Genomic DNA, 71,286 nt, shown 5'->3' on the forward strand with positions numbered 1-71,286 from the left:
TATTTGATGTTCCAATAGACTGGACCGGTCTCTCGAACTCTCCCTCATGTAGATTCTCTTGACGGCTTCTCAGGTAAATCAGTGAATAAAGCCGCTGTTTTGTTCAAACAAATGTGTTCTGTTGTCTCTAGAATTTTATTAACTCCCCTAACTTGTATGAGCTAGGAGAAATTATCTTTGGAGGCTAGGACTTTTCACCCAGGACAAATTGTGCTTCAATGCTCTATGGTTCAGAAATGTCTGCACATGACAGGAGTGCCTTCTGCAAACCACAGGCACAGATCTTACCTCAGTATTCATCAACTCCACCTGGGGTTCTGCTAACCACGCCAAGCCTTCTCTAGCCTTATGGAGAACTATTCTGTACTCCCTGATCTCTTTGTATGCATGACATTCAGAACAATCTGGAACCTGAAGCTTTGGAAAGTGAATAAAATGGGAAGTTCCAGAAACCAGGGAACATGGCTGCCAGTGTTACTTTTATTTATTTATTTGTGTGTAGTTCCAGGACAACGGCTGACTGGTATTAAAACCAGACGGGTCAGTTGGAATACCATGACTGACCTAAACGAGAGTGGCCTTGTTATGACACCCGTATTCTCTGTACGCACTGGCACATAATGGACTGAGAGACAGCTGAAGAAACCAGGCACAAAAGACAAATCGCCCTTCTCATGCTTTAATCCCATACCCTGTGCTCCATTTATGGAGGATGCTTATCCGGTCCTTGCCATTCCCACAAGCAGAGCAGGTGAGGTTCATAATTATTCAGCCTCATCTCTGCGGAACCTTTATCAGGCAACAGAGATCCTACCATTAGGCCATGAGATACTACTATTTAGTTCTTAATCACATAAAAATGAAATCACATAAGAAAAAGCAAACAACGCAAGTACATGAAAGCCATTTACTCCTGGCAAATTCTTCAGGGTCCCAGGTGCTGGGGTTCATAATTTTCCCTGATATCAGAGAACCAAGGCAGGGATAGTAGGGGCTGGGTGTCAGAATAGTCTTGATGGCCTTAGCCAACAGCAACAGCTTTAAAAAAACTTTTTTCCCCCCGTAATTTGGTCTCAGATCTTCTTGTTTTCTTCGTGTAAATGAAGTGACCCAGTCAATCATGATTCTAGAATTATTGTAATATCTATGTAAGCTGACAACTGTTCCAAAATCCCTTCACAAACCCACGCAGAGCGAGCAGGATGCGTGGGCTTGTACACGGGTGGGAATGTAAATGATTTCATGATTTAATTACGCTTTACTGAATCCCCCAGCACCCAACTGTTACACCTCACTTGTAGCAGAAGTGCTGGGGGCAAAACCGAGGCTGGTAGAACAGTAGGTAAGGCTGGGCATGAGAATCCTAACAGGAAAACACCCCACAGGGAAAGAGGCTTCTGACTAGGTCCTCCTTTCTAGCAGGGTCTGGCACCTGGCACCGTTTTGGCACTGGGGAAGGGAGCAGCCTGACAAGGTCCACGTGGAACAGCCTCAAGGATTTCCCCCATCAGGCACTTCTCCCCGCTCTCCCCAGGATCGAAGGAAAGTGCATGGTGAAGGAGTGAACCAGTGAGATATTTGAACGGTCATCCCGTGAGTGTGTGGCCAAGCCGTCAGGATGCAAATCTCCTGCCTTGAGTTCCGGGCTGTGTGCTTTTAAGAGTTGAGCCCAGTTAGGACACAATCCCAGAGGCTGGTCCCTTGCCAAACCTAAAGGGTTGTCCTGGGCAACTTCACACTTGAGGCTGTTAAGCAGTCTTTAGGATATGCAACAGCCTATTTTGGGTAAAACAGAATAGCCACGACCTCTTAAGTCTTCTACATCTCCTACTTCATACCCATGAGGTAGAGGCAAGAGCCTCCAGTCAAGGAGAAGCCTCCACCCGGGTTGTACTTTGGGCAGAAGCTCTCCTCCAGGTGTAGAAGAAGGTTGACAGGTTCTGCCTGGGGGAAGAGGTGATGGAGGTCTGGGCAAGTCAGGGAGACTCCCTGGAAGAGGTCTCCCCGAGCTGACGAGAGGGCTTCTCCTAGCCCGTCCCCGGGGAAGGGCTGAATGCACATCTCCTCCCACGGGAACCGAGCTAGGAGGTCTTTTCTGAGTGGGTCCTCTGATGCCTGATTAAGTGATAGCCCCTGCTGAAGCTCTTTCCACAGGTAGAGCACGTGAATGGTTTCTCGCCAGTGTGTGTTCTTTGATGCCGGACGAGGTGGTCCCTCCGACTGAAGCTTTTCCCACATTCGTTGCACCGGCAGGGCCTCACCGAGGCGTGTCCCCTGAGGTGCTTGGCGAACGCGGCGCTGTGGTTGAAGCACCGCCCGCACTCGCTACAGAGGTAGAGCTCCTCTGCCGCGTGCGTCTTCCGGTGCGCCAGGTACCGCCTGTGGTCACTGAAGTCCTCTCCACACTCTCCACACAGGTAGGGTTTGCCCCCAAGGTGGATTCTTTGGTGTGTCGTCAGCACAGATTTCTGGCTGAAGCTCTTGCCACAAATAGTACAGAAGAAGGGTTTTTCCCCCGTGTGTGTCCTCTGATGCCGGACAAGGTCCGAAGTCCAGCGGAAGTGTTTTCCACAATCGTCACATCTAAAGGGTTTCTCAACGGGAGGAGTTCTCTCAGGCTGGACCAGAGGGGAGGTCTCATCCAAATTCTTCCGGTTTAGGGGAAATTTATAAGCAGTGCCCATTTTGTGAACCTTCTGGTGCCTGGCAAGATGTGAGCTCCGCGTGTAACTTTTCCCACACTCCATACACTTATATGGTTTCTCTCCCGTGTGAGTTCTCAGGTGTCTAACAAGGTGGGAGTTGCAAGTGAAACTTTTTCCACATACAGGGCAGTCGTGGTGTCTCCCTAACAGGGGGCAGATAGGCATGGTTTCCCGAAGATTCGATAAACTATTGACTTGAGAAGTATTTGTACCAAAGCTTCTCTCGTTAGGTCTACTTGGATCATCCTCAAAGACTATTTCCCAGTCTGGAGTCTGGTGGATTTCTGGATCTCCCAAAATAGATCTGTGTATATCCTCCAAACTTACATCTTCTTGCTCAAGGTACTCTTCTTCGTCTTCACTCCTGTCTCCTGTAGAGAGGGTGAGAGGCGAAAAGGGGAAATTACAGAGGTTAACGATGCTTTCTACGCAATGGCGGGGTGTTTAAAGTCTTGGGAAGGCGAGACCAGATAGAGAGAAGCCCACATTTCACACCGTAGAGGCTGGGAAAGAAGGAAATGACCAGTCAGCTGAATTCTGTCACGTGCCAGGCACTTTCTGATAGATTATCTCGTGCTGTCAACAAGCCTTAGTATGGACAAAGATTATTATCCTCGTTTCAGAAACGTGAGGACCGAGAATTTAAGTGACCTGCTTAGTAAATGACGAGAGCTGCAGTTCCAAAGTTCCGTGTTTTTGTTTTTGTTTTTTTTTTTTTTTCCACCATGTTACACGACATATCCCTCACACGAATGACGGGAGGGGAGAGGACAGAATCTGGCATTCAGAGGCAGACGGGGGGAATGGCCAACAGGTTGGAAGAACCAATGTGGGGGGGGGGCGCCCCAGAGGGGGAAGGGGACTGCCAGCTCTGCAGGGAGAGATTCCTTTTGTCGTTCCTCACCTGTGTAGGTAAAACTCAGGATTTCTGGCTCTTGAGGCTCTTGAGGCTCTGGGATATCTGGGACCAAAGGCTCTTCCTCTCTAACGTGGGAGATCTCATCTAGTCTGGGGATTGGAAACGCTGCTCAAGAGAGGGAAAGCGGGACATTACGATCGGTTCAGCGATGCCCTGCGCTAAGAGCAGACCTCTTCTGCTGGGTAGACTATAGAACAACCGTACAGCCTGATCAGTGGGCCACAGCCGGTCTTTTAGCTTGAGCACCTCTCACCAAATCCTGCACATTTCTTGCCCTTCACCTGCAACTCAATAGTCGTATGACTGCTAATGCTCTCTCCTTCCCCACATTCGAGTAAGCAGATCATCCTTCTACTGCTGGCTTCAAAACTCACACGCTGCCTCAAAGAGACTAGAGCTGTCATGTTGTCATTTTATTTTCTTGTTACAAGTTTCCAACCACTTTCTAAGCCTCTTCTCCTCCCTTGAACTTGAAAGATACCAGCTTCCTTAGCTAATCCTTCAATCTCATCGGTGGGGGAGGCGTAAGAGAAAAGTGATGCATCCGGTCTAGGGTCTAAGACCCACCCCGTCCCCCCGCACCCTCCTCCTTGTAATTTCCAACAGGGAAAGACTTCTGTGCTCAGAACCCTCTAGAAACACTTGAAATTCCTTACACAAAGAGACCACAATTCCACAGTCTTCCTCCAAGACATATTCTCCATAGAACTCTTTCTGTGTTGGATCCATATCGCTCCACTGGTCCTGGGAGAAGCACACAGCCACGTCCTTGAAAGTTACCAATCCCTGAAATGACACAGGCTTCAGTGAAAACGGGACGCTCCCTGGAGCCTCCTATTTCATTCCTGGGGTGAAGGTTATGCCAGGAGACAAAAGGGACTCTCGCGGGACTCTGGGCTCCCTTTCAGGAAATGCGTGTCACCCTCGGCTGCTGCTCCCCGACTTCCTACTTTTGCATGGGCCCTCCTCTGTGCCCTCCGGTCCCCCTGCTTCCTCTCAGGGCCAGCCTCTGCTCTTCTTCTGGAGCATATTGGTTAAAATACAGGAGAAGTCTTCGAAGTTGTCATTAACTCCCTATTTGAGGCTTTCGTGCCACCTACATTTCTGCAAGAATTCACCTTTCCTAGAAAGCTTTCCCTGACCGACCTTCTCCGGGCACCCCTATCGTTCACACAGTCGACCCAGCATGCGCGGGACCCCTTCCTGCAGCTAGGCTACGATCTGCGACCACGGGTGAACGCTACGGCTTTTCTCTCCAGCCTCACAGTGTGGCCACGGTGACAGCTCCGCACAGGCCACGGCCTGACCGAATGCGGTCCCAGGAAGGGGATTCCACACAAGTTCAGAAATCATTTCTGCAGCACAGTGGCCATTCTGACAAACGACTACCAAGTTTACTCCTGAGAAAACAAAAACAAGCCCTCAGTCAGCAACTCACTCAAGGTGTGCTGGAGTATTCCAAAATAATCGCATTCGGTTAGCCCCTCTCTCTGGGCGGCGGCAAATAAAGAGGCTCCGGAGCCTGACGGGCTGGCCGCGACAATTAGGATTTATCTCGTCACATGCAGCTCCTCCCGCCGCAGACACGTCTAGAACCGAGAGCTTAACCTGACAAGGAGGAGAGTGGGAACTGGCGTCCTGCCTGACCTGAGGGTGCTGAGGTGTGAGCTAATGCCTGCTGCTGCTTCAAATTCTGTGTGGCACAGAGGGAAACGAGAGCACACCTGTGAGAGAGCAGTAAGAAAGGCAACCATCTCTGGGTTTCCAGGGCTCCTCTCTCCAGGAAGGTCTGGGCCCTGCGGCACTGGAACCTCTGAGAAGAAAAGGCGGCAGCGATCAGCAATAGGCAGCCCCCCCGCCCCCCTCCCAATAACTGGCAGGCGGCTCTCATCATCTTTGGTGGGAATCCAGAAACTGCCTAAGGGCAGCTCGGGTCATCCCAATGCCGCCACCTGGAACACTACTGGCAGGCCAAGAGAACCACCAAGAATACTGCCATTTCAGCTCGGCTCTGTTTCTGGGGACTCTAACTAGTACGGTCTCCCCTCAACGCCCTGGATTCTGTGATTTATTCCCACGATGCTCTACCTAGCCTCCTCAGTAGAGGGGAAATAGCGCCCTTCCCGCACTCTGCCCGCCACAATGCCCCCTTTCTGCTGAGGCTTCCCACCGCTCTGCTGCAGGGGCTGAAACTCCAGTTCGCGGCACACGCTCGGCTCTTCCGGTGGCCCCAGGTCTGGGCTCTGCGTGGTCTCCTCGTGGGACTCCTCAGGAGTTGAGGGCTGCACAGCGTTCTGCAGCTCGTTAGGTGATTCGGGCTCTGCTCCTGGATGCACCGTCTCCTCTGACAGGACTTCCTGCCCATGAACATGGACAGTCACCTGGGAAGGATTCCAATTTCCAGTCAGCATGGAGTCCAGAGGAAAGTCTCAGTTGTCATCAGGGCTTATTTTAGGAGAAGCTGCCAACAGAAAAACTCCCAGAGGGTCCCGGAGGAGGAGGGGACGCTCCAGTCCCGCTGGGGCATGCAAGGGCTGTCGAAGGCTACCCTCACCAGGGCAAAGCAGGGACATTTGGACGCTGCACCGCTTGCTCAGTTCCCTCAAGCCTGCCCTTGTCACCCAGGGCTCTGAGGTGCCCGTCCTTCCCATCCCCACCTCCCCCACCTGCAGCTTTCTTGCTGTTTGTTTCCCTCTCTTATTGTCCTGGGAAGAGAGGGGGCCCCTGTGACCGAGCATCTAGGAGAACCTCTGAGGAAGTCACAAAATTGGCCTCCTCAGGAACTGGAGGTTTGACATTCACAGAAAGGAAAACCAAAGCCTTACGATCCTTGGGTGCTGAGGTCTCTAAGGTGGTCCCAAGGCAGGCGTTTCAAACACCAGAAAGTCACACTCACTCACTCACTCACAAACACACACACACATACACACACTCTGCCCCATACAGATGCAGGTGCAACCCACAAGCAGAGCCAATTAGTTTTAAAGGGTAAATTATGGGGGCCCTGTATGCCCTGCCCCGAAATCCATCCTTCCAGCAAAAGTCCCCCTCCACATCACACAGATCAGGACTCCCCCTCCTCACCCACCGCCTTGGTCTCCTGGGTTGTTTCTGCAAACCCTCCACCAGCGTCACGGCCTCCTCGCCACTCTCTGGCCGCTGGCCCCGCACCCAGCTCTGTAGTTCTCCGGGCAGGACGGTAAGGAACTGTTCCAGCACAAGCAGCTCTAAGATCTGCTCCTTCGTCCGCCTTTCCGGCCTCAGCCACTGATGACAAAGTTCTCGCAGCCGAATGAGAGCTTCTCGAGGGCTTGCTGCTTCCTGGTAGCGGAAGCGCCGGAAGTTCTGGTGTGAGGTCTCAAGCACAGGGTCATCTCTCTGTAAGACAGACTCCGGCCTACAGGTGAAATCATCTTCCAATTTCACCATCAGGATTCCCTCTTCTTCCCAAAGATCCTGGTCCTCTGGTTCCAAGGCTGTAGCCATTGTTCGGCTCTGGGGGTGGGGAGGGGTCTCACACCATCTAGAGCTCACAGTGTCATTACCCCCCAGTCTCAGCCTGGGCACCTCAAGGAGTTTCTCCCAAGGGACCTGGGGCAGAGAAGGAGAGACAGACAACCATATAAGCATGAGATCACACACAGGGACAACGCTTCTGAGTTCAACCATAACCCTGCACGCATCGTACCTCCTCAAACTATTAAATCCCCTGCCCCTCGTCTTCACGGCCATCAGCCCTAAATAGATTTGGTTGAAATAAGACGATCTATGCCTGAAGGTATGTTCTCTTACCCCTTTTCCTAGGCCAGGCTCACACCCTACAGAGAAATAGAAAAAAAGGCATTTCTACTTCATGAAACCCGTGAGCCGGCAAGGACAAAGGACACGGTTAATCACCCGCTGGAACAGGTATACTGCCCACCATCCGTGTTACACACACGTTTACGTACGCACCAGGATGTATAGTCTGAGAAGAGAAACCTCAGCCAGGCTAGAACAGATGGGGAGGCCTTTATGAAGGTTCATGTTGCACGGACTCACACTTGGAATTAATTCCGCTGAACAGTGGGGGTACTCTCGGCGACTAGAGGGGCAGACCGCATGAGGCAACAGTGAGGAAAGCCACTTGCCCAGTGGCTGGCACAGAGGCACTCCCAAAAGCAACCTTCCCCTTATCAAGGCGTCTTCATGGAAGACCTCCAGACCCAGGTGTTCAAAACTGAATTTGTCACGCGTGCTCCCAAATCTACCTCTCTGGCCGGGATCCTGTCTCGGCTGCGATCGTCACTGGTTAAGGTAAACACTCAACTTTGTGACCTTTGGACTCCACTCTGACCCTTCCCCACTGCTTACAGCTCATTAAACCAGTTCTCCCTCTTAAGCCTCTTAGATCTATTTCCTCCTCCTCTTTCCCACAGACTGCTTTGGTTTGGGCCCTCCGCTCTCACCTGGACTCCTGCCAGAACTCCCCAACTGGGATCCCTGCAGTGCTGGACCAGGAGTAAAGTGCAGCATAATTATGGTGGAGCTTTTTGCAAAGCAAGTATCACACCATCACTCTTCTGGATACTTTGATTTAGTCGACTGAGGCAACCGTTATCTTTAGAAACGGCACACAAAGTTCTGATGTGCCTCACGGCCGAGAAAACATCTAGGGTGTGTAAGGTAAGGAGCGAGGGCCCTGGCGTCAGACTGCCAGGGTTTAAATCCGGGCTCTACCGTTTCCTAGGGGTGAGGCCACCGTTCAGTTCCTACGTTCCTTCTGCCTGTTTCCATTCACGGCTCGGAGGGAAGAATGGCATCCACCCGACAGCGCGACGACGAGGGTTAAACGTATCCCAAGCTGTGAAGGGCTTGGATGAGCGGAGGCACCCCAATGTCAACTATTATCTTTCTAAATTGTAGTCCCAACCGCACTGCTCACATTTGAAAACACTTCTGTCGGGTAGATCAGCTCTAAAATCCTTGGCACAGCACGTGAAGCTCTTCACCGCCAGCCCTCAGCTGGTTTTTCAAGCCTCACATCCTACCCTTTTCTGTGTCTCATGGACTGAAAAGGGTGCACTGCTCATCTCCTGAAAGGGGGGTCTCTTCAGGCCACCATGTCTGCAGAAGGCTGCTCCCCTGGGGCTGCATGGTGCACTCCCCTCTTCTTCATTCCCGTGATTCACACTTTGGGTACTTACCGGTTCTTGTCTGCATTGCTCCAACTGCCTCCGGATTGGTTACCTTCAAGTTAGCACTGACGGGCTCTCAAGAGTGACTGGCACTCTTGCCAAAGTGGTCCCGTCCCCTCCCTATTTAAAATCTTTAGTCATTCTTCCTTGCCTTGTAAGTGACATACAGACTTCTAAGTATTACATATCAGGCTGACTTTCATCTTGTTATTCCTTCTGCCCTCCTCACACAGACACACACTTTGTGCGTGCGTGGGAAGCACCAAAAGCCCTATGCGCTTTGGCTTGAGAACATGTTCCTTCCGATTCTTTACCCTTCATTGGGTTAAACCGCTTAGGAGACAGCTCACGCTTCACGCGTTGAGAGGTTTCCTTTGATCCCATTCCCCCTACCCTGAAAACAGGTGGAAACCACTGTGCTTCTACAGCAACCTGGGCACAGCTCTAACACGCTGGCGGTGGTATCATACAGCTAGTCTATCCTCCCGATGTCACGCCTTGAAGTTAGGGACTGTTCTCCATCAGTCTCCAACACATGTAATGAAGCGCTCAGTAAGTGAATTTAAAGAAATAAATCTCCACCTCACAAAGTTTTCGTCCTACTTTTTGTCAGGAAGAGTCCACCTTCCCCTCCACTTTCTTATTCATCAATCTCGCTAATCCCACCTTCTAAATGTCTTTCAAATTCATCCATCTCCCCTCCCCTGTCGCTCCCCTGGTCGAGCCATTCTGAGCCACTGAAAAAAGTATTAACAGGACCTTCTGAACATGACCCTCTCCTACACCACACTGGCACTTAACAAGCACTTGTTAAGCAATGAACAGCTTGCTTCAAGTTTTACCAGGGTTCCTGGTCCTGCCCCCTCCAGACCACTCTCCACATGCAACCTGAGGGATTCTTCATTTTCTAGTCTTTTTGGGCTTCATTACAAGTCTCAGCCAACAATCCACTGTTAAGAGCTGGGTCTAAGGTCATGCTGCCCATTAAATGGGAGTTTCATTTCAATTACATTACTTATTATCTCAAGCTCAAATAGCTTTTCATTCATTTGTGCTTTTACTTCACGTTCATGATCTTCAAGCATCCACTACAGATTTTCATAGCCTGTTCTAGGCAGTCCCGTAATTTCTACATCTTTACGTGGTAATTTTCCTACCAACTGAATCTGTCTACCTCATGGTGGTCGGTTCTATGCCCCTCTTCAGTAAGATTATTTTCTTTGGGAGTCCTGAGAGAAGATGGAATTGATGGTCTTTGGCTTAACGAAGGGATCTCTATTATCTTCAGAGTCCAAGGATCCATGCCCAGGGAGGCAGACTAGGAAGCTCTCCTTGCTTCCACGTGGCACTAGCTACACCAGATTGTCTATGGATTCTACCAAGTCTGCAGGGAAAGAAGCATTCCTGCTCTCACAGGGCGGTACTCTCCACCGAGAAAAAGGAACGGAACAGCGCCACATAAAACCTGTCTTTAAACGCTCTTCAGAAATCATGAATTGATGTTTCCATTGCTTGTTTTGGATTTACTTTGGCAGCTTAGAAACCGATGAAGGCAAACGGATCGGCAACAGCGGGATGAAAGAAGAGAAGTCAAGGGGCAAGGGATGGGAAGGAATGGGAGGCAGGTGGTGCTGTGGAAAGATGTGCGTCCCAGCCCCACACGGTCAAGTGACTGGAGCAGCTCTGAGGGCTTCGTGAGATAACGCACACAAGAGCCCTTGTAAAGGGGAGAGCCTGCTGCAGGAACTGCTTTCCTAACTCCCAGGATTAGCCAAGCTCTGGGAGCTTATGAACTAAAATGTGCTGTGCAAATGTCAAGTGTCCTTATCACAAACAGAAAATGGACACTATTTTATTCTGCAGTTCGTAGGATATGCTACACTGCCCAGTCGGCCTTTTGCAATTTATTGCCCTTGCTTTTCTAATACCTTCCCTCAAAGTCTGTCCTTGGAAGGGCTCCGCGACAGCCTATAAAAAGCAAACAGGACTATATAGACAGAAGCCAGACCAGGAAGAGCAAAGCTTGGTTCCCGAAGGCTCTGAAACAATGTCTGTAGAAGAGCTTCACAAGCCTAGGGCTGGGCAGGCTCCATGACATAGTCTCTTGAGTACATGTTTCTAGGGTATAGGGAGTGGGACTGGGGAGATGTGGAAAAGGAAAGCGCTCTCTCCAATCTTTGGTACAATACCTATGCCCCTTATCTGAATGAGTCACATGCCACTGAAGGCTTTAACTCCATTCTGACAACAGAAAACGGTAGGCAATGAAGGGACATCTGGTTCCCTACCTTACAATGTTACTGCTTCAGGAGATCCCTCTGGACCCTAAATGACAAGGCTTGTGGTCATATAGTATCTGCTTAATAGAGAAATACTGATTTATCGGCAAATAGTCTTCAGAAGTAGTGATCAGAGAGGTTCAAATGATCATATTTAGCAGACCCCTATTTCCCCTCCTGTTGCCATTCTTATTTTTTACCCTAATGCTGGCCTATAACCTGGAAATCTGGTTATGTCTGCTCTCTGGGCCGAGCCAGACCATGCCACTGCTCCTATTGTTCTAGAATAGAAATCAACTAATAACATTTGTTAACTGCCCTGTGCTAATGCTGTATTCTTGTTTAAAACTAAAGATTATCTAGTATGATCCTGCTACTGAAAAGATGATCTTTTATTGCCAATTGTCCTATATACAATTATCCGTGCTTTCCATATAAGGGTTGGAGACTTTGGAGCCCTGGGTTTGGATCCCTCTCCTCACTTCCTGGCCATGTGATACTCCCTAAGTCTTGGTCTCAATTTCAAAATGTGGCTAATACTATCTACTTCACATGGTTGTTTTAAGGAGTAAATGAAGTTACATACAGAATCACTTCAGCACAGAGCCCAGGACAGAGTAAATGCTCAATATATTTTGTTCTCTTTCCTTCAAATTGCTTGAAATCATTTTGTGAAGAAGGCAAGATTTAAACGTTGAACAAGCAAACAGTCCTTTATTTCATAATTCCAAAAAAATTTTTAAATGCACAGGAAAAATCTTGGTCTGTTTACCATTATATCAAAAGTAAGGTGTTATAGGGGCGCCTGGGTGGCTCAGTCGGTTAAGCGTCCGACTTCAGCTTGGGTCATGATCTCATGGTTCGTGGGTTCGAGCCCCGCATCGGGCTCTGTGCTGACAGCTGAGCCCGGAGCCTGCTTCAGATTGTGTTGTCTCCCTCTCTCTCTGCCCCTTCCCCACTTGCGCTGTCTCTCTCTCCAAAATAAATGAACAAATAAATAAATAAATAAATAAAAAGTAAAGTATTATAAGGAGTCCTTGTTTTGAAAGACTTACAAGCTAAGATTGATTAAGATCCTTGGAACACAGATGGGATGGAAACTCAAAGACAGGTTCTCCACTGATCAGTGCTTCTACTTACCAATGTCACAGTCCTGTCTCCTCCCTCTAACTGGGAGGAGGCAATTTGGGGCAAGCCCAGTTAATACACCTACTAAGTTCCTTGAAAATTTAACCCAGAAGGCCAAAGTAATGAAAGGGAATGCATTCATGGACTTTTGGCCTTCTAATGCATCGCGAGCAATATGCTTCAAACCATGTTTAAAAACGATTTCTTTTTAAATATTTTTGCCAATTAGGGGTGCCTGGGTGGCTCAGTTGGCTAAGTGACCAACTTTGGCTCAGGTCATGATCTCACGGTTTGTGGGTTCGAGCCCCGCATCGGGCTCTGTGCTGACAGCTCAGAGCCTGGAGCCTGCTTCAGATTCTGTGTCTCCCTCTCTCTCTGCCCCTCCCCTGCTTGTGTTCCGTTTCTCTCGCTCTCAAAAATAAACATTAAAAATTTTTAATATTTTTGCCATTTAAATATTTCTTTCCTTCAGCATAATATATCTGAGTAGCAAGGAGAGAAGTGGCTCAAAGCTTACTGCAATGGGTTTCAAATATACAGCATGAGTCGGAGTGAAGGAGAAGATAGGAAGAAACAAAGCCAAACAAGTCAGTGGCAGTGGGTGGTACAGGGAAACCAGTGGAAGCTAAGATGTGAACATCTTCTGCCCTGAAATTCTACAGACCTTGTGGTTAGTTAGGATCAAGGTATAGAGTGGGTAGAAACATGTCATCAAGAGTCGATGGATGTAAACACAAATAATGTAAAATATAGCTATAAATACCATAGCAATTCACTTTATTTTTAATGAAAATGTTTCCTACAGGCCCAGGGGCAGTGTTGGGCCGCTGGCTGCTCTGCCTTTGGAGGTGGATGATCTGTGTTCCACCTCCTCAAGATGCGTCATCCTGAAAATGGGAATGATTCTCCACCTAAGGGCAGAGAGCTGGGTCATCTTTTGAGAAACCATCATGCTTCCTGATGGTGACGAGGATATACGGCTTCTTTATTGAATAGGTGGGCCATAGAGTATTAGCCTAAGATGGTGAAAGGGATTTATTCGAGAGTTAAGATGGGCTAGAGGCCAAAAACAGAGTCCACAATTGAGGAGCTGGCCATCATGACAGTGGTGAGCCTCCACCATGAAGCCAGGCTTTTATATTTAAATTTTTCTTAATGTTTATTTGTTTTTCACACACACACACACACACAGAGAGAGAGAGAGAGAGAGAGAGAGAGAGAGAGAGAGAGAGAGAGACAGGGCATAAGTGGGAGAGGGGTAGAGAGAGAGGGAGACACAGAATTCAAAGCAGGCTCCAGGCTCCAAGCCGTCAGCACAGGGCCAGACGCGGGGCTCGAACTCACGGACTGCAAGATCATGACCTGAGCTGAAGTCGGACGATCAACTGACTGAGCCACCCAGGCACCCCGAGGCTTTTTAACCTTAAGGGTTACCTAGAGGTGGTTAGTGGCTTTAATAAAGCAGGTCAATCTATATGCTTCGGTTTAAAACAGAACATCACAAGGGCACCTGGGTGGCTCAGTCAGTTAAGCATCTGACTCTTGGTTTTGGCTCAGGTCACGATCTCGGTTTTGTGGGTTCAAGCCCCACAGGCTCTGTGCTAACAGTGCAGTGCCTGCTTGGGATTCTCTCTCTCTACCCCTCCCCCCGTCTCTGCCTCTCTCAAAAATAAATAAATAAATAAATAAATATATATATATATATAAATAAATAAATCTAAAAATAAAAAAAAAATCACAAACTAATCTGAAGTGGGAAAAGGGCAGTCATCATACCTGACACCCACCCTGATGAGGGGGGCAGCCAGGGTTAAACTAGCTGTATCCAATTCATTCCTATAATAAACATGGTCAATGCCCATCACACAGGCAGTGAGAGGAACCATTATTTAATGAAAAATAACAGGATAATATATTTTATAAGTAGGGCTTTTGGCCTGAGGAGTAGATATGGGTAATTCAGAACAGTCAATTCAAAAATCATGTATTACGCTTTTAGTTTTGTAACTGACACTCTGTCAAAAGACCCTTTGCTTTGTATCTAGAGGACTTCCTTCTGGCATTGCCCAAGGCTCCCTTGCTTACGACGAGATGGTGAGAGATGGGACCCACGCCTGCCAGACCAGAGGAACTGGAGGAGTAGCAGGCTTCCACCGCAGATTAAATCACGGTCCAAAGTAGAAGGAATCCCAGAATGGCATTCTTGCTGTGGACACAGTTCAGTGTCTTTACCTCCCCGCTGTGAGCCCTGTCCCAGAGGGCAAGGACCTCTTTATTCCTTTTTATATTCCAAGTGCCTAACACTTTGTCAAAGGCTTGGTAGAAAAGGTACTCAATAAACAGCTGCTGAATTTTATTAAGCTATTTCTCTTACTCCAACATGGACACAGATGCACTAAAATTCAGAACCAACGGGTGCCGGGGCTTCTGAGTACTAAACCACTCATAGGGACAGTTACAGGAATTTGGCATTGACATTAATCCCAATCTCCTGGGCGAATCAGGTGGCATAGCCATATACTGCTTTACTATGTGGCACAGGACTAGTGGAGAGAAACCTCTTCAAAGGGAAAAGAGAGTAGGGGATGGGGTTATCCATTCTCCAAGTATCTACTGAGCATCAATGGTGCATCCCACACAACTCAAGGTGCAGGGCAGAGAAAGACGAGAAAAACACTGGCTCTGACCTTAAAGAATTTAATAAGTAGTTAAGGTACAGCAGGACTTCAGCGCACTAGCGACTCACAGCAAAAACCTAAATATGGATACAAGCTATATGGAAGCTCCTAACAAGAGAATTAAGAAAATCAAGGGAAAAACTCATCAATATTTCATCTTCCATTTGGCATAAGATAACTAGCATTTGCAGGGTTTTTTTTTTTTTTTAAGCTCACATTCTTAATTTTAAAAACGAAAGAACTCAGTGGTTAAGTTATCCACACAAGATCATATTACTAGCTTCTAGTGCAGAAGGTACACACACAGGCCTTTTGATCGCCCAAACCACTGCACCGCTCATGTGAAGATTGGCCAAGGGCAGCGGTGCTCAGTTTGAGAAACCCAAACCAGCAGCACAAACACCTAAAAACTTGTCCGAAATGTGCAAATATTCAAGCCCTGGCCCCGCCCTATGATCAGAAACTGTGGGGGCCATCTGTTCAACACACCCTCCCTTCAGGTGCTTAAGACGCCTGATAGGTTTGAGAGCCGATACCTAAGGCAAAGGAAGTAAAGCTGAGGTTCAAGCAGAAAGGATCCAACTTTTCCAGTGCTGGCCAAATTTAAAGGAGGGTTTGCAAAAGCCAAAAGAGCCTAGGACTGTAGTTTTCTGCCTGTGCCAAATTAACTGGGAAAAAATGTTGTAAACCCGTAACTTACCTCATCTGTACCGCTTGTAACACCCAAGAGTCCCTCACATCATAGTAAACCTTGCTGTGCCCTTGAAATGACTGTCTACTGCAAAATAGTGCTTAAGAGTGCAAAAGGGGTATAGCTGGAGGAGAAAGGGGGGGAAAGATGATGAATCCCAGGTATCTGGTCCAAAGAGGAACTATCCCCTTCCTCCCTCTGACGCTAGAAGAGTCCCAGCAGAAAGTTACCCAAAACAAATGGCCCCAAACCCTAAACCCTAACTGCTTGGCTGACACATACTTCCCACCAACATGCCTCCCAGTGCCTTCCTCACAGCCTTTCTGAAGTGGCTTTCTGGATCAAGGCCCATGGGGCAACTTGGGGGAGAAGGAGGACTCCACTAGCTTTCTGTGGCTCCTGAGTAAGGCTGCCCGGAGTGTCACCTGCCAAGTGTGGACAGAGAAAGAGTAACAGTTCTAACCCTAACTTCCAAGGGAGAGCCTGGATGTGGCAGTGCTCTCCAGGACCCAGGTGGTCAAAAAACCGCTAAGGTTAGGAGCCTACCCATGACAGACAAGGAAATCAAAGCGCCTGGGACACAAGAATATCTAACGCCCAGAAAAACCAAAATTCGCCTTACACCTGAGAGGGCGGATCCATGGCATACAAACTAACAAACTTTTGGTCAAACCAGACAAGCAGCAGAGGCCTATGTACTCCTGCGGAGGGTAACGGTGGTGTTCAGAAGTGTCAAAACTAGCTGTTAGGGGTTGGGGGCAGGGAAGTTGCAAGTGGAGACAGAAGCTACTAGCTTGAGGGGAAGCTTGGGGTCGGTCACAGTGGGGGCTGAAAAGCCACAAGCCAGACGATGTCCAAGGGTGATAAGATCATGGGTGAGTGTGTGTGTGTGTGTGTGTGTGTGTGTGTGTGTATGTGTGTGTGTGGGGGGGGGCGGTTGGTGGTGGAAAGAGATGGGGCTTGCCCGGGCCAGGAGCCTGCCGGGGGGTGCTGTGGGGGGCCCTCTAACAATCTGAAAGACTGGGTGAGAAAAAGCTACGGGAACTAAAGGGGCCTAGACCACTCCTCCCTCGGTTCCGGGGGGCCAGTTGGCGCGGAAGCAATGGGAGGTACGAACTAACTGCGTTTCTGCAGGCCTCAGGAGGGGGCGGAGGGCGGTGGCTGCACCGAAAGAAGCCCAAAGCGCCATCCGCGTCCCCGGAGGTTCTCGTTCCTGCCACCAGGAGCCCCGGGGACCACTACGCCTCGGCCCCCTCACTATACTGCCGCCGCCCCTTCTCCAGGACAGTGCGATTTCCCCAGACTCTGGGGGGGGGGGGGGGGGGGGGCGGGGTCTCCGACCTCTCCCTCTCTTCCCCGCCCTGCCCAGCCCGGCTCAGCGCGATCGGGCCCGGCCCGGCCCGGCCCAGCCCCTCAGCACTCACGGCTCCGACTGCTCCGGCGGCTCCTCCCCTGCCCCGGCTTCTCCCCCACCCACTCCCGGCCGAAGCAGCGCCGCCGGATCCGAGCCGCGCGGGGCCTGGCGGGTCGGAACACGTGGGGCCTTTGCGCCCGGAACCGGAAGCTGCGCTTGGCCCCGCCTCCTCGCGGCTGGAGCCCTTCTAGGCGCCGGGAGGTTTCGTGTCTCTGTGGGCGCCGCGCAGGAGGAGACTCAGAGAGCCGCGGGGGGAAAGCCTGGGGCCAGACCCCTTGCGCCCGCACGCCCCACTCCTGCGGCCCGCAGCCCTCGGTTTGCACACACGCAGGCTTTTCTCTGTTTTTGATCTTTGCTTTGATTTTGGCGTCTATGCGTCTACTCGTTTTTCTTGATTGTCCGCGAAGCACGGTTGCTAACAGCAGTTTTGAGTTTGGCTCCTGCGCTGGCCACCATTTGTGGGGCCTCCAGCGAACCCTTCCACCTCTCCGAAGCTCAGGGTCCATCTAAAATGGGTGTAACCATTCCCTTGCTCCGAGAGCGAAGGGAAATATTGCACGCGAACTCTTTGGAACGCAGCAGAAGCTTGCTGAGAATAGTTGTGGCATCCTGTTCTTTTCTGGTTTCCTTGGACACGTCTTTGTGTTTCTTTAAGACTGACTTCCCCGATCTCCTTTGCTCAGGTTGTCTCTGTCAGTGACGTTTCTGCCTGCATCTATTTTCCTTTTTACTATCTGTCCCTTTAGCCCCCAAGTCACCACTCTCCATGTGCCACGGGAGGACCTTCTTTCTCCCTACTATGTCTTACACATTGCGTTTCATGGGACACAGTGCTGGGATCGGTCCATTGTGTTTGAACCCAAGGTATTCATTACCTGTGGTGGAGGGACAGGAATGTACAATTCATGAAGGCCTACTGTGTGCCACGTGTTTTAAATCTATATTTCATTTAATATTTTTAAGTATTAATATTAAGGTCACAAATGATACATAAATGTTTTTCTAACCATTTCAAACATTGCAGATAAAGCTAATGACCTTTTACTAATTCTGGCCTCCTCATCTCTCTCACCAGATCTTTATTCTTATGCATTTACATTCCAGACTTTTTTCTGTGCTTTTACATACAATACACATACGTATTCATAGAAATCACATAATATTATTTTGTTCACATATGCATATATGTGTGGACTCATGTTGGATTCCTCAATTTGCTATTTTCTCCTAGTATCGGGCCTGTTCATAGCACATACAGATACCCTTTATTCCTTCTGCTTTTTGCATAACATCCTTTGGTGTGAATAGCCATTTGCCTATGGATAATATATGTTGTTTATAATTGCTGCTGTCATAAACAATGCCATAATAAACATCTTCGTGCATATATGCAAGTGTTACTTGGGGACAGAGAAAAAGTATTGCTGGGTCATAGGTTGTATGTATTCAATTGATACTACCAAATTAACTTCCCGGAGACTATATCAGTTTGTAATCTTAACAGCCATATATAAGAATAGTTTCCCCCTATGTCCATGCCACTGCTTGCTAAACTTGCAAAATGGGTAAGAAGTGATGTCTCATTGTTTTACCTTTCCTTTCCATGATTAAGAATGAAGATGAACATTCTTTGTACGTTTGTTGGTGACTTGCAGTCTTCCTATGAGTTTGCCTGTTTCGCAGATGGATTTTTTTTCTTATCGTTAGATGTTACATATTCTTGATACTAATCATTTAATATATGCTCCAGGCTCTGAGCTGTCAGCACAGAGCCTGACGCGCGGCTCAAATTGTTCAGTCTGGTCCTTCCTTCATCAGTGACTTATTTAGTGAGGAATTATGATTGCAGGGCACCGTGATAGGTGTATGGAATATAATGGGCAACAAAAATGTTATAATATCTGTCTTCTTGGAGCTAGCTTTCATGTGGTATGTGTGTTTGGGAGGAAAGAAACAGAGTTTTAAATAACTTACTTATGATTGTGAGACTTTCTACAAAGGAGAGGTACGGCATGTTATGAGAGCTTGTAACTGGAGGTCCTAATCCTGATGGTGGTGCTGGTAGAGAAGCAGTCAGGGGAGGCCTTCTTGAATAGAAACGTTTGAGCAGAATTCTGAAGGATGAGCGGGCAGGCTGAGATTGGGGATGGGAGTGAGAAGTGGGATGAGCAAGAAAGAATGTTTGAAGTAATGGGAAATAGTGTGTATGCAAGGGTCCCGAGGTGGGAAAGAGCTTGGGGTAGTGGAGAAATTGAAAGAAAGGTAGTGTGCCTAGGGCCAGAGAACAATAGAGAAATGTGTAAGATGGACCTGATATTGTGAACAGGGATCAGATCTGATGGACCAAAGGTCATTCACCTTATGTGAAAACCTCACATGCAAACTCTGTATTTAATGTAAACTTGGGGCTGAATTTTCCAGCAAGAAAGCCTTCATAGTATATTGTCTCTTATATATTTAGTCTTATGGACTAAAGTAAGCATTATCTGCTATAGTTAATGGGAAGCCACTGAAGGATTTTAATTAAGTGACATGATTAGATATACATTTTTATAAAATCCTTTCGGCCTCTGATGAGAAGGAAGGGGTCCAAGACTGGGATGTGGAAAGGTGATTTACAGAGTTATTATTATAGGTCAAGTGCCTGGACTAAAGCCATAATGTGGAGATGGGGGCGTTCGGTTATTATTTCTTTTCTTTTTCTTTTTTTTAAACAATATCTGATGAAGAGTAAAGAACTAATTCTTAGGAAAATGGTTGTTTCTGCACTTGGAAGAGAGAGACCATTTTCCAAAAATGAAAGAAATGGTAGGAGTAGTTAGTAGAGTGGGCTCATCTGAGAGTGCATAGCTCTACTCTTTGAATTGTTCGGGCCAAGACTAGTTGAATACCAGGTACAGAAATTGGATAGTTCTGGAAGGGTTATGTGTAAATGGGACTTTTATAATTGGAGTCATTTAAACTTGCAAGGAGAATATGGTTTAAAGCGGTGGTGAGCCTTAGTCAGGAATTAGATAGTTAGGTAAATACATGATTATCTCCAATTCTTTGTGTTATTGTGCTTCAGCTTTTCTTGTATGCGAGTTTTAAAATTTTACATCTAAGTAGGTTGGCCACTTATGAATGTAATGGAATTATAACAGCCTGATAAAAACATAAATGACATTAGATGCATTTTAAGAGAGAGAGTGGGAAATCTTTCGTCTAAGGCACATCGAAAAAAAGTGGTCTAGCTGCGTAAGCTTTGGAAAGGCCTGTCTTCCTCGTGGGGGTTTCTACTGCATGTGAAAATCGTTAGAACTGGAAAAGTAAGGCTGAATTTATTACTTGACAGGTAAGGGAAAGCTGTATTGCTCAAAAGTGACTTTAGTCTTTCTGAGTTAAAAGGGAAGGGCTACATTGGGTAAGGAACAGAAGTTTTGCCCAGATAAAGCAGGATCGTGAGGCCACCGTTTGATTGGTTAAGGAGAGGATTGTAAAGTCTCCTTTTAAAGTGGTCATTGCTCTGGTTTACATCAGTGAACAGTGGGCACAGTTTTTAGTAAAACCGAGATGATCTAACAGTCAGTTTTATATGCATAAGCTTGGGAGTTAGAATTTTTTTTTTTCAACATAGTGTTACAAATTCTGAGAAATTGAGTAGTGAAGGAAACTGCTCAACCTTGTCTAACTCTGTATCTCCCCCAGTTTGAATACTTGAGCCCTACTTTTAATAACTAATGTATTATGGAACACATCATGGAAACAACTGCTTAAATTAAGTGTGTATGTTTTCGGGAACAAATGAACTCAAGGGCTCATTGTCAAGGATTTGGCTCAGATGTATGCATGAGCTCAACCTTGTCATTAGAGTTACCAGTAGTAGAAAAATAATTAATACCCAGGGATCTGAGTAAGAGGTTGTTTATGATATTGTTTGGATGAATTCTTGTGTAATTTCTTATTCTGTTGGAGAAAGCTGGGGTATATATATTTGGAGAAGAGATTTGGGCTCTAGAGCCTTAAGAAACAAGGGACAATATGAAGGTCAAGCTCTGGCATGTTGTCTTTGCGGCCATGGCTCCTTTTCCTCAGAACAACACTCCAGCTGCTGCAAGCAATAGACGTACACAACACACTCCTTGGGGGCTTTGGTGCGACCATGTTGGTGAAGATCTAAGGCAGGGCTGCCTAGAAGTCTCGTAGCTCATTTCATTCTCGATGTTCAGGTTGTTGGAGCTTCTTTGTTGGATAGGCTTCTCCAACTCTTGGTATTTCCAATTCCTAGAACTGATTTTCTGGCAGACCACAAAAAATGGTTTTTTTCAACAGAAGCAGTACCTGGCACATCGCTTAGTACATGATACCAATACATCCATAGAACGTGATAATCATGCGTGAATAAATGGTGTCTATTTTGCATTTCCTGAATTGGAGCCAGGTGGCACTCTCACACTTGTTCTTGTCTCCTTTATAGGATCTGTCTAGGGGCACCTGGATGGCTCAGTCCGTTAAGCCTCCGACTTTGGCTCAGGTCATAAACTGAGTTCAGGCCCCACATCGGGCTCTGTGCTGACAGCTCAGAGCCTGGAGCCTGCTTCAGATTCTGTGTCTCCCTCTTGCTCTGCCCCTCCCCTGTTTGTGTTGTCTCTCTCTCTCAAGAATAAATAAACATTTAAAAATTTTTTTAAAAAAGGAATCTGGGTTTTGGGGAGCCTGGGTGGCTCAGTCGGTTAGACTCTGGATTTTGGCTTGGATCGTGATCTCACCGTTCGTGGGTTCAAGCCCCGAGTCAGGGTCTGTGCTGACAGCTCAGAGCCTGGAGCCTATTTCAGATTCTGTGTCTCCCTCTCTCTCTGCCCCTCCCCCACTCACGCCCTGTCTCTAACTCTCTCATAAATAAACGCTAAAAATTAAAAAAAAAAAAATATCTGTCAAGGTGTTTTATGTTACCCTCTGTCTGGCCGTCACGCAGGTAACTCTTAAAGCAATAGGCCAGACCCAGGAAAACTAATATTTGTGCAACTTAAAAAAGCAGTTTTTTAAACAGGTTTTAAAGTAATAACATAAGCCCTGTGTCTCAGTTCCCCTAGATCTAGCCGTACCCAAGCCAATGAAAGTCTGAAGTTCTTCCTGAAATTTCTACATATTCTGGTGCCATTGCTGTGAGCTTGTCTATGGGCTGTCTCTAATTCAAACCACATCATTCCAGACAAGAAACTCAATTCTTCCTTACACATACAACACACCCATACACCAGTGCGTGTGACATACACATCCCATTTTATAATACATCAGCTAAGGTAGAAGCCTTTACTGAAGGTTGAAGGGGAAAACAGTTTAACAGCATAGAAATGTGACCTCAGATTGAGTATAAGCATCTCCATCTTTAAAATGTTCTGTAGGCTCCTCAACTGTGGAGAATTTCCACTGGCTTCTTCCCACAGACTTTTCAGCTGCATTCATCTTTCTGGCTCATTTCTCCTCTCTTTACTTTCTGTGCCATTTTCCTCTCTGAGGAGCACTTAGTTATTACCCGGATTTTCTCACTCAGGGCAATTTAAACCATTCTTTTGATGATAGGGCTCTTGATAATATTCGTCCTTAGGATCTCTCTCTTTGCCTTCAAATGACCAATTTCACCTGCCCAGTCCCAAGACAGCTCCTCTGTAAGATAAAATCAGATCAGGCAGTTGAGATAATAGCATTTTCACCTCATTACACTTTATTTTGCTTTGCAATTTTCAATTCAGTACTAAAAGGAATGTGCAATAATCCTTGTTTTAAAAATCACACTTTAATGGGCTTTTAATGATAGTCTTTCTTTGCCGTCGGAAGAGAAGCATCTGTAACACTCATTATTATGAACTGTGACTTAACCTGCGTCGTCATTCTATAAAAAACTTTTCTGTCAAATGTCTTGCCCAAGAAAATGGTTAAAACAATTATAGGTGTATCATTTACCTTGAGGACCTTATGTGAAAACCTCACATGCAAACTCTGTATTTAATGTAACCTTGGGGCTGAATTTTCCAGCAGGAAAGCCTTCCTAGCATATTGTCTCTCAGACTTCTTTTGGTTTCCTAGGCACTCGGCCTACCCCTATTGAAGCACAGGAACTGACCTAATCCAATGTGAAATTTTCATATAATGCCCTCAAGTTTTGGTATTATCTAGGAATAAACACCCTTAGGTGTATGTAAACATTTGCATTATATCAAGATGAAAGTCCCCTTTTTGAGACATTATCAAACAAAACCGTGGTTTATTTGAAACATTTTTGAAAGATCATTACAATTGATTAGGAGACTACGTGAGACTTCTACTATGAAGAAAATAAGTACTGAGAACATGTTCAGGATGCTTCATGCCTTTGACAAGGAGATGAGGCGAAGGGAGTTACTGTAAACAAAGAGGGAGACAGGATTCCTTACATTTTTTAAAAAAGTTACTGACACTTGTCCTTGACTTCTGTGGTTTCTACTTTCAGCTTATAATTGAGAAAGTCCTTAGTGGTACTTCATGCATCAGAAGGTATTCTGGGATTTCCTTGTTGAGAATTCGGTCCCTTCTTTTGAAGGAGGACTCGTGGTTTATTTATAGGGAACAAATCCTTATACGGAAGGTTACCATCATAGTTTGCTTTCACATCCTCATCTTCTCCCCAGTCCTCTTTCACATTTAATTTTTGTATCTGCCTTAAGTTCATTTGATGTGTCGCATGTTTTCCTCTGGATGATGAGTCTTTGGACAAGCCATTGCCTTCCTTAGGGCTGCTTTCACCTCCTTGTTTCTAATTGTACAAATGAAGGGATCCAGAAGGGGTGTCAGGATAGTATTTAGCACTGACACCACCGTATTAATCTTATTTTTTTTTAATTATTTAAAAAAAATTTTTTTGGGGGGCGCCTGGGTGGCGCAGTCGGGTAAGCGTCCGACTTCAGCCAGGTCAGGATCTCGCGGTCCGTGAGTTCGAGCCCCGCGTCGGGCTCTGGGCTGATGGCTCAGAGCCTGGAGCCTGTTTCCGATTCTGTGTCTCCCTCTCTCTCTGCCCCTCCCCCGTTCATGCTCTGTCTCTTTTTTTTTTTTTTTCAACGTTTATTTATTTTTGGGACAGAGAGAGACAGAGCATGAACGGGGGAGGGGCAGAGAGAGAGAGACACAGAATCGGAAACAGGCTCCAGGATCCGAGCCATCAGCCCAGAGCCTGACGCGGGGCTCGAACTCATGGACCGCGAGATCCTGACCTGGCTGAAGTCGGACGCTTACCCGACTGCGCCACCCAGGCGCCCCCCTTATTAATCTTAAAGGAAGAGTGTGCTGTGGGTCTCAGGTACATGAACAAAATGGCACCATAGAGCAGGGAGACTGCTGTCAGGTGGGAGGCACAGGTCGAGAAAATCTGTTGGCCAGTGGCTGAAGGGATCTGTAGGATGGTGGACAGGATACAGATATAAGAAATCGCTGTGAAGAGGAGTGACCCTGGGATCACCTGGACGGTCGCCAAAAGACCCAGGAGCTCCAAAATGCTTGTGTCTGTGCAGGCTGCCTTCAAAGTGGGACCAACATCACAGTAGAAATGATTGATGACATTGTCGCCACAGAATGGCAACCGGATGAGCAGTAGCATCTGACAAAAGACAATGGTAAAGCCTACCACCCAGGAGCTGAGGGCAAGTTGCAGGCAGAGGTTGCTGGTCATAGTGGTGGGGTAGCGAAGGGGCTTGCAGATGGCCAGGTAATGGTCAAAAGACATGACAATGAAGATAAAGAACTCGGCGGTTCCCAGGAAAAAGTGGAAGAAGGCAGCAGGGGATGCAGATAGCTGTTCTTGCCACCACAAACATTTCTGATAGTTTGGGAATGACCGTGGTAGGGAACCAGATCTCTAGGAAGGACAAGGTGCAAAGGAAGAAGTACACTGGTATTTGTAGCCTGGGCTCAGCCCAGACAATGGCGATTTTGAACCCATTGCCTGCAAGGGTTAATATGTAGCCGCAAAAGATCACGAGAAAGAGAGGGATTTGTAGTGCTCGGGTACCAGGAAAGCCTAGAAGGATGAACTCTGTGATGGTCGTGCCATTTGTCATGTCCCTTGATTCTCTAGAAAGACAGGCAAGAAAGTAGCTGTTTAGAATCTCATACTAATTTGGACAAAACAAAGAAAAAGAAAGAAAAGGAAGATTCTGATTCCATTTAAGATCCTTCAGGACACTCCCCCTCCTTCACATACACATATACACCCTAAGCCCTCCTTCCTTACTCATGATTTGGCTTATCCTTTGGTCGACTAAACCAGCACCTAATGGACTTTGAAAGTACTTAGTATACTTGATGAATGGAAAAGTAGTTTTCCATCCATGTATAGCTATGAGAATAACCGTTGCAATGTGCTTTAGCTGTCAATAATCCATATTATTGTTATTTTTTATTCTATTTAAATCCAATTTAGTGAATTTACAGCATAATAATGGTTTCAGGACTAGAACTTAGTGATTCATCACTTACATAGAACACCCCAAATTATTAAAGTATACATAATGAGGGGCGCTTGGGTGGCTCAGTCTGTTGAGCGTCTGACTTCGGCTCAGGTCATGATCTCTCAGTCTGTGGGTTCGAGCCTCACGTCGGGCTCTGTGCTGACAGTTCGGAGCCTGGAGCCTGCTTTAGACTGTGTGTCTCCCTCTCTCTCTGCCCCTCCCCCGCTCATGCTCTGTCTCTCTCTTTGTGCCAAAAATAAATAAACATTAAAAAAAATTTAAAAAAAGTATACATAACGGTATGTCTGCATAAACTGAGCTGTGGGTTCATAAGAAGTGAATCCACACTTTCCTATTATATTTGAAAATAAATTATCCATTTATATTACAAATATGTTTAAGAAAGCTGATTTTGCAACTCCCCCCATGTCTCTGTGTGTATATTTATACAACTAAAAATCCTTGCTGTTATATATTAGTGGTGAAATACAACTTAGATAATAGAACAGATGTTTTTCTCAAGAATCCACTTCCAAATTCTAGTTCAGACTTGTAACAAAGGAGACTAAAAAAATATTCAAACTAAATGAAGAGAACTGCTTAGCAAGTAGGAAAATGCACTAAACTTTAATTCAGAATGCCAAGACCAGCTGAATTAGGGCCTAATAAGCAGAAGTACCTAATAAATGTACACTGGATAAAGATACACACACACACACACACACACACACACACACACACACACATACCCACAAACCTAAACACGAACCTAAAAAAGTAAAAAGGCTAGCAAATGCTTAGGATAACAAACTGGATCCTGGCAAGTACATTCCTACCAAAACCTTCCTTTATGACTAAGTATCTGTCCATACTAACCGAAGCATTCCTATTTGCATATGAAAATTTATAAGCTGAGAATTTTTTCTTCCTGTTCTATTAAAATTCACTAGAAAACAGTAAAACTACTTCCTATCTTATTGCGGGTATTCTTCTACATGGTTCTTTTTTGCAATGGGTAAGGTACATTGCTATGAAATGAATTGCCCCATTTTCAAAGTATGAGAAACTTAGCCTGGGAGAAGAAGCTCACAGTTCATTGATATGAGGATTAATTCTATCTCCATATTAGAGAACAAGAATTCTCTGAGAGCCTAAGGGAGAAAAATACTCCCATTTCCTCCCACCTCTTTTCTAGACCAGGAAAGGATTATTTTTTTTTTTTGCCTATAATGTCACAAGCTTCGGTTATTTCCCATGAAGGCTGTAAGAGACGGAGAAGCATTTGAATGTGTACTAATGGCCAGTATAACCGGCCATGAGCCTGGTCCCTCCAAATAGGGTAGATATAGATTTATCTTCATTTTGCACTCAGAGGAGAATGGCATTCTCTCCCAGTTAATACAAATTTTCTAAGCGCTAAACATTCCACAATTTGGAGAATTAGACCTATAAATACCATAGGCATTTGTTGAGAGCTTCTTTTGTTCCAAGTCCTACTAGAGGATTAAGGAGTTTATCATTTAGATAGGGAGAGAGAGACCATGTATAATAATTACAATATAGTGCAGGGAGTGATCCTGTGGAGTTGTGTGCAGGTTGTTTTAGGAACAGCCAGCAGAGACCCCTTGCCCAGCCTGGCAGACGTTAGGGAAGGTTTTCCAGAGAAGGAGGTGCCTCAGCCGAGTCTAAAGGAGTTCAATAGGAGAAGAGAGTGGGACAGGGAGGAAGAATGCATTCCAGACAAGGCCTGAAGTTTGTGAAATAGAACTAAAGCATAGAATCTAGCTTGAGCTGAAGCTGGGAGTCAGGCCTGTTCAGGCACTTCTGATAAGCTAACAGGTAGGGCACTTCTCAGAACCTTGAGGGTAGCACCCAAAATCCTTGGTGTGACATTCAAGGCCGTTGATGATCTGGTCTTACCCTACCCAATCTTCCAGACTGATCTGTCATTTTCCCTTTTCTTTCCCCATTGTATGCTCTGTGCTTATTGGCTTACCCAAGTTTAGAGTTTGGCTAACTATTTGTACATAAGATCTCACTGGAACTACCCTAATTCGTTGGTGCTGCAATGGCAGAGTTGAATAGTTGCAGCAGAGACTATAGGGCCCCCAAAGCCTAAACTACTCAGAATCAGGCCCTTTACAGCAACAGTTTGCTGATCCCTGCTCTGGTTCCCTGAAGGTGTCATCAGCTCTCTCATCACCTAATCACTGTGTGCTGTTCCCTTGGCCTAGAATACCCTCCCCCAATCTCTTCCAGCATTTGGCTGAGTCCTATCTGAAGTCTAGACCTCAGCTAAGGACCCATGTCATGGGAAGCCTTCCCTGACTTCCCATCTCCAATCTAGTTCCAGTGCTACTCCTGCCCTCCCTGACTCCCTGGACATTTCCATATCTGAACGCTTACAAAATTTTATTTATAGTTTGTTTGGCTTCCTCCATAAACTTTAAGGTCGTAAGGGCAAGCAATAATATCTGTAGGGCTTAAGTATGGGCTTGTCATAAAATAAGCCCTCAAGAGATATTTTCTGGAGGATTATATAAATGGATAGTTTGTTGACATTGTATCCCCAGGTACCTATGAGTTTACATAGACTGATACATGTGTATGTTTATGAAATGCTACTGCTCTATTTCAAAGGCTAGACACATAACAAGGACTGTTGGCTAAATAATTTGTCTCCAAGTCCGCTTCGGCTTCCAGCTTTTATGTAAATTTTGCTGCATGTAAACCTTTCTGCTCTTCCGTCTATCCCTAATCAGGGATATGAGTTTCTTACTGCATTCTGATTATTCTCCCAGATCTCCAGACTGGCCCCGAGCACAGAGAGCTTTCTTAACCCACTTAATGCTCAAGGGTTTGAGGCACAGTTGAATCATTTTTTCTGAGCTATGTTGTTGCAATCAAGCATCCTTCATTTTTTCTTAAACTTTTCATAGTCTCAAAAGAAAAAAAGTACAAAAATATTAAAAAAAATTTTTTTTAATGTTTAGTTATTTTGGAAGAGAGAGACAGAGCATGAGCAGGGGACAGGCAGAGAGAGGGAGACACAGAATCCAAAGCAGGCTCCAGGCTCTGATCTGTCAGCACAGAACCGATGTGGGGCTCAAACCCACAAACCGTGAGATCACGACCTGAGCTGAAGTCAGACGCTTAACCGACTGAGCCACCCAGGCGCCCCAAAAAGTACAAAAATATTAACATGTATCTTTTCTTGATTTGGGCTAAGGGCAATGTGTCCCAAGCCTCATCGTTTGTTTGTTTGCTTATTCATTTTGTCTTTTTAAACTTTTGATAGGGGGCAATTTCTTGAATTTTTCGACTTTGATCATGTAGTCAATGTGAAGATGCCCAGTAGTGTGTGACCTTCCAGCAGAGGAACCTGGATTATACACTATCAGTTCCACAAAGGCAAATGCATCAAGAATCACTACTTGGAGTGGGGCACCTGGGTGGCTCAGTCAGTTAAGTGTCTGACTCTTGATTTTGGCTCAGGTCATGATCTCACCGTTGGTGAGTTCGAGCCCTGCATCGAGCTCGGTGCTGACAGCATGGAGCTTGCTTGGGATTCTCTGTCTCCCTTTCTCTCTGCTCCCCACCTCTCTCTCAAAAATAAATACATAAACAAACAAACAAAAAGAATCACTACTTGGGGGACTGTGCAATACTGAGATGCAAATAAAGATAGCCAGTCTGAAATTCATTCCAAGGATTTGTGGTTCTGGGTAAAATGCAGTAAATTAAGACTGTTTGCTGGTCCAAGTCAGGGTTATGACTTTTCTGTATGAGACTGAGATTCATTTATTGGAATTCATTTGAAGGCTTCAAGGCAGCAAGGCTAGCCGTAGCTTTTCATTCTAGAGAAAAGCAAAACTTCACCCCAAACAGTGCTCTTTGCTTCTCTGTAGCAAAGAAATACTCACAAGCACTAATGATTCCCAAGGAAACACTTCTGGTCCTGAGGTGCATGCTTGTCCACACATGGACTGAAAGAAAAGGAGACTCTTATAAGGCCACAGAATTGAAACAGAAAAGTTCCTTCTTTTTTGCATTAGGAAAATGCATCTCTCTTTCTAGAATTTAAGGTAAGTGCTGTCATGCATTGCTGAATTCTATTCATAAAGCTTTCAAGAAATGGCAAGATTGCTTCAGTGTTTAAGAGAATTATTTTGAAAGTGATTAATAGATCAGGTCACACTAGGTCAAGGTTTCTTCTCTCAAAATAATGATTTGTTAGTGGGGCACTTTCCTAGCTTCCTCTGGGACATTAGTCTCCATGGATGTGCTCCCGAGACTCCCAGGAGAAAACAAAGTCTCACTAAAAGTTTATTCATAAGTCAGGGTAAGACATTGCAGCTTTCTAAATTCTCATTGGTACCAGTCATGCCTCCACTCCTGAAATAATTCACCAAAATCTGAGAATCCATGGGGTTGAGATCTTGAATTTCTTAGTTTCTGCAAGAAGAAAAATCAGTGGTTTCTTAATAATTAAATGGGATCCTCTAATGAACTAAGTTGGTTTAAGGGTAGGAAATTTGATTAATAACGTGAAAAGTAGCCAGGTATGCAGAAATGCAAGAGTGAACGGCATAGAATCTTATGGTGATTAAGTGAAAAAATGGGGTTTTGAACTCTTGAGGGTCAGCAGACAGTTGATGGAGATAGCAAGCGCCACTAATTGTTGGGGGACGCTCTACAAAACAGGAAAATAGAGCTGGAATCGTAATTTAGAAAGACTTTAATGAGGTGGACTTACATAGAAGAAAATGCAGAGATTTTAAGTATATAGTTCAGTGAGTTTTGACAGATGTGTATACCCATGGAACCACACCTTAAATTAAGATTTAGAACGTCCTCAGCACTCCAAAAAGTTCTTTTGTGCACGCTTTCTGTTCTACCTCAACACCTTCTCTCCCATCCCAACAACCACTGATCTGATTTCTATGTCTACAGATTAGTCTTGACTTTTGTATGATTTTATATGGATGAAATCATACAGTAGGTATACTTTTTTGTATCCGGATACTTCCACTTGGCAAACTATTTTTGAAATTCATCCATATTGTCAAATATGAAAAGTTCATTCCTGGGGCGCCTGGGTGGCCCAGTCGGCTGAGCATCCGACTTCGGATCAGGTCATGATTTCACAGTTTGTGGGTTCGAGCCCTGCATCAGGCTCCGTGCTGACTGCTTGCTCAGAGCCTGGAGACTGCTTCAGATTCTGTGTCTCCTTCTTCTCTCTCTGCCCCTCCCCTGCTCACGCTTTGTCTCACTTTGTTTCTCAAAAATGAATAAATGTAAAATATAAAAAAAAAAATTAAAGTTCGTTCCTTTAAAAAATGTTTTTTCCATTTATTTATTTATTTAGGGAGAGCAAGCACGTGCGTTCATGTGCATGAGCAGGGGAGGGGTTAGAGAGAGAGGGAGAGAGAGAATCCCAAGCAGGCTCCTTGCTATTAGCACAAAGCCCGACATGGGGCTCGATCTTGCAAACCATGAGATCATGACCTGAGCTGAAATCAAGAGTCAGATCCTTAATCAACTGAGTCACCCAGGAGCCCCAAAAGTTCATTCCTTCTTACTGCTGAGTAGTATTTGATAAGGTTCAGGGCAGTTGACCCAAAATACAATACTTTGGCATATTGATTATTTTATTTATTTATTTATTTATTTTTAAATTTTTTTTCAACGTTTTTTATTTATTTTTGGGACAGAGAGAGACAGAGCATGAATGGGGGAGGGGCAGAGAGAGAGGGAGACACAGAATCGGAAACAGGCTCCAGGCTCCGAGCCATCAGCCCAGAGCCCCACGCGGGGCTCGAACTCCCGGACCACGAGATCGTGACCTGGCTGAAGTCGGACGCTTAACCGACTGCGCCACCCAGGCGCCCCTGGCATATTGATTATTTTAAATTAAAGTTACTTAAGGAGCAACCAATGTGTGAAGGAAACTCTGACCTTTCTTGGTCTCCCTGAAAGCAGGAAAGAAATCTCCCATGAGAAGTGTACCCTCCTTGAACCAGGAGGAAGAGAGACATCCTTACTACCAGAGATAGAGAAATTAGGGCCAAGAAAGCTTTATAAACAAACCTTGTTACTTTACCAGTTTACTTCCCGAAGCCCAAACTTTTCTGTCTTGTCAGTTCCACACAAATTTATTGTTTCTTTGTCTAAAAGATCTAAAAGCTTCCTGGTTTGGTCACTTCTTTGAGTCTCATATTTCTATGAGTTCTTGGACATACAGAATTGAAATTTGGTTTTTTTTCTCCCCTTAATCTGTCTTATATCAATTCAATTATTAGATGAGCCAAAGAAAGTAGAAGGGAAGAGAGGAAAAGTTTTCCTTCCCTACACATTCCATATTCTAGGAATATACCACACCTTATTTATTCATTTAGTGATTGATGAGATTGATGAGCTTTTGAGTTGGTTCACTTTTGATGATATGAATACAGGTGTGGTGAGCACTCATGTGGGAATCTTTTTGTGAGCATATGTTTTTATTTGTTTTAGGTGAACAGATTTTAGATGAATTTTCTGAGTGTGAAGTAAGGGTAGGTTTAATTTTTTAAGAAAGAGCCAAACTATTCTCCTGTGAGATTTTACAGTCCCATCAACCAACATAGGAGAGTTCTAGCTGCTCCATACTTTGCCAACATTTGTTATTGTCAGTTTTTTAAAAAGGCATCATGGTAGAGGTAGGGCTTTCTCGTTGCTAATTTAATTTGCATTTCTGTAATGACTAGTGATACTGAGAAAATTTTTATATGTTTACTGACTTCATATATTTATTTCTTTTTTTTTTTTAAATTTTTTTTTTCAATGTTTATTTATTTTTGGGACAGAGAGAGACAGAGCATGAACGGGGGAGGGGCAGAGAGAGAGGGAGACACAGAATCGGAAACAGGCTCCAGGCTCCGAGCCATCAGCCCAGAGCCGGACGTGGGGCTCGAACTCACAGACCGCGAGATCGTGACCTGGCTGAAGTCGGACGCTCAACCGACTGCGCCACCCAGGCGCCCCTATATATTTATTTCTTGTAGAGAATTAGTTTAAATATTTTGTCCCCTAAAAATTAGATTAATTTTCCTTTCATTATTGTCACAAAAGTTCTTTATTCTATATATGGGTCCTTTGTCAGAAAAAAATATTGAGAATATTGTTTCCCAGTTTATGGCTTACTAATAATTTTTAATAATATATTTTGATATGTAAGCATTTACAATTTGTGAAACCTAATTTATTCTTTTTTTTCTTATGGTTCTTTTTTTTTTTTTTTTTGCATCTTATCTAAGAAATGTTTGTATACCGCAAGATTGCAAAGATTTGTCCATGCTTTCTCTTAGATGTTGAAGTGTAGGATCCATTTTGAGGCAATTTTTAACATGCAGTGAAGGTCTGGTGGCAACAAATTTTTGTCAGTTTTTGTGCAAAATTTATTTACATGTCCTTCGTTTTGAAGGATATATTTACTGCATAAAGAATTCCAGGTAGTTTATCCCACTCCACCCCTCACTCCAAGCAGTTTAAAGATTTTGTTCCATTGTCTTCTGGCTGGCATGGTTTCTTATGAGACATCATCAATGTATTATGTATACTTCTGTATTTATAGAACATGAATTGTAACGTGTGTGTGTGGGGGGGGTATTTTAATTTCCTATTGTCTTAATTTTTATCATTGATTTTTAGAAATATAATTATGATACGCGTAGGTGTAATTTTCTTTTACTTGTCTTGCTTGCTATTTATCAAGCTTTGTGAACATGTGAATTTGTTTTCTATCCAATTTTGAAAATTCTTTGTCATTATGTCTTTGAATTTTTTCTTCAAATATTTTTTTTCTGCCCTCCAGTTATACATACATTAGATTGTTGGATGGTGTCCCCAAAGCCACAGAAGTTCTGTTCATTGTTTTTAGTTTTTTTTTTTTATGTTCTATTTATTTTTGAGAGAGAAAGCATGAGCGGGGAGGGGCAGAGAGAGAAGGGGACAGAGAATCTAAAGTGAACTCTGGGATGACAGCAGCGAGCCCAATGCAGGGCTTGAACTCAGGAACCATGAGATCATGACCTAATATGAAGTCAGATGCTCATGTGACTGAGCCACCCAGACACCCCTTGTTTTTAGTTTTTATTCCCTCTCTGACATGTAATTTTGATAGTTTCACACTTAATCTTCAAATTATTTTATTTTGAAGTGCCTAATGAGCTGTTGAATACATCCAGTAAAGTTTTCACTTCATTTCTTGGTGACCTTCAGTTACATTTACTTATTTTTTAATCTTCCATTTTTTTCCCTCTTTTTGTTCACATTAAAAAAAAAAAAGAATCTCAGGGGAACCTAGGTGGCTCAGTGGGTTAAGCGTCTCGCTCTTGGTTTCAGCTCGGGCCGTGATCTCGTGGTTTGTGAGATTGAGCCCCGTGTCGGGCTCTGTGTTGACAGCCTGGAGCCTGCTTGGGATCCTCTCTTTGCCCCTCACCCACTCCTTCTTTTTTTCTTTCTTTCTCAAAATAAATAAATTAAAAAAAAATCTTAGAACATATTTACCATCGCTATTTGAAATGCCCTGTCTAATCCTTTGCAGATATCTGAAGGTTTTTCTTTTTTGTATTCTGTCCCTCAGTTGCTTCAGCCTCCTTGAACTCTGAACTCTGTCTCTGCACCTGCCGTGACTTCCTTGGGTTTGCCCTCCACTATTGTCTAGTAGAAGCCTCCAGGTGGAGAGCCCTGGCTATTCTAGGGCTCAACTAATTTGTTTCCCTTCTCTCATGGATCTCCATCCTTGACTTCTTGTCCAGTGCCTGAAAATTGTTGTTTCATATATTTTGTCTAGTTTTTCGTATGTGTATGTGATTGGAAGGTTAGTCTGGTAGGATTACTTTGTCATGGCTGTTTATTGGATTCTTCCAAAATAATCACATGGAAATTGGAAGGTGCAGTGGTACCCAACAGATGATCTATTCATAACTAAAGAGACATGAGATTCAAAAGCAAGGAAAGCAGCATAAGAAAGGGGAAAGATGATAATCTTAGAGAAGGAAGATTTTCTCTAGCAGAAGTTAAAGAAGAATCACATATCCTATTTATGTGTGTAATTATTAGTGTTAGCTTTATTGTTTGTATTATTGATATTCTTATCTCTCAGAGCATCCTTTATCATATATTCCACTTTCTTTGGCAACTGCACCTCCTTTCCCATCACCAAATTGACTCCTTTTCTTCTTCCTTAAGAAGGCACAATTCCCAGAGTGCCTGGGTAGCTCAATCTGTTGTGTGTCCAACTTCGGCTCAGATCATGATCCCACGATTGGTGGGTTCGAGCCCCGCGTCGGGTTCTGTGCTGACAGCTCAGATCCTGGAGCCTGCTTTGGATTTTGTGTCTCCCTCTCTCTCTGACACTCACCTTCTGGCCCTCTCTCTCTCTCTCTCTCTCTCTCTCTGTGTCAAGAATAAATAAACATTGGGGCGCTTGGGTGGCGCAGTCGGTTAAGCGTCCGACTTCAGCGAGGTCATGATCTCACGGTCCGGGAGTTCGAGCCCCGCGTCAGGCTCTGGGCTGATGGCTCAGAGCCTGGAGCCTGTTTCCGATTCTGTGTCTCCCTCTCTCTCTGCCCCTCCCCTGTTCATGCTCTGTCTCTCTCTGTCCGAAAAATAAATAAACGTTGAAAAAAAAATTAAAAAAAAAAAGAATAAATAAACATTAAAAAATTAAAAAAAAATTTAAAAAGAAGGCATAATTCCCTGTCTTAAAACAAAACAAAACACAATTTTGACTGCTTTAGGTGTCTTGGATTTATTTTACTGCAACATTTCTTAAATAATATGTAACTTCACCTCTATTTCTTTGCCCGTATTTAGATTCTTGAGATTTAGTTTCCGCTTAATAATTTATTGAATTTATATACCTAAGATTATTCTTAAATTTTTAAATAATCTTTCAAATCCAAACGGATTTTCTTAGTGCTTTTTTTCCCCCCCTAAATCAATCTGTAGTAGCCAATACCACTAACTACCTCCTTTTTGGAACTCTCCTCTCTCCTGCCTTTTATGACTACACATTCTTGTCCTCTCTGTCTCCTTCTCTCTCCTTCCCCTTGTCTTTTATTTCTGAGGGGAAGGTCTCAGTTTTTCATAACTTATTTTTTCTCTTGTATAAAACCAGTCCAGCCCCAATAATAACTAAAACTTAGACATCTTAACATTAAGTTAGACATCTTGATTAAATGAGAACACTTAGGTCCCTGCAATAATACAGTAACACCCTACTGAACTCATCCATACGTTTTGATTACACCAACCTTTTGTTATGTAATACTCAGCAAACTTCTCATCTATCTTGTAATATTTGGATGTTTAAATCAGATCGTTAGATCATATATCTTGATGGAACAAATTTAAAGCCCATTCACAATTGGAATATTTACACATTTGCCAGTTGAGATGACCCCTGAGGGAAGTGTATTACAGATAAGCATTCTAAACTCTGAAGGAAAAAAATCACCATATGTGAGAAATCTGGTAGGTAGGGTTGGCTTATGAGTGGGATAATTTTTGAGAAGACAGTGAGGTTCCCAATACAGGAGGAGCCATGGTTGCCCACTCTCTTGATCTGTCCTCTGTCCTAGAGTGCCTTTGTGCTCTGGGAATGAGAAGACCAGGGTTAAATGAAGGTTTACTCACTCATCCAGGTTGACTCACTTGGATGTCATGACCCGAAAGAACAGGACTAGAGATTTTCCTGGCAAGCACTGGAATATGTGGTGTAGGGATAAATACAAATAAAATATAAGAGACTTAATTCTCCGTATCAAAAATAAGGGAAGGAACTTCTCTTTTTTCCCTTTTATGGAGCATTTCCTATAGAACACATCTAATTATAATTTCTTTCTTTGTCTCTTTGAAATGTGTATAAATTTTTTAGAAGCTAAATAAACCTTTTGCTGGCTTTATGACTCAGAAATGTCTTTCTCAAGGCCCTGAGAACCATCTCTTTGAAATGTAAACTGCAAGGGTAATCGTACTCTATCTCACAATTTCTGTGGGAGGGTAGGAGCCTAACTTCCTTGGGTGCCTTACTCTAAGTTACAAAATCATCTCCCGTCAAAAAGATATAAGAAGATTGTTTTTTCTCTGGATAAAGCCAATTAGCTAACACAGATGGTCATTCCAATCACCAGATGAGCCTAGGAGGAACTCTGTGTTACAAATGGTGTTGTCAAGTCTTCGTACTTGAGAACCAGTTATTGTTTATCTTCAGAGTGTGTATGTCATGGATTGTGTTTGCTTGGTTACATGAAAGGGTGAGATTTCTCTCCGTCTTTGCAAGCTCTTGGTGGGTTGCCTGTGACAGGCATCACACTCTGGTTTAACGCTTACTTAATAATAAAAGTATTTTCTTTCTCTACCACCTTTGTGGAGAGAACCTTTGTGGGTTGGAAGATTTTGTTTTTAGTTATGTTTCCCCAACGGTGGGTAATGGAGGAGAAGCAAGCTTTAGAATGTTTAGAACCAGAAGGGTACAGAATGAGAAGTGAGTCTGTGAAAGATTCTTCCCATTATTGGTCATGTGAAACTGTAAGCAGCAGTATCATCAGTGCTTACTCAAAGCAGAAATTCTCTCCTGGCAGGTGTATACTCTGTAATGTACATAAATGCACTGTAGAGGTTTATCATACAATACAATACATACAATACAAAACTGTATCCATTTATCTATTATAAGTAATATATTGTGAAGCTAAAAGTGATTTCTCTAACATAAACAAATTAAAAATATTTCAGTTAACCATGTTCAAAAACAAATCTCAATTAACTTTCCATTTTCTCTACAGAAAGTGATACAAGGTCACTGTTGTATGATCAAACATATGTTAAAGATAGTTTCATAAACTAAAGAACCATAAACTTCCACTAACAAGAGAAGCTATTAGCTAATGAAATATTGTGCTGTTTTCTTGGGTTGTGTGATATATACAGTATTTTGTTGCTTTTTAAAATTGTGGATTGTTATTTTTCCCTCTCATTTAAAATACATATTAAGGGGCACCTGGGAGGCTCAGTCAGTTAAGCATCTGATTCTTGACTTTGACTCAGATCATGATCTCACAGTTTGTGAGATTGAGCCCTGCATCGGGCTCCATGCTGACAGCAAGGAGCCTGCTTGGGATCCTCTCTCTCCCTCTCTCTCTCTGCCCCTCCCCTGCTCACACATGTGTGCTCTCTCTCTCTCAAAATAAATAAACTTAAATATATATATATAATGCACATTAATTTTTCTACCTATTCTGTATTTTCAATTTAGTATTCTTAAAGATGGCCTTTAGTATTCTTAAAGTGTATTGCTTTAGCTACCACAATTCTGGATCCATTATCACAAACATTAAAAAGATTAAACCATCAGCTACAAGGAAAATTACCTATGTTAGCATCTTCTCTGAGTGGGCAGCCATCACCAAAAACAAAACAAAACAAAACAAATTGTTTCTTTCTGGTTCTCAAAACATTAAATGCCATCTTTTGTTTCAAAACTCAGGTGCCTCAGAACTGCTGGTGAAATTTCTGGGTTTTGAAAGAAAATTACTAGGTACAAAACTGAGAACTAGTATACAGATTCAGAAAAGTGTTAGGAAATCTCCCATTGCTTTTTAACATTTTTTAAAAATTTATTTATTTTTGAGACAGGGAGAGACAGAGCATGAACAGGGGAGGGTCTGAGAGAGGGAGACACAGAATCTGAAACAGGCTCCAGGCTCCGAGCTGTCAGCACAGAGCCTGACACAGGGCTCGAACTCACAGACTGCAAGATCATGACCTGAGCCGAAGTCGGCCGCCCAACTGACTGAGCCACCCAGGCGCCTCTCCCATTGCTTTTTAAAGAGTCTTAGGTTATCACCACATTAATAGATTCAGAACATTATTCTGATGTGTCAGTTTTCTGTTCTCCAAAGCTTCAGCTGAGATTACAAATTCAAGTATGAAATTTGTGGTTGACTCAAGTCAGAAAAAAGTATGAATTTCTCAAAATAAAAAAGATGAACAATATTTTTTAAATTATCAAAAAATAAAAATCAAATTAAAAATAAAGATAATAACAATCAAGGCAAACATTTGCATAGTGCTTACTGTGTGCCAGGCACTATTCTCAGTGTGCTTATGCGTCTTTGTTATCTTTACAAGAGCCCTGGGCGGTAATATTATTATCATTATTTCTATTTTATAGACAATGAGACTGGGACACAGAATGGTGAAGAAACTTGACCAAAGCCATATCGATACTAAATGACAATTTCAACCCAAGAAATATGGTTTCAGAGATTGAGTTTGAGAAAATAGCATTTCTGAAAGAAGAGGAAAGATTTATAGAAGTACAAAGAGAACCACAAAGTAGGGCTATGACGTCCAAGGAAGGGTTTGGTCCAAATACAGGCCTGGCTTCTGCATGCTTCTTTGTCATAGCTAGATAATCCTTTTCAGATGCCATTCTTCTTCTTCTTCTTCTTCTTCTTTAATTTTCTTTAATGTTTATTTTATTTTTGAGAGAGAGAGACAGAGTGTGAGTGAGGGAGGAGCAGAGAGACAGAGGGAGACACAGAATCTGATGCAGGCTCTAGGTTCTGAGCTATTAACACAGAGCCGGACATAGGGCTGAAATCCATGAACCGTGAGATCATGATCTGAGCCAAAGTCAGATGCTTAACTGACTGAGCCACCCAGGCACTTCAAATGCCATTCTTCATCCCATTCCCATGACCAAACCTGACCTACAGCTCCTAAGATCAAGTGGTTCAGTTTCCAATCTCAGTAAGTTCTGAAGACTGAACTTTGGCCTGCATCCTGAGGTCCAGATTTTTTCTTCATTCCCCAACCTTCCACCAACTCAAACTTAAATCTGTAATAACTGGGCCTTCGCCAGATCTCCTCCCAGGATTGGAGTTTTGTCCCAACATCATCCTGGTAGCTGGAACATTTCCTATTGGTTGATTATCTACATGGATGCTACATGCCTACCTGCTTGGCTCCTGACTATCACTGGCCCCAGATTCTCTGTGATGGTTTATTTTCATCTCTTGGGGTCCTCTGAAATTTGCCAACTTCACATTCTTCCCAGTGTCTCCTTCTGCTGTAAATAACCACAGATCACTATTATTTCCTGAGGTCTGGCAGAAAAAGTAGATAAAATAAATACGAGCTAGCACATATATAGTATAATAGCTCGGAATCACAGTAATCTATATAAAGTAGATGAAACACTGATAACATTTACACAGTGATTTTAATTTCCCATTTTCCAAGTTATATAACTCTAGTTAATCTCACAACAAATTTGTGAGGTAAACAAGGCCTTAAGTGAATATTTTTATGAGAGAAATCTAGTGCAGTTTTATGATATGTAACCACTAAGCACAAGTGATCTCATTGCATTTTTGTACTGAATCATCATTTCTTGTGTTTTGGAACTTGCTTGTGCTATAAGTTGGGGCACAGGTAGTCTTTGTCAAATTCGGTGTAAATGATAGAAATTAGCATTCGTAAACCTTTAATGGTTGAGGATACCACTCTTTTCCACTGTAGGGATACCCAGGGATTACCTTACATGAAGTCAGGCTACATTATAGAAGTTTAGCAGTAGCAAGGTGGTAAACTGTCCCAAATCATCCACCCTGTTATCTACCCGAAAACCACCATTGGAGAGTAATTATTTTTGATCTTGGATTATTCTGAGTCTTCTATAGTCCCCCTTTAAATTCAAACATCCAAATTAGTAGGATAACATTTAAAGTTATTCTTTCCGAATATCCAATGGAAAAAAGACAGTCTCTTTAACAAATGGTGCTGGGAGAACTGGACAGCAACATGCAGAAGGTTGAAACTAGACCACTTTCTCACACCATTCACAAAAATAAACTCAAAATGGATAAAGGACCTGAATGTGAGACAGGAAACCATCAAAACCCTAGAGGAGAAAGCAGGGAAAGACCTCTCTGACCTCAGCCGTAGCAATCTCTTACTTGACACATCCCCAAAGGCAAGGGAATTAGAAGCAAAAATGAACTACTGGGACCTTATGAAGATAAAAAGCTTCTGCACAGCAAATGAAACAACCAACAAAACTAAAAGGCAACCAACAGAATGGGAAAAGATATTTGCAAATGACATATCGGACAAAGGGCTAGTATCCAAAATCTATAAAAAGCTCACCAAACTCCACACCCGAAAAACAAATAACCCAGTGAAGAAATGGGCAGAAAACATGAATAGACACTTCTCTAAAGAAGACATCCGGATGGCCAACAGGCACATGAAAAGATGCTCAACGTCACTCCTCATCAGGGAAATACAAATCAAAACCACACTCAGATATCACCTCACGCCAGTCAGAGTGGCCAAAATGAACAAATCAGGAGACTATAGATGCTGGAGAGGATGTGGAGAAACGGGAACCCTCTTGCACTGTTGGTGGGAATGCAAATTGGTGCAGCCACTCTGGAAAACAGTGTGGAGGTTCCTCAAAAAATTAAAAATAGACCTACCCTATGACCCAGCAATAGCACTGCTAGGAATTTACCCAAGGGATACAGAGGTACTGATGCGTAGGGGCACTGGTACCCCAATGTTTATAGCAACACTCTCAACAATAGCCAAATTATGGAAAGAGCCTAAATGTCCATCAACTGATGAATGGATAAAAAAATTGTGGTTTATATACACAATGGAGTACTATGTGGCAATGTGAAAGAATGAAACATGGTCCTTTGTAGCAACACGGATGGAACTGGAGAGCGTGATGCTAAGTGAAATAAGCCATACAGAGAAAGACAGATACCATATGTTTTCACTCTTATGTGGATCCTGAGAAACTTAACAGAAACCCATGGGGGAAGGGAAGAAAAAAAAAAGAGGTTAGAGTGGAAGAGAGCGAAAGCATAAGAGACTCTTAAAAACTGAGAACAAACTGAGGGTTGATGGGGGGTGGGAGGGAGGGGAGGGTGGGTGATGGGCATTGAGGAGGGCACCTTTTGGGATGAGCACTGGGTGTTGTATGGAAACCAATTTGACGATAAACTTCATATATTGAAAAAAAAATAAAGTTATTCTTTCCAAATATATCAATGAGGATGTTCAGTTAACTAAGGATTTTCCTAACTAAGGATTAGTTACGCAAGGGGAATTGACAACAGTGCAGTGTGTATCAGGAGCAGTGAGAGTGATCCAAAAAGTTATGGCAACATGAACTTCAAATAGTTTTTCAAATTCAGGGGAAATTTTTGAGGAACCGCTCTTGGCTATACTAGTTTTGATTATATATTGCTATTAGATAAGCGAGTATATTGGACATCAGCCCTAACTTCCTAGAAACGCAACATCGAGCGAGTAAATTTCTTTACTTTTACTAGCTTCAAAGCCCATGTTTAACCACAATTGAAATCAATTTTACTGGATGTGTAAAATATCTTTATACGTCATCATTTAGCTTTGGTACACAGTATACTCCCTGCTTGAAATGTCACCTTCCTCTTTATTAAGTCATTATCTCTCCCCCGTATGAAGTCTACAAACTTGAAGTCTCTACTCAATATTCATTTTCTTCTCAAAAATTTCCCAAGTACACCATTTGTACATTAATCCTCATGACTTAGAAAATAGGCATAAAGATCTTCTAAGCCAAGTGCTTCGTGTGATTGCAATCCTGGACAGACATAGGGTTATGGAAATGGTCACTAAAAACAACCGTTTTGTGGTCCAACAAACATCTGCTCTACAAAATCTTCAGCTCCTCTCACATTCCTTCCAAATATTTTCAGGCAAATAAATTCCTGGTTCCACCATCCCTTCCAGGCCTCAAGATATGACAGAACAAGCCTGGTTTCTAGAGGACACAAGCCTTGAGTTGGCTCAAGTTAAGCCTTCAGAGTTGTCCAAATAAGATAAATAAATAAGTAGAATAAGACAAGATTAAAAAAAAAAAAAGGCCAGACTATGGTGGGGGTGGGGGATGAAGATGTATGGGGGTGAAAGTGTCTTTGAGTGTGAGGAAAAATTCTTACCATTGTAGGGACAATTGCTCTGCCTCCTCCCTCACCCCAAATTCTCAGGTCCTTCCCAATGGGACAGCCCCTTACATTATTCCACAGAATACTTCACATTATGATCTTGACATTTAATTTGTCATTTGCTAGAGTACCTTGGTGGCTCAGTTGGTTAAGTGTCCAACTTTGGCTCAGGTCATGATCTTGCAGTTCTTGGGTTCGAGCCCCACGTCGGGTTCTGTGCTGACAGCTTGGAGCCTGGAGCCTGCTTTGGATTCTGTGTATGTCTCTCTCTCTCTTTCTCTCTCTGCCCTTCCCCTGCTCACACTCTGTCTCTCTCAAAAAGAAATAAACATTAAACCTTTTTTTTTAAATTTTTCATTTGCAAACCATGAATTTGGGAGCAAAATGATTTACATGACAGAAGGATTCCTTTAGCCTCATATTTTCAGCTTTTTTCAAACAAAGGAAAAAGAAATTGGAATGACCTGGGAGATCTATCTTTACTGAAAGTGTTCCTTGTCATATCTTTATAGGAAAAATCTGCCTCATAATACTTGTTCTGGCTCACTTAACCCCCCTTTTGATTTTATTGTTTTCGAGGGCTGTGAGAATTAAGCTGTTACCTTCCCTGTTGAATGAGGGGTAAAGGTGCACATCACCTCCATGGTTAAGAGCAAGGTCGGTAACAAGGACACTGGCAGCTGTACCACCACCTTGTACTGAGATAAATAAACAATCCCTACCCCCAAGCCCTCCAAGAAAACAAGCAAGGTCATCCTGTCTGGTTCTAGTCCCTAAAATAAATGAAACCTTGAGCAATTCCTATGAATTACCGACTAACAAAAACAACCTTGCTCCAAGCCTTTGCAATGTTGATACGTAAAGATACATAATGACATTGTGGCCTTGTGGCCGTAACCACTCTTTTAGAATATTCTCATTTTCCAGTCGGGTAAGTGGCCGACGCTTGAGGTAGGTTCAGGTCGTGATCTCATGGTGGGATTCAAGCCCCGCAGAGGGCTCTGCGCTGACAGTGTGGAGCCTGCTAGGGATTCTCTCTCCCTTTCTCTCTGCCCCTCCCCCGCTTGTGCTTTGTCTTCCTCAAAAATAAAAACAAAACATTCACAATATTCTCATTTTCCACTATGAAGATTTAACTGTACACTTGGTAACTTATTTTCTTTCATTCTGTTTGGTAAACCAATTCTCCAAAAGTCTAGACTATACTAATAAAAATTTGCAAGTAGATCTGTTTTATTTTCCAAAAGCTCTTATCTGAGTCTTTGAAAGGGTAAAAACTGTCTTCAGTATTAAGAGCACCCTTCCTTCTATCCTCCCTCCCTTAACTGAGCGCCTATTAGATGCTACACACTGTTGTTAATCAAAATTCAACCAAGCAAATTTGGAGATCTAAATTGGCTTTATTAAGCAATTCATGATTCAGGGAGCATCCTGCCTAAGCAAGTACTGAGATGCTCTGAGTTGTACAAACCCGAAGGCTTTTATAGGAAGCAGGGTGGGGCAAGTTGTTATTAGCAAAAGAAAAGGAAGGATTGTTTCAGGCCAGGACATCATCTTTTGCAGGGGGATGGGGGGGAGGTGAGGGATGAGGGGGGAGAAAACAGAAGGGTTTTTATCATGTAGATTACTTCTCTAGTGCTGATCAGGAAATTTCAGATTGACTTTTAAAAGGTCACATATTTATTTATTTATTTATTTATTTTTTAATATGAAACTTATTGTCAAATTGGTTTCCATACAACATCCAGTGCTCATCCCAACAGGTGCCTCCTCAATGCCCATCACCCACTTTCCCCTCTCTCCCCCCCCCCCCCCATCAGCCTTCAGTTTGTTCTCAGTATCCAAGAGTCTCTTATGGTTTGCCTCCCTCCCTCTCTAACGTTTTTTTTCCTTCCCCTCCCGCATGGTCTTCTGTTAAGTTTCTCAGGATCCACATAAGAGTGAAAACATATGGTATCTGTCTATCTCTGTATGACTTATTTCACTTAGCATCACGCTCTCCAGTTCCATCCACATGGCTACAAAGGGCCATATTTCATTCTTTCTCATTGCCACATAGTACTCCATTGTGTATATAAACCACGATTTCTTTATCCATTCATCAGTTGATGGACATTTAGGCTCTTTCTATAATTTGGCTATTGTTGAAAGCGCTGCTATAAACATTGGGGTACAAGTGCCCCTATGTGTCAGCTCTCCTGTATCCCTTGGGTAAATTCCTAGCAGTGCTATTGCTGGGTCATAGGGTAGGTCTATTTTTAATTTTCTGGGGAACCTCCACACTGTTTTCCAGAATGGCTGCACCAATTTGCATTCCCACCAACAGTGCAAGAGGGTTCCCATTTCTCCACATCCTCTCCAGCATCTATAGTCTCCTGATTTGTTCATTTTGGCCACTCTGACTGGCGTGAGGTGATATCTGAGTGTGGTTTTGATTTGTATTTCCCTGATGAGGAGTGACGTTGAGCATCTTTTCATGTGCCTGTTGGCCATCCGGATGTCTTCTTTAGAGAAGTGTCTATTCATGTTTTCTGCCAGTTTCTTCACTGGGTTATTTGTTTTTCGGGTGTGGAGTTTGGTGAATTCTTTATAGATTTTGGATACTAGCCCTTTGTCTGATATGTCATTTGCAAATATCTTTTTCCATTCTGTTGGTTGCCTTTTAGTTTTGTTGATTGTTTCCTTTGCAGAGCAGAAGCTTTTTATTAAAAGGTCACATTTCCATCTAACCTGTAATTCAGACATTGTTTGCTTCCATGGTGGGTGGGGGTGGGGGGGATGTCTTCATTTTGAGTTTTCTTTTCTTTTCTTTTCTTCTCTTTTCTTTTTTCTTTCTTTCTTTCTCTCCTTTTTTTTTTTTTTTAACCAACACTGTATTTGGGCAGATGCAAAGGATAGGACTGTAAGGGGTGGGAAAATCTTTCTTTCTTCTCTTTTAGTTTCTTTGGCTGGTCTAATAATTAAATTGACATGAAACTGATTAACAGGAGAAAAGAATTTAATTCACAGGTGCAGGAGTGGTTAGAAATTTGAGACCAAAATAATAAGTAAGTGATCAAATCAGGCAGCTTTTGTATCTTTTAGGTAAAGAAAGGATACATGTGTGAGGAATTTCCAAGACAAAGAAGTTGGCCTTGGGTATAAATCAGTAAAGTAACAAGGTTTGTTTATACAACCTTCCTGGCCCTAAATTCTCTGTCTCTGGTGATAAGGATGTCTCTCTTCCTCCTGATACAGGGAGGGTTCCTTCTGCAAGATTTATTTCCTGCTTTCAGAGAGGCAAAGGACAAACAGAATGTCCTTTTTGCATTGGCCGTTTCTGTCGTAACTTTAATTCAAAATAATCAATATGCTAAAAGTGGCATGTTTGGCTGGCCTTGTCCCCACAAGACTAATTTACTAATTTAACAGAGGAGCACAGATACAAACAAATAATCATAAAACACAAATGCACAGGAAAGTCCAATGCAAATTGGGGTGGGACAGCAAAAAAATATATAACAATACCAGGTGGAAGTAAACCTAAAGGTACCAAGTTTAACCCCTTTATTTTAAAGTTTATTTTGAGAGAGAGGAGGCCAGCAGGGGAGAGGCAGAGAGAGAAAAGAGAGAGAATCCCAACTAGGTTCCAGGCTGTCAGCACAGGGCCCAAGTCGGGGCTCAACCACACGAACCTTGAAATCATGACCTGAGCTGAAATCAAGAGTCATACGCTTAACTGACTGAGCCGACCAGGAGCCCAAACCCCTTTATTATACAGATAATGAAACTGATCTCAGGGAGATAAAGTAATTGTAGTCACTGTTGCAAAGTGAATGAACCTATGGACAGGATCTTGGTTTTCTAGAACTTTCCAGACCTCTCTCTATAGTACCTCTCATACCTTTCATTGCAGTGTTTCCCTATAGGGCTCTACATGCCGAATATGAAGTTATTGTTGGCTGTCTAATGCACACACACTTTTTGAGGTTATATTTTCCAATGGATTTGGACCCAAAAATAATCACTCAGTAAAAAATTAAAGTCAGTTGCATTTGGGTGAGCCTTTTCAATTTTACAACTATTTTTATGATGACCATGCATTAATTTAATTTACACTTAGAAAAAAGTTGAAAAAAAAAAGAAAAAAAAGTGAGTCTCATTGTGAAACTTTGCAAAAGCATTAAGAGAAAGGAATCACAATGCACGGAAGGGAAGAGTAGCTGGTTTGGGGAAAGGGGAGAGGAGATTTCAGATGAATTTGCATTCTGGCAGGAGAAGAGTCACACACATCCTGAGAACTTGGCATGAAGAAGCTCTAACCCTAGAAACTCCGGGGAATAGTTCTCCAACAGCTGCAGGCAGGCCCGCCTTAGTCAAGCTCGTCCAGCTTATCCTTGCAGACTTTGTGGGTGATGGGGTCCTGGAGACCGGATTTCTTCAAATCTACATTTTCAGGTCTTGTGTAAGAGATCAAACAAGATGTGATTGGGTTGAATTTCCCAGGAAATAAAATGGAACAAACAAATAGCTTCGGAAGAGCATTTTTCACTTAAAACAAACATTTCTTCCAACGTATTCAATAGGCATCTATTAGAAAAGGAAGAGAGGGCCCTAGAGATCTTGTGAGGAGGGTGATGAGCCCAAGAAGGTTATAGAAGGTAAGCTATGAGGCCCTGGGCAGAATAAATATCTTATTTATTTATTTATTTATTTATTTTTGGATTTTTAAAATTTATTTCTTGAGACAGAGAGAGACAGAGCATGAGCACGGAAGGGGCAGAGAAAGAGGGAGACACAGAATCTGAAGCAGGCTCCAGGCTCTGAGCTGTTAGCACAGAGCCTGACGTGGGACTCGAACTCACAGACCGTGAGATCATGACCCTAGCTGAAGTCGGATGCTTAACCTACTGAGCCACACAGGCGCCCCCAGAATAAATATTTTAATGACCACATAGATTTATCAATGTTTATTTATGTTTATATTCAATTGTGTGTGTTTGCACAGAAGTATTTTAGGCTGTGGTCAAGTTCAGAGGAAATATATTGGAGGAGGAAAAGAATTGGGGGAGGAGGAGTGGAATGGAGGTAAAGGACCTCAATGGCAGGGTGCCATCAAAGATGTTAATTGGTTTTTAGGTAGCAATTAGCTTAAACTCCTCTATCTTCTACATCCCCTCACCAAAAACACTTTATTATTCTGAATTAGACAAATCCCACATTAATTTTTACAATCATAAAGCGAGTCACGCAATGATTTAATGGCCAAAAATTTAAGAAAAAGGAAGGACTGGAAAAGAGGCGGGGCTTGCAGGCAGGTGTCTCATTTCTTCAATTCACTTCTGTATACTTTCTCATTGTTTACAGAATAAGTGAAATTCTCTTTGAAAATATTTTTCAACCCTCAGATCTTGTGGAATAAAAATGTCACATTTGGCAATGCAGTTATTTAAACAAAATTTAATGACCCGAAATAGTTTGGCATATTTATAATGAATGTCCATCTATATTGGAATTCAAATAGAACTGGGATAATTCTCACGCGTGTTTCCTTGGTATTATTCTAGAGGTCTCTGAAGTTCTGTACTTTTTTTCATTAAAAAATCAATTTCATTAAATAGAACAATTTTTTTTTATTTTAATGTTTTATTTTTATTTTTGAGACAGAGAGAGACAGAGCATGAACGGGGGAGGGGCAGAGAGAGAGGGAGACACAGAATCGGAAACAGGCTCCAGGCTCCGAGCCATCAGCCCAGAGCCTGACGCAGGGCTCGAACTCACGGACGGCGAGATCGTGACCTGAGCCGAAGTCGGATGCCCAACCGACTGAGCCACCCAGGTGCCCCTAAATAGAACAATTTTTACTGCTCTGTCCTTGTGGTCACTGATCCCTTATTTTACCATTTCATTCTACCATTGAACCCAACCAATGGCTTTTTCATTCCAGATGATTTGCTTCCCAGTTCTTGAGTTTCTATTTTTTTCTTTATATTTTCGTTCCTTTGCAGAGATTTTGTCATTTGTTCATTAATTATGACCATATTCATCTTTTCTTTCTTTTTAAGCTTATTTATTTATTTTGAGAGAGAGATAGTGGAGGGGAGGGGCATAGAGAGAGGGAGAGAGACAGAATCCCAATCAGGCTCTGCACTGTCTGCACAGGGCCTGACACAGGGCTCGAACTCACAAACCAAGAGATTGTGACCTGAACCAAAATCTAGAGTCTGATGCTTAACCAACTGGGCCACCCAGGTGCCCCTTATGACCATATTGTGCCTTAAATTAAAGTGTATTTATAGTATCTGTTTTAAAGCTCTTGGTGACTCCCGTGTTTGGATCATCCATGAGTCTGTTTCTATTGACTACTTTTTCTTTTGATTATGGGTCACATGTTTCACAGATATGGTGAGTTTTGCTTGTATTGTTTCCATATATACTGTGTTCCGAGAATATAGACTTGGTTCTATAAGGTTTCTTTGAAGAGCATTTATATTCAGGAAGACAAATTATTGATCACTCACTTTGAACCTGTAGAGATTTGTTTTTATACTTCTTTTTTTAACATTTTAAAAATGTTTATTCATTTTGAGAGAGAGAGAGTGGAGGAGGGGCGGAAAGTGAGGGATACAGAGACTCTCAAGCAGGCTCCATGCTGTCAGTGCAGAGCCTGACATGGGGCTCGAACTCATGAACTGTGAGATTATGACCTGAGCCAAAGTTGGCTACTTAACCGACTGAGCCACCTGGGTGCCCCTGTTCTTATACTTTTTAAAAGCTGGTCTGTTTTGGTTTTGCCTTTATTCTTAGAACAACTCCTTAGTCTTGAAGCACAGCTTTCAGTTCTCAGCAATTTCAGCGGAAACTCCAAGTTGTTCACCATCCCTCCTAAATTGATGGAATTCAAGCTTCAAGCTTTCTTTCTTTTGTCCTGAGCAGGAACTGATATTCCACTTTCTCAGCCTTCCAGATGTTGCTTTTCTCTAGCTATCTTGAACATTTTAGGAGTCAGACAATGACTTGAGGGAAATTTATCTGCATATTTTGCATCTTCGCTGTTACATTTTTATGAACTGTTTGTAGATGTGTCAGTTTCCCTGCACCAGTGCCAATTTTGGATGTTATCCATCTTTTGAAATTTTTGCCAGTTAGATATGCAGAGAAGTTATTGTTTCAATTGATATCTCCCTGATTAATAATTAGGGTGCCTGTCTTTTCGTGTTTGTTGGCCATTTGCAATTTCTCTTTTGTGACATGCTGGTTCATATATTGTTATGCCCAGAATTCGTGATCCCCAAAGACCACTAGGGAGCTGAGTCCGATGCAAAAGCAAAAGAGCCTCTATTCGAGCTAGCTCGAGCTCAATCCCCTACCTGCACCAACGCAGCGGTGAGATACTGGAGAGAGAGCGAGTTTCAAAAGCACAAAGGTTTTATAGGGGTCTAGGGGCAGCTGGTGAGGTAATGGCTGTGGCCTCAGCCGATTGGCTGGGGAAGGGTCGGAGTCCTGTTAGGCAGGTGAGGGGGGGTGGTTACTCAAGGGGAGGAGGTGTGGTCAAGGTGAAGGACACAGAACAAGATGGAGTCGGCCTGGGTAGGCCCGCCCTTTCGATATCTAAGACATCTTTTTCTATTAGGTGGTCCTTTATATTTAATTCATTTGTAGGTGCCTTCAAAATATTAGCGATATTAACCTTTTCCCATTATGATTGTTGCAAATATTTTCCCCACTCTATCATTTTGACTTTGATTGCACTTTCCTTTTCCATGTAGAAGTTTTACATTTTTATGGTGCTAATATGTGCTAGACTCTGTTTAGGTGCTGGCAGTTCAGGGAAAAGAAAACAGTTAAGATTCTTGTTCTTATGGAATTTACAATCCAGTCAATACTTGGACTGGTTTCTGGACTAAATTCTGAAACCCTGATTAATTATTTTATTTTCCTGTGGCAGTACTTATATGTTCAAATCCCTGTTCATAAGTGTTCTTGTCAAAAATCATTTGGCAATTTTTACAATCATTAATTTTGTCCTTCTTTTATTCCTTTAAAAAAATAATTATAAGGTGGTTTAGACATTCCGAAGTGCACAGAAAATAATACAGGCACACACACACACACACACACACACAAACACATACATGCTATATTGGGCACCTGAGTGGCTTGGTTGCTTGAGCCTCCAACTTCAGCTCAGGTCACAATCTCATGGCTCATGAATTCAAGCTCTGTGTTCAGCTCTGTGCTGACAGCTCAGAGCCTGGAGCCTGCTTCAGATTCTGTGTCTCCCTCTCTCTCTGCCCCTCTCCCGCTCACTCTCTGGCTCTCTCAAAAATAAACATTACAAAATTTATATATATTGGTGATATATATATATATATATATATCACCAAATTTAAGAGGCGTTAATATTTTATTATATTTGCTTTAGATACGTTTCTATGAAAAAGAACGTTGCAGATAGTGCTAAAATACCACTCTTTTCTCTTCCTGCTTCTCTTGCTAGAAGAACTATTTCCCCAAAGTCAAAGGGTATTGATCCCATACATGTTTTTACATTTTTGTAGATATTTAAGTGTCCATAAATAATATAAAGTGTTGTTTTGTGTGCTTAAAATGTAAATAAATGATATTATAGTGCAACTGTTATTTTATACCTTGCTTTTTTCTTCTCAGTAAATTGTTTTTTTAGATTTGTCCAAGTTGACACCGAAAAATTGCCTTCATTCTTGTTAACTATTGCATAATATTTCATGTAGGTATAAGCTGGAGTTGACTCCTGCTGAACAGATACTGTTTTCAATTTTTCAGTATTGTAACTCATATAATGAAAATTATTGTGTCCATTTTCTTGCCCATGCCTTGTGCAGTGTTTCCATAGGTAATAGACCTCTCATGTGAATTTGCCTGATCTTAGGTAGCTACACACTGAATGTTTGTTCGTATGTTGAAATTCTAACCCCCAGTGTGATGGTATTAGGAGATGAGACCTTTGGGAGGCTCTCATCAGACACTGAATCTGATGATACCTTGACTTAGACCTGATAGCCTTCAGAACTATGAGAAATGATTTTGTGTTTTTATAATATATAATTTATATATATAATATATTTTATTATATATTAAATATATTATTCAATATTAAATATTAAATATTAAATAATAGCAAATGTTTAATATTAAATAATATTTAATATTTATATATTAATGTTTAATATTAATAAATATTTACTTATATAAATTTTTATAAATTTATAAAAATATTTTATATTTTTATATAAATTTTTATATAAATTTAAAAATAAATTTATATAAACGTATATAATTTAATATTTAATATTAAATAAATATTTACTATTAAACAAATATTTAATATTAATAAATATTAATATTAAATATTAATATCTAATAATATTTAATAATATTTAATTTAATATTAAAACATATTAATTAAATATATTATATATTAAAATATAATATATTTTTATTATATATTATATATATATATATATATATATACATATAATTTTTTCCCCTAGTCTGTGGTATTCTGCTATGGTAGCCCAAATGGACAAAGATAGAGATATTAGCTTTTCCTTAGTATTAATTATTAATATTGAATTTAACAGCTTTTCATGTATTTTTTGCTTCTATTTTGTTCTATAAGATTTGCCTATTTTTCTGAGATTGTTCAACCATTAAAAAATTAATCCTTTGTATAATCTGCATACACATTATTTCTCGTGGTGCAAATATCGTCTCGCTGTCTCAACATCTCCCTCCACCTCACACTTAACTAATGGAAGTTTTCTATGATGCAGAAGTTTTAATTTTAAAATAATTAGATATAATTAACCTTGACCTACTCCTGGAAATATTACAGATTACATATTTTAAAAGTCTCTTTCTATACCACCTTTGTAATTCTGGATAAAATATTAAAATAAAACCCCACACTTTTAATCCTTTTTTAAAATGTTTATTTATTTTGGAGAGAGAGAGCTCAAGCGGGGGAGGGACACAGAGAAAGGGGGACAGAGGATCCAAAGTGGGTTCTGTGCTGACAGCAGCAAGTTCCATGTGGGGTCGGGACTCCAGAATCGTGAAATCGTGACGTTAGCCAAAGTCAGATGCTCAAGCAACTAAGCCATCCAGGTGCCCCCAAATCCCACTCTTTTAATTACGTAAGTGAACTTGCCTGAGAGTAGGGGCACTCTCTCAAGCCAGAACAAAGTGGGGGCACCAAACCAGCTGTATGTGGAACCTTTTGACACCAGGTGGACTTGAGCTTTGGTTTGATGGGAGTACCCTCAGGTACGGGAAACAAAGCCTTGCACCTGTGAAGGGCATGGAGGTAGGATTAAACCCTCCACAAACAGACCAAAGATGAGCTACACTTTCAGAAAAAGAGTGAACTAAAAAAGAAATCCATCCAAATTTTCTATTTTGACCTTGGCTATGAATTGAGGGAAAATAGTCATTTTGTGATTTAATGACCCTTACACCATTATTCTTTGAAAACTATAAGCAGTAAATGTTAATTTAAAGTAGACCTGGGTAGATAGTATAGTGCTTTCCAGGCAATTGGCAGGAGTGAATGCAAGTCTTTTGTAGAGGAAGGCATTGTTAAAGGAGGCCTGAAAAACCCTCCAGAGAGATAAGAAACCTATAGGTCAAAAAGGTACAAAACTCACAAGGGTACAAGGTCGTTGACAGCAATGGGCAGAAACAATAAACAGCAGAACTACGCCTGTAAAGACTTCAGTATTAAAGCATCAGAATTATTGGATCCAGAAAAAAGTGTATTTAATGTGTTTTTAAAGTGAGAAGGAATCAAAAATGAGTTAAGAGCTAGAGACAATGAAAAAATGTCCAAGTAAGAGGTGAAAAAGACATAGGTGAGGCTTATAGAAAAGCAATTAATTAAAAAAGCAAATTAATGGTTGAGTTCAATAAGAAATTCATAGAGGTGAATAGTGAATTGGAAGATAGGAAGAAATTACTCATATGCAGAGACAAAAACATGGAAAACATGAAAGAGTAAATAAAAGACATGAAGGCTAGAAGCAGAGATCGGATAACTCTCTTTTCAGGAGTCAGATGATAAATATTTTAGGCTTTGTGGGCCTCTGGTTTCTGTTACAACTACCCAAGTCTGCTGTTGTAGCCTGGAAGCATCCATAGTCAATTCATAAATTTATGTGGCTGTGTTCCAGTTGTAATTTTTAGAACACCAGGTGGTTTCCAGTGAATACAAGTGCTCGCTGACCCTTGGACTAGAGTGTTCTAACAACCAATTAATTGCACGTGAAAAAATGACAGATTGAAGATAATGGGAAAAGGCAAGATTCAAAAAATGAATCCGTTAATCACTGAAACATGAATGATACCAATTCTCAGATTCAGGAATCCCAGTGAATCCCAAGTGGATTAAATAAAAGGAAATCAACACACAGACATATCAGAGTGAAATTGCAGGATACCAAAGAGAACAGGTCATAAAATGAGCCAGGGAAGACATTACACATGAAGGAACATGAAATACACTATTGGTACAGTACAGTGATAACTAGGTAGGGGAGGAAATTACTGCCATTGTGGAATTTGACACCCAGCATACTTAAAAAAGAAGAAGAAGAAGAAGAAGAAGAAGAAGAAGAAAAGAGACACTTTCAGTTGAACAAAAATTGAAAGCGTTTGTCACCAAGAAGCTCTCAATGAAAGAAATTCTAAGAAAACATCTAATTTGAGAGCTTAAAAAAGACCAAGCTGTCAGGATGGCAATAGTACATGAACCAGGAGAGAGATAGTGGAGATAAAAATGTCTTTTATTATTAAGGAGGGGAAGGATATTGGTCAATTTAGACATTTTAAACGTGCACTTAAAAATCTCAGGAATTTCCGGGCGCCTGGGTGGCTCAGTTGGTTAGGCGTCCAAAGTGGGCTCAGGTCATGATCTCACAGTTCGTGGGTTTGAGCCCTGTGTCAGGCTCTGTGCTGACAGCTCAGCGTTCTGTGTCTCCCTCTCTCTCTGGCCCTCCCCTGCTCATGCGCTGTCTCTCTCTCTCTCTCTCTCTCTCTCAAAAATAAACTTTAAAAAAATAAAAACAAAACAAAACAACAACTGCCTCCAAAAAGAAGGAAAAATAAAAAGAAACCCTAAAATGGACAAATGGAAAAAAAAAGCTACAAGTAAAAGTAAGTGCAAATATGTCAATAATTAAAATAAGTGTAACTGAATTAAACTCTTCAGGTAAGAGACATAGAATATCAGATTAGATTTGAAAAAAGGAACTTACTGTATGTCATTTACAAGAAATGTACCTAAAATATAAGGACAAAAAAAAAGTTAAAGGCAAAAGCATTAACAATGATAGACCAGGCAAAGGAAAGCAAGTGTAGCCTTATTTATAACAGAGTAAATAAAATTTAAGACAAAATGTATTATTATAGCTAAAGAATGACCCTATTAATGACATTTAATTCACCAAAACATAGACACAACAGGAATCTAAACTTTCATGTACCAAATGAAACAGTTCCAAACTATAGGAATAAAACTTGAGAGAGTACAAAGGGATATTGATAAATTGATCATTTTGGTGGGAGATGTTAACACATCTCTCTCAATAATTTATAGATCAGGATGACTAAAGTTATAAGATTATAGAACACTGGAATCATAACAATGTGCTTGAACTAATGAACATATATGTAAAACTCTTTACATATTAGACAATATGAATTCTTTCTTTAAAAAAATATTTTATTTTATTTTTTTAAGTAGTTTGTGTCCCCAACATGTGGCTTGAACTCATGACCCCGAGATCAAGAGTACCAACTGAGCCAGCCAGGCTCCCTTAGACAATATATATTCTTTTTAGAAACTCACAGGACGTTTACATAGATCATAAATCAAGTCCTAAAAAATATTAAAAAAATCAGGATCATACCTGATCATACCTCAAACTATGATGAAATTAAATTAGATGGAAATTAACGTATTAAAAAAACCCCAGATAATTAAAGACATCTCCTATGTCGGAAATTTTGAAATCACACTTCTAAGAAATTGATAGAAAAAAATCACAATGTATATTAGAACATGCTTGGACCTGCCTGATAATGAAAATATTAAATATCAAAATATATGCAACATAGCTAAATTGGTATATGAAAGGCATTTTATACCTTTAAAGTGCTTAGAAATGCATCTAAGAAAAAGAGAAAGACTGAAAATTACCATGGCTAACATCCAACTTAAGTTGTGGGAAAATAAAGAACAAAGATGCCTGGAACTGGAGGCATGTTATCTTGTGGGGATATTTTGACACCTCCACCCACACTCATTCGAAGGAGAACAGATTTATCTCTTCAGCAAGTTTGGGAGAAAGAATTGAGTACCTTTGACCTGCCTTTTGGAGCTCTGTTTTTCAGACCTTGCCACCTTCTGAGAGGGTGTGCTGTATTCAGTCTGTTCTCTCGCCATGTGTAGGCTTATTTGAGCAAGTGCCACCTCAGATAACGTGCTCATCTGTTTAGGGCACTGCTCTTGACCAGAGCGTGTGACCTGTGATTCCTGCATGAAGTACAGGTGAACCAGAGACATGTTCTATCAATTCAATCAGCAGAAGTGGGGACATTGCCATTTTCATCCGTCTCATGCCATCATTAGTCTTCTTTACTTTTTTCATTGGGCAAGTACTTCTGCTATGCAAATTATGTGCAGGGAATTGTTTTAAATCGGTGGGAGCACTTTGAGGCAAGGGGATGTTATAGCAAATACTCGGCACCCAGGAAGAGACAAGCGACAAGCACTCGGGGAATCAGAAAAGACTTGTTTATTTCACACTGGTGCCAGCCCAGCAGAGTCACCTCCAAAGGTTGAGCATCCGGCTTGGGTTTTACTGGTCTTTTGTACTGGTCTTATATATGTGCTTCTGGAATGGGCAGGGCTAGTACAGTCAAGTCTGGTTCCTGGCTACAGGCTGATACAAGAGACAAGTGAGATTTGAAGAAGCCAAAAGCATGCAAGGGAAGTATCTAGCCTCGGACCTCTGGCTGCCCTTTTTTATCTGCTTTTTGATGATCTTTCCTTCTCATTCCCCCCTCTTGATCCTCAAGCTGCTTTAGCAGACTTAGAGAAAATCAGTTTGTGGGGGCAGGGAGCCCTTTGCTGCCAGGGGGAGGGATGAAGACCAATCTGGCTTCTTCCTGCTGGGCAGGGACATTGAAGGGAGGAATGTGACAGGGTTCTTGACAGTTAGGGTTCTTCGCCATCCAAAGGAGAGTAGCGACAACTAGAATGGCCCAATTGGAGCATCACCTGGAGTTTTATAGCTTCTAGGGGAGAGAAAACAAACCTGGTTGGCATATTAAGAATACAAGGACCAAACAGGAGGGCCATGAAAAGCAGTAGGAGAGGACCAGCTAAAGGGAGGAGCCAGGATGCCCGATTCCATATGCTGCTTCAAGAGTTCCATTGAGTCTGCTGATTTCTGCCTCTGTTGATTCATTCCCTTACCCAGTGGTGTAACGTTTAGGGTAGAACCAAGCACCTCCCCCCCCACACCTCCCCCAACTGTTGCCTTAGGGTTAGATCACCTATTTTTGTTTAGATTCCCCCCTTAGACCCTTGATAATGGGGGGAGGGCACCCATGAAGGATTTTATGAAAGGAGAACCCCATCTGCTTCTTTAGTTTCCCATTTGCAGCTGCAGTCTGCCTTCCTGAAGGTCCCTTATCTCTCCCTGCCTAATGTTAACCCTTTCCCTATTCATTCCTCCTCCTGGAATATGGCGAACTGCTGTTAGAGAACAGGGACGATGACGGCTCTGGCTTCTTCAAGCTGATAAGGGACCGTGTGCGGGTATAGCAGTTAGAGTCTAGCCAAGGGTCTGTCAGGTGGCCCACGGTATGGTTCTACAGGAAGGCTGACAGGCATGAGGTGGCATAAACATGAGCAGACACAAAGAGAAAAACATAAAGACTATATTGCCCAATAAGATGGCATCTTAAGGTTATGTCCCCAGGTCCCAAACCCGTCAAACAATCCAGGAGAGACGCTAACTTTGTCCAATTATGCCCGAATGTCATCCATTAGTTCGAAGACTCTGAGAATTATCGGTTATATTGAAACAACATATGTCAGGAAATCTCTCATAACCCAGGTGATGGAAGGGCAGGAAGTTATCAATGGAGGCTCTCTTCTCCAAGAGTTTGACCCTAACTTTACTTAATTTTTTAAAAGCATCTAGTGTTTGTGAGGTGTTATAGTTTTGTTGAGTATAAGCAGTTTGTTTTATTTCGAGGTGTAAAACTTTTCCAAGAATTGGGAGTCCTATTAGAGAAAGAGTCAAGGCAGCCGTTTACCATATCTACAGGCCGATACTGTTTGCTGAACTGTCCTTGACAAATTTTTTCAGTCAACATCCTTTGGGCCGTGTGATAAGTCTTATCCCTCCCTAATGAAGGCTCTGATGCAGTGCTTTAATGATCTTTTAGCTCTGTGAGCTCGTCAATGGTAATCGCCCCTGCTCTGTTTGTAACCGTCCGAGTGCTGGAGACAATGTCCATCAGTCAGACCCAAGTTTATTTACTTGAGTGAGTAGGTGGGATTGAGTCTCCTTTAATAACTGATATATCGGGAGAGCTATTTTCTGAACCCTGGCATCCACAGCTTGAGGAAGCCAAAAGCATGCAAGGGGAGTATCTGGCCTCGGACATCTGGCTGCCCCTTTTTATCTGCTTTTTTTTTTTTTTACCAGCTTTCCTTCTCAGGGACACTCCTTTCCATTTGCTTTGCACTGTTGGTTAGCCTTAGCCTGAAGGGTGAGCTCATGACAGGTGGAGCTCACTATTTAGCAAGCCACTCTCTCTACCAGAGGAGGAGTTCTGATTTCAACGGTCACATAAATGGAAACCTGTAAAGAGAATGAATGGGTGTAGTATGATGCAATGTTGGTACTTCGTATGCCAACTTTTTTCCACGCAAGAAAATGAAAAAATTTTTTTCTTTATGTTGCAATCACATCTTATATATTTAGGGAGCCCACATTAATGAATACCCTCTCCATTTAGGATTTTAGAAAATTCAAGATGATTCATGCAAATGGTCCCTGGAAAGGCAGGTTTTAGGCAACAGGCTTGAACAATGGAAACTTGAGCCAGGCAAAGGGCCCATAGTGACTGCTGAGCTGAATACAAACAGATTCATTAAGTGACCCACCTCGAAATAGCCATAGGCCTTAACTGACCAATGGGCTACTTACAACCAGGCACAGTTACCGGAAAAGGGAACATTCCATAGGTTCCCATACCTCTGCACCTTACCCTGTAACTGAGGCCCCTCACCACCGCAAATATGGTCTTTCCTTTCCTGTCCTGCCCACTGCTCCCTTGCAGTGTATTCGATACACTTCTAGCTCTTTTGTTCTGCCTTGGGTGAATTCTTTTACTGCCTGTACCACCGGCCCCCACCCAACTGGGATGCCCCACATTTAGTGGTCCCATATCTGATTGGAGCATCCCCACAATCCCCTTATCTGCAATATGTTGAGAGGGCTGGAAAGGGGATACCCACATGTAAGTGGAATATGTAAGCCTCTCTTCATTATATTCTTCATATTTTTGGTCTTCCCAGGCATTTATTTATTTATTTATTTATTTAGATCTTTTAATTAAAAAAGTTTTAATTCCAATATAGTCAACATACAGTGTTATATTAATTTCAGGCGTACAAGATAGTGATTCGACAGCTCTATATATTACTCAGTGCTCATCAAGGTAAGTATACTCTTGAACCCTGTTTCACCCATCCCCTCCGCTTACCTTCCCACTGGTAACCATCTGTTTGTTTCTATCGTTAAAAGTCTGTTTTTGGGTTTGTCTCTTTTTTTTTTCCTTTGTTCATTTGTTTTGTTTCTTAAATTCCACATATGAGTGAAATCACACGGTACTTGTCTTTCTCTGACTTTGCTTGGCATTATACTCTCTAGACCCATCTGTGTTGTTGCAAATGGCAAGATCTCATTCTTTTTTACGGCTGAATAATATCCCATTGTGTATGCATATCACATCTTTTTGATCTGTTCATCTCTTGTTGGACACTTGGGATGCTTCCATAACTTGACTATTGTAAACAATGCTGCAATAAACAGAGAGGTGCATGTATCCCTTTGAACCAGTATTTTCATATTCCTTGGGTGAATACCCAGTAGTGTGATTACTAGATCATATAGTAATTCTACTTTTAATTTTTTGAGAAACTTCCATACTGTTTTCCACAGTGGCTGCACCAGTTTGCATTCCCACCAGCAGTGCACGGCGAATCCCCGTCCCTTTTTCTCCACATCCTCGCCAACCCTTGTTGTTTCTTCTGTTTTTGATTTTAGCCATTCTGACTGGTATGAGGTGATATCTGATTGTGGTTTTGATTTGCATTTCCTTGATGAGGAGTGGTGTTGAGAATCTTTTCATGTGTCTATTGGCCAGTTGTATGTCTTCCTTGGAGAAATGTCTATGACTTCTGCCCATTTTTAAATTGGATTATTTGGGAGTTTCTTTGGTGTTGAGTTGTAGAAGCTTTTTATATATTTTGGGTACTAACACTTTATGAGATATGTCATTTGCAAATATCTTCTCCCATTCAGTAGGCTATCTTTTAGTTTTCTGGATTGTTTCCTTTGATGTGCATATTTTATTTATTTATTTATTTATTTATTTATTTATTTAAATTCAAGTTATGTAACATACAGTGTAGTATTGGTTTCAGGAGTAGAACCCAGTGATTCATCACTTACGTATAAGACCCAGTGCTCAGGGTGCCTGGGTGGCTCAGTCAATTGAGTGTCCGACTTCGGCTCAGGCCATGATCTCGTGGTTTGTGAGTTCGAGCCCCACGTCAGTCTCTGTGCTGACAGCTCAGAGCCTGGACCCTGCTTCAGATTCTGTGTCTCCCCCTCTCTCTGCCCCTCCCATGCTCGTGCTCATGCTCATGCTCTGTCTCTTGATAATCAATAAATGTTAAAAAAGCCAAACAAACCCAGTGCTCATCCCAACAAGTACCCTCCTTAATGCCCATCACCCAGTTAACCCATCCCCCCATCCACCTCCCTTCCAGGAACTTCGGTTTGTTCTCTTTATTTAAGAGTCTTTTTGAGGAAGGCACCCGTTGGGATGAGCACTGGATGTTGTATGGAAACCAATTTGACAATAAATTTCATTAAAAAAAAAGTCTTTTATGGTATAGCCACTTTGGCATACATTATGGGGGTTCCTCAGAAAATTAAAAATAGAACTACCCTGTGCATATTTTATTTCATGTGGTCTCAATAGTTTATTTTTGTTTTTGTTTCCTTTGCCTCAGGAGACATACCTAGAAAAATGTTGCTATGGTTGATGTCAGAGAAATTACTGTGCTCTCTTCTAGGATTTTTATGGTTTTGAGTCTTACATTTAAGTCCTTAATCCATTTTGAGTTTGTTTTTGTGTATGGTATAGGAAAGTGGTCTAATTTCATTCCTCTGCATGTTGCTGTTCAGTTTTCCCAATACCATTTGTTGAGGCTGTCTTTTTCCCATTGCATATTTTTGCCTCCTTAGTCAAAGATTAATTGACCATATAATTGTGGTTTATTTCTGGGCTCTCTATTCTGTTTCATTGACCTGCGTGTCTATTTTTGTGCCAGCATTATACTCTTTTGATGACTACAGCTTTGTAGTATAATCTGGAATCTGGAATTGTGATACCTCCAGCTTTTTTTTTTTTCTTTTTCGAGATTGCTTTGGCTATTTTGGGTCTTTTGGGTACCATACAAATTTTAAGATTGTTTGTTCTAGTTCTGTGAAAAATACTGTTGGTATTTTCATAAGGATTGTTTTGAATCTCTAGATTGCTTTGGGCAGTATGTGTTCTTTCCAGACTGTTAAATGTTTTGCCCTTTTTTTCTGTGATTAGCATAAGAAGTATCTCCCAAGTGCCTCACAAGCTCTATGGTAGTCCCAGATGTGCTTGGATGATGTTTCATTCTTTTTCTATTAACAGTCTTTCCTCATGCATGTTTAAGACATCCCTCATGGGGCGCCTGGGTGGCTCAGTTGGTTGAGTGCTGACTTCGGCTCAGGTCATGATCTCACAGTCCTTGGGTTCGAGCCCTGCGTCGGGCTCTGTGTTGACAGCTCAGAGCCTGGAGTCTGTTTCAGATTCTGTGTCTCCCTCTCTCTCTGACCTTCCCCCGTTCATACTCTGTCTCTCTCTGTCTCAAAAATAAATAGACACTAAAAAAAAAAAAAAAAAAAAGAAAAGACATCCCTTATTTGGTAAGGTGGAATCATGACATGTGGGAGTAGAGATTCAGCATCTACTTTCTCTACCAGAGAAGTATTTTTCTTCATCCAGCATATTTTTATGATATCCATTTGGGATATAGTTCGATGGTTACAACTTGGGTTCTTTTCCTTTTCTGCATTTGTGAGATAAGATGTATGAGATCTGGTGTGAGATACATATAAATATATATGTATATATATATATATATATTTGGATATTGGGGAGGGCATGTTTTATAAGCAGGAACCCTGCCATCAGGATGTTATAAGAGCCTATAGTCCTCTGGGCATTTTTTTAGTGTTAATTGGCAAGTGTATTGGTCTGCTCAGGCTGCCATAATGGAATACCACAGAATAGGTATCTTAAACAACAAAAATGTATTTTCTCATAGTCCTGGAGGCTGGAAGTCCAAGGTCAAGGTGCTGGTAGTCTTGGTCTCTGGTGAGGCCATTCCCCCCCCAACCCCTTGTATAGAGCCATCTTATTACTGTGAATTTCCCTCGTGACCTTTCCTTTGTATGCATACTCTTGGTATCTCTTTTTCTAAGGACACAAGTCATATTGGATTAGGTCTCTCCCTGATGACCTCATTTAATAACCTTAGTTACCTCCATAAATGTCCTATCTCTAAATATTGTCACACTGAGGATTCGAGCTTCAACTTATGAATTTTGGTCCATAACAGTATATAATAAGCTGTGTGGAGTCCATGAGAAGGAAGGACCGCTAGATAAGACTCCTGGAGAAAATCCTGGAAGTCTGACTCTTCCTTATCTCTTGGCTCCCCAGTGCCTCTGGGTTTCAGGTATACCTTGGAGATATTGTAGGTTTGGTTCCAGACCACTGTAATAAACCAAATATTACAAAACAGCAAGTCAAAGTTTTTGGTTTCCCAGTGCATATAAAAGTTACATCATACTGTAGTCTCTTAAGTGTGCAACAGCACTATGTCTAAAAAACGATGTGTGATTACCTTAATTAAAAATACTTTGTTGCTGGGGTGCCTGGGTGGCTCAGTCAGTTGAGTGTCCGACTTTGGCTCAGGCAATGACCTCACGGTTCATAAGTTTGAGCCCTGCATTGGGCTTGCTGCTGTCAGCACCGAATCCGCTTTGAATCCTCTGTCCCCGCTCTCTGCCCCTTCCTCGATCACACTCTCTTTCTCTGAAAAATAAATAAATATTAAAAAAATACTTTGTTGCTAAAAAATGCTAACCAGCGAGTCACAGATCACCATAACAAATATAATAATGAAAAAGCTTGAAATGTTTCGAGAATTACTGAAATGTGACACAGAGACATGAAGTGAGCAAGTTCTGTTGGAAAATGGCACCACTCGAATACTAGATGTATTCAAGGCCAGGTTGCCACAAACCTTCAAATTCCTAAAACATACAGTATCTGCAAGGTGCAATAAAGTGAAACACAATAAAATGAAGAAGCATGCCTGTATTGGTTTCTGTGTTGGGAAGGATTAGGAATGAATGAAGGGCTTGGAAAAGATGTTGCCATGGAGATGGGCTTAATCTATATAAACATTGGAGACTTCTGGTTTCTGTCAAAGAGTGAAGCAACATGTGTCGTTGGCTTCCTCACAAAAAAAACAATCTGGGAGAAACCAAAGAAACAAGAGGGAAGCATGGTTTCCAGAACTGAATGATAACGACTATGAAACCAAAAAACAAAGCATAAGAAACTCCAAGGAGACAGAAGGTGGTCTTTTTTAACTGGGTGGATAGTGGCCACTTAGTCCCTGGCAGCAAGAGGAAGCATTGGGGGACTAGATTGCTTTTCATCTGCAATGCCTTAACCAATCCTGGCCTGCCCTCCCATCACAGAAATAAGTAGAAACAGTCCAACCATGAAATATCAGGGCTGTGCAAAACTCTGGACTGAGTGAGGAACTGATGGAAACAGGTGTGAAGCGGCCAGCCACACACAAGCCTTCACACCCTCACGGCTCCCCTGCAAACCGCCAAGGCCCAGGGGAGCCACCTCCAGGTGGCCACCTCCATCAGACCAGAGGTGTTGCCTGATGGAGGAGCCACAGCTGGAAGCGATGACAAGGCTTTGTTCCTTGCCACTCGGGCTCTCAACTGTATCCACTTCTTAGATCAGGGGTCAACCAACTTTTTATATAAAATTTTTTTTAATGTTTATTTGTTTTTGAGAGAGGGAGAGAGGGAGCACAAGCAGGGGAGGGGCAGAGAGAGAGGGAGACACAGAATCCGAAGACAGATTCCAGGCTCTGAGCTGTCTGCTCAGAGCCCAACGCGGGGCTCGAACTCAAGAACCGTGAGATCATTACCTGAGCTGAAGTCGGACACTTAACCCACTGAGCCACCCAGGTGCCCCTCAACTCGTGCCAGATAGTAAATATTTTAGGCTTTGTGAGCCATCTGGTCTCTCTGCAACTACTTAACTTTGCCCCTGTCGTGCTAACACGACCATAAGTAATATGTAAACAAATGGAAATTTCTGCACTTTAATAAACTGTATTTGTAAAAACAGGCAATGGGTCCAATTTGGCCCATGGGCCATAATTTTCAGACTATTCTTACATTAATCAGATTCATGCAGACTAATCCATGGCCTTTGGCTCCTTGCCAATAGGCATTACCAAAACCAGCATTTGGTGTCTCCGAGGGTACATGGATTCACAGGCACGCAACAGACAAAAAGGAATGAAATTTCTATTAAAAAAAAAAAAGACAAAACAGACACCTACCAACTGAGTTACTGAGAGAACAGAATTTAAATATGCAAAATTAGAATATTCAAGGAGATCAGGGAAGATAATAGAAAAATAAAAAAGAATGGGAAGTCAAGCATGAACCCAACAGGAAATGTTGGTATGCAAAATATAATAATTAAAACACAATAAACTGTAGCGTGGATATAAATGAGAATCTTACTAGTGAGTTGGAACATCACATTGCGGACTCTGTAGAATGTAATAGGAAAGAAGGATAAGATAAAGCCTCTTTTAAAAAACCAAACAGCTAAGAGATACAGAAGAGTTCCAGTAGGAAAGAAAAAAAATGGAAAGGTCATATTCGAGGAAATAATAGAGACACATTTCCCAGAATTAGAAAAATAAAAATCTCTAATTGAAAAGGCTTATTATAGGGGCGCCTGGGTGGCTTAGTTGGTTAAGTGTCCAACTTCGGCTCAGGTCATGATCTCACCACTCGTGAGTTCGAGCCTGGCATCATGCTCTGTGCTTACAGCTCAGAGCCTGGAACGTGCTTCAGATTCTGTGTCTCCCTCTCTCTCTGCCCCTTCTCTGCTCGTGCTCTGTCTCTCTCTCTCTCTTTCAAAAATAAATAAACAAGAAAAAGACTACAAAAAGAAAAGAAAAGGCTTAAAACAGAAGAGAAAACTGAAGCTTTATCTGTATGAACCATCTCATGAGAAGGAAGTCTCCAAAGAGATGAAGGTTTTCAAACGTAAAAGACATAAAACAAACAAAACTGTGAAGAAAATGTAGGAAGGGTGCCTGGATGGCTCAGTCAGTTGAGCATCCAATTCTTGATCTCAGCTCCCGTCTTGATCTCAGGGTTGTGAGTTCAAGCCCTGTGTTGGACTCTGTGCTGGGTCTGAAGCCTTTAAAAAAAAAAAAAAAAGAAAAAGAAAGAAAGAAAGAAAAGAAAATGTAGGAAAATGATTTTGTAATTTGGGATGGGTTCAAACTCATAAATTATAACTCCAAGAATTGATAAATTTGAGTCATCTCAAAACCAGGACTTTTTTTTTTTTTTTTTCCCAACAAGGTACATCATGGACAAGTTTAATATACACATGACCAACTGGAAGAATACTTTCGTAAGTACTTTTAAACCATTAGCAGAGTGCCTGGTTGGATCAGTCACTTAAGTGGCTGACTTCAGCCCAGGTCATGATCTCACGGTTCCTGACTTTGAGCCGCGCATTGGGCTCTGCATTGCTGGTGTGGAGCCTGCTTGGGATGCTCTCTCTCTCTCCCTCTTTCTCTGTCCCTCCCTCGTTCTCTCTTTGAAAATAAAGAAATAAACTTAAAAAAAATAACCAAAACATTAGCAGCCTAACCCACCTGACAAATGAAATTCCCCTAAGGCTGCTGTTTCTTACTGTTTCAAACGTTCTTAGCAACACTTATCTTTTGGTTTTTGACAAAACTATTGAACACCTACACGCATGGTAAGCCCTGGTCTCAGTTCTTTGTGGTTTGGAGTTGTGCTTTGGTCCTTGTCAAATTTCCTGGCCTAAAAAAACAAAAACAAAAACAAACAAACAAACAAACAAAAAACCCCAAATTTCCTGGCCTAATCTCTGTTCTACTCACTTTCCTTCTTCATCCCTTCGTTTGCAAGGGCTGATTAGACAGGATTCACTTACTGATTGATCCTGCCTAGGAATACTGAACCAGCAAATTCTCGTGCCTTACTACACACGGCATGATATGCAAATCCACAACACTGCATCTCACAGGAGCTTATTGGAGATGCAAAACATTGAGCCCCGCTTCAGATCAAGCAAATGCGAATCTACAGTTTTTAACAAGATCTTCAGGTAACTTGCCATGATATTCAAGTTTGAGAAGCACCGTGACAGGTTTGGCCGAAGGCCTGACATCGCACACAGCACGACCACACCTTTTATCCTTGGAGCAACTCAGAAACGGAGCGACTTGCACGAAGTTACCGATCTAGTTTGTGGCCGGGCCGCTGACTGGAACCCAGAACCTCTGATTCTCATTGAAGGCTTCTTTCTACACCACAGAGTAGTCTGGCATTTCCAGGTTTCACAGAGGTCATCCCTGGTCAGGTTTTCCCCCCTCTCTAATCTGTGTCAGTTTGCGGTCAGCCTCAGCTGCTCCTGTCAGCTGTTCTTTCTGAGTCCGGTCTTGGTCCACATGCAGGAGACAGCTGTATGGTTCCCCTGCCAGTCGCCTTCGGGCACTGTGTGGTTGTGGTATGTTCTCATGCATGCGCAGAAGACAGCACGGTTGGGCTTGCTGTCAATATGCCATGCGACCCGGGCCCAGATTGCAAGTGTGTGTCACCTACGCCTTAGTGACATTTACGGCTACGAGGCTGCTTTTCCAAGTTTATAGAGTTGGCTCCTTCGTGACCTCCTTGGCACACTTGATGTAAGAGACTTTTGTTTCTCACTTCCTTAAAATATTATTCTGCGTGAAATGAAATTTGAGTTTTCCATTCCGTGAACCCGATTCTGCTCCAAAACGGGGACCCTTCTGGGTTGGAAGTTGGAAGTCCATTGCTGTGTGAGTTACTGAATTTTTCAAATGCCGACGTTACGCATTTGGTCTCCAGAGCCTTCGTTGCTAATTTCTGTTATCTGGAATGTAATCTGCAAATAGCAAAAGCCTTAATTCTCCTGTGTGCGCCACAGACTTCTCTCTAAATTTTAAGATTTGCGTCTAAGGTGAAAATCAGTCGAGAGAGAGAGATGCCTGGGACCCAGGCTACCAAAGTCTCCATTTCGTGACCAGCTGTCTATGACAGCTGCAGCTTCTCCCATGAGTTCCTAGAGGGTCAGGCCAAGAAAAGCAAGGCTCTTTGTTACTAGTCTTGGAGCCCAATCTCGACGTATTTTTTTGATGTGGGCTATCCCACGATTTCTCCTGCCTGGTAGAGGAGGTAGAGTTTTGACAGAAGTGGATTCGGTTCATCCCTCAGGGTCACACTCTAATATTGGTCCTTAACACCTTCCCCCTTTGACGGCATAAAGAAGCTTAGAAAGGAGTCAACGTACAAAAATCCGTCACATTTCTATTCATTAACAATAAACGATCCAAAGAAATTAAATAAGAATCCCATTTATCACAGTGCAAAAAGTAATAAAATACTTAGGAATAAACTTAACCAAGGAGGTGGAAGACTTGTTCACTGAAAACTATAAATCACTCATGACAAAATTGAAGAAAATGCGGATAGAAGGAGAGACATCTATGGTTATGGATTGGAAGGCTTCATATTGTTCAAGTGTCCATCCTACTCAAAGTGATCTACAGATTCAGTGTAATCCCTATAAAAGTCTTAATGGTAAATATATATATATTTTTTATAGAAATAGAAAAAAATTGAACAAGTCGTATGGGATCACAAAAGATCCCAGAATAGCTAAAACAATCTTGAGAAAGAGCAAAGCTGGAAGCATCACATGTTTTTCTTTCTCTTTCTTTTTTTCTTTCTTTCTTCCTTTCTTTCTTCTTTCTCTCTTTCTTTCTTTCAAGTGTATTTTGAGAGAGAGACAGAGAGAGTGTTGTCAGTGCAGAGCCTGACTCAGTCCTCGAACTCATGAACTGTGAGATCACGACCTGAGCCAAAATCAAGAGTTGGACACTTAACCCACCGAGTCACCCTGGCACCTGTTCACATTTCTTGATTCTAAAATGTATTAAAAAGCTACAGTAATCAAAACGGTATGCCCCTGGCATAAAAACAGTCACAAAGACCAATGGAGCCTGTTAAAAAACTTCAGCTGAGTAAATTTGAATATTTAGTTGGCTTTGTTAAGTGATTCATGCATCAGGCAGCATCCCATCTAGCAATCAAAAAAGAGCTCCAAGGAGCTGTACAAAAAGGAAGGATTTTATAGGCAGAAAGAGGGTGAGATAATTAGCAAAAGGAAAAAAGAAAGGATTATTTCAGGCAAGATTTCTTTCCCTTGGGAGAAGAGTAGTGGATCTTATCATGCAGATTCCCTCATCTTCCTTGCGGGGGCGGGGTGGGTGGAGAGGGCCCCTGTAACAGATTACCTCTTTGGTGCTGACCAGAAACTTCCTGACTGATCAGTTAAGACTACATTTCTGGGGGATGTTGAAACTGCAGTTAGTTTAGATATTAAGCCCCAGTTTGGTAACTTGGTCTAAGTGACCCCATTTTGGGCCTGTGGCTCTTTTCATTTTAACATACAAATAGAAAGCCCAGAAATGGACCCATGTGCATTCACACTCAACTGGTATCTGATGAGGGAGCTAAGAACACACCATGGGGAAAGGACAGTCTCTTCAGCTAATGATGTTGAGAAAACTGGATATCTATGCGAAAAAGAATGAAACTGGGCTCACACCACACACAAAAATGAGCTCAAAATGGATTAAGGTTTAAACATAAGACAAAAATAAACATAAGACTTAAAATTGTAAAACTGCTAGGAGAAAACATAGAGGAAAAACTTCATGATGTGGGATTGGCAATGATTTCATGAATGTGATACTAAAAGCACAGACAACAAAAACAAACAAACAAACAAAAAAAACAAGTGGACCAACATCTAACTTAAGAAGCTTCTGCACAGCGGAAGACAAAATCAAGAGTGAAAAGACAACAGGATGGGAGAAAAATTTGCAAACCATATATGTAATAATAGGTTATTTCCAAAAAAATATATGGAACTCCTACAAGTCAGAAAAGAGCCCCCAAGCAACTGATTAAAGTGGGCAAAAGACTTGAATAAACATTTCTCCAAAGAAGACATAAAAAAGGGCAATAGGTATATGAAAAGGTGCTCACCATTACTAATCATCAGGGAAATGCAACTCAAAAACATAATGAGGTATCACCTTACCCCTTGTCAGAATGGATATAAAAAAACAAAAGACAACAAGTGTTGGCAACAATGTGAAAAGGCCGGGACCTGGGTACACCATTGATGGGATATAAAATGGTGCAGCCATTATGGAAAATTGTATGGAGATCCCTCAGAAAATTAAAAAATATTCCACTTCTGGATATATATCCAAAATATTTGAAATCAGGATTTTGAAAAGATTGCTGCACTTTGGTGGGGTTCAAGGCAAGCTTCCCCAGAATGTGCCACTTTGGCATGTCAATTATTTTTAGCTGAAGACACTCAAGGTCCAATAGACTCAAGAAGAACTTTTTCTCTCCTCTTTAATTGCCTAAAAGAATTTAGATAGGGAGGCTGTTCCAGGAAGAGAGCCATTCCCAAAGATAATCTTCTATTAAAAAAAATTTTTTTTTAATGTTTTTATTTATTTTTGGGAGAGAGAGAGCGAGCGAGCGTGAACACAAAAGAGCATGAGCAGGGGAGGGGCAGAGAGAAAGAGTGAGACACAGAGTCTGAAGCAGGCTCTCTGAGCTGTTAGAGCCTGATGCAGGGCTTGAGTCCATAAACTGTGAGATCATGACCTGAGCCAAAGACAGATGCGTAACGGACTGAGCCACCCAGGCACCAGAGTTTTTTGTTTTTTGTTTTTTTTTTTTTAAACATAAGAAGACTTCATGTGGCACGACAAACATTTGTTTACCAAACATTGGCTTTTCCCGTTTTCTGTGAAGTGTCTTCCTTCCCTTTAAGGTCCCAGACCCCTCCCACTTTCTCTTTAGCTCAGGCAAACCTCAATTGCCTGATTATTGGAGAGCCTCTCCTGTCTTTGTGTGGCTTCAGTATGTATGGAATTAAATTTAGTTCATTTCTGTTAGTGAGAGGCCTGAGAAAATTGAAACTTAAAAGCTTAAGTTATGGGAAACTGAAACCTAACCAAGCTTAACCAGCTTGTTCCGCTTCTGTACAATTGCTTGGCATGCCCATGTATTCCTGATCAATCATTATTGCCTGGCACATCCGTATATTCTTGATCAACCATTGTTACTTGGCACATCCGTGTACTCCTGATCAATCATTGTTGCTTGGCACATCCGTGTATTCCTGATCAATCATTGTCATACCCGTACCCCCGGTTGTGGTCTGACCTAAAGGCAGGAACCAATCGAATACTGTTAAGTGTCCAACTTTAAACACCAACCAATCGCAGCTCTGTAACTGTGGAAAATTCCTGATTTCCCCATGACTTGTTTGTACCTGTCTATAAAAGGGGTGTAAAAACCTCTCTCAGGGCCTCTTGGCGTCACCGGCAACGGGGGCACAGAGGTCCAGGTTCGAACCTGCAATAAATGACCCTTGCTGCTTAGCTTTGACTCTGGACTCTGGTGGTTCGTTTTTGGGGGTCTCTTAGACTCTGGGCGTTTCATTAGTCCATCTTGTGCCAATGTAATTATCAGGCCAGGCAAAGAACCTAGAAAAGGAGAGGAAAAGTTTTCCCGTAACACACTTCTGTTCATTGTAGCACTATTCACAACAGCCAAAATATGGGAACAACCCAATGTCCACTGATGTATAAATGGATAAAGAAAATGGCGCCATATACATCCAATGGAATGCTATTCAGCCCTAAAAATGAGGAAATCCTGCCACACGTGACAACATGGATGAACTTGGAGTACATTACGGAAAAGCCAGTTACAGAAGGACAAATAGTGCATGATTCCAACCTATATGAGAAATCTAAAATAGATTAATAGAAACAGAGAGTAGGATGGTGGTTGCCAGAGGCTGGGCGAAGTTGCTCTTCAAAGATCTAAAGTCTGATTTCTGTAAGATAAATAAGTCCTCCAGATCTGCTGTACAATGCTGTGCTTATAGATTACAATCCTGTATTGTGGACTTTAAATT

The 71,286-nt window shown here is 42.2% G+C and overlaps 2 protein-coding genes across 4 annotated transcripts; both read right to left on the reverse strand.

Moving 5' to 3' along the window:
* Positions 1-893: 893 nt before the first annotated feature.
* On the reverse strand, positions 894-17,109 carry ZNF202 (zinc finger protein 202). Of its 3 annotated transcripts, none has more exons than XM_043579688.1 (7): positions 17,002-17,109; positions 6,709-7,215; positions 5,795-6,005; positions 5,349-5,437; positions 4,281-4,410; positions 3,610-3,729; positions 894-3,076 (listed from the first exon to the last, which is right to left on the reverse strand). In XM_043579688.1, the coding sequence occupies exons 2-7, from the start codon at positions 7,108-7,110 to the stop codon at positions 2,082-2,084; spliced, it is 1,947 nt and encodes a 648-aa protein (XP_043435623.1). In that variant the 5' UTR covers positions 7,111-7,215; positions 17,002-17,109; the 3' UTR covers positions 894-2,081. The 3 variants fall into 3 exon arrangements, with proteins under 3 accessions (XP_043435623.1, XP_043435622.1, XP_043435621.1); XM_043579687.1 differs by lacking the exon at positions 17,002-17,109 and adding an exon at positions 8,811-11,434; XM_043579686.1 differs by lacking the exon at positions 17,002-17,109 and having other exon boundaries at positions 6,709-11,434.
* Positions 17,110-23,675: 6,566 nt separating this feature from the next.
* On the reverse strand, positions 23,676-25,102 carry LOC122484203 (olfactory receptor 6X1). The gene is given in 3 exon segments (XM_043582203.1): positions 23,676-23,834; positions 24,253-24,775; positions 24,777-25,102. Coding segments are annotated over 3 exon segments (966 nt in total). The 5' UTR covers positions 25,061-25,102.
* Between the last annotated feature and the right edge of the window lie 46,184 nt (positions 25,103-71,286).

This window comes from Prionailurus bengalensis, chromosome D1, assembly GCF_016509475.1.
Source record: "Prionailurus bengalensis isolate Pbe53 chromosome D1, Fcat_Pben_1.1_paternal_pri, whole genome shotgun sequence".
In the NCBI taxonomy this organism is placed as follows: Eukaryota; Metazoa; Chordata; class Mammalia; order Carnivora; family Felidae; genus Prionailurus; species Prionailurus bengalensis.

What these genes read in the sequence shown, in the direction of transcription:
- ZNF202 (XM_043579686.1), bottom strand. Translation starts at nt 7,356, where the DNA reads ATGGCCGTGAAGACGAGGGGCAGGGGATTTAATAGTTTGAGGAGGTAC. An exon ending in TCAGCCCCTGCAGCAGAGCG is followed by an intron (nt 5,438 to 5,794) that starts GTGGGAAGCCTC and finishes TTTTCTTCTCAG; the next exon opens with AGGTTCCAGTGCCGCAGGGC. An exon ending in TGGAATTGTGGTCTCTTTGT is followed by an intron (nt 3,730 to 4,280) that starts GTAAGGAATTTC and finishes TCTCTTGAGCAG; the next exon opens with CGTTTCCAATCCCCAGACTA.